General features: G+C 36.5%; 3 protein-coding genes across 6 annotated transcripts; 1 reads left to right on the top strand and 2 right to left on the bottom strand.

The window, feature by feature from the left end:
• Positions 1–4,830: 4,830 nt before the first annotated feature.
• On the top strand, positions 4,831–6,156 carry LOC149933635 (histone-lysine N-methyltransferase SMYD3-like). The gene has a single exon (XM_090157357.1). The coding sequence runs from the start codon at positions 4,831–4,833 to the stop codon at positions 6,154–6,156; it is 1,326 nt and encodes a 441-aa protein (XP_090013483.1).
• A 489-nt stretch (positions 6,157–6,645) lies between these two features.
• Positions 6,646–8,691, bottom strand: LOC149933634 (zinc finger BED domain-containing protein 4-like). Its single transcript, XM_090155834.1, has 8 exons — positions 8,440–8,691; positions 8,207–8,369; positions 7,970–8,146; positions 7,819–7,910; positions 7,666–7,754; positions 7,193–7,602; positions 6,984–7,128; positions 6,646–6,909 (listed from the first exon to the last, which is right to left on the bottom strand). Exons 4-8 carry the CDS (start codon positions 7,885–7,887, stop codon positions 6,729–6,731), a joined length of 894 nt encoding a protein of 297 aa, XP_090011960.1. The 5' UTR covers positions 7,888–7,910; positions 7,970–8,146; positions 8,207–8,369; positions 8,440–8,691; the 3' UTR covers positions 6,646–6,728.
• A 4,197-nt stretch (positions 8,692–12,888) lies between these two features.
• LOC149933633 (voltage-gated hydrogen channel 1-like) lies at positions 12,889–43,489 on the bottom strand. Of its 4 annotated transcripts, none has more exons than XM_090156720.1 (5): positions 43,405–43,489; positions 22,172–22,400; positions 20,054–20,188; positions 18,443–18,677; positions 12,889–13,626 (listed from the first exon to the last, which is right to left on the bottom strand). In XM_090156720.1, exons 1-5 carry the CDS (start codon positions 43,443–43,445, stop codon positions 13,475–13,477), a joined length of 792 nt encoding a protein of 263 aa, XP_090012846.1. In that variant the 5' UTR covers positions 43,446–43,489; the 3' UTR covers positions 12,889–13,474. The 4 variants fall into 4 exon arrangements, with proteins under 4 accessions (XP_090012846.1, XP_090012847.1, XP_090012849.1 ...); XM_090156721.1 differs by lacking the exon at positions 43,405–43,489 and adding an exon at positions 42,483–42,601; XM_090156722.1 differs by lacking the exon at positions 12,889–13,626 and adding an exon at positions 18,173–18,233.
• Positions 43,490–60,948: the final 17,459 nt, after the last annotated feature.

The following is a 60,948-nucleotide window of genomic DNA, read 5'->3' as shown; positions in this document are numbered from 1 at the left end:
GGGGATACCTAAGGTTTCCTCTGTCGGATAATTTAAATGGTGAGTCAGAATTAGGCACAATTCGCAAAAATGTTTTTCTTCTAGGATTTGTACTACATAATCAGCCAAGTATACGATACTTGCTAGCCGTCCAAAGCATTTAGTATGTCAGTAACTTCAGATGGTAATGTAACTTCATTGCCGTTAAAAATAGTGGAAAATTCATCGAGTCTAGTATCAATCATGGCTGATAGATCTGTGAAGCTGTCTTGGGGAACGTTAGATGTTTTAGGTTTTTGACTAAATTCTTTTTCCCATAGTTTCATTACCGATTGGAATGCTTTGCCATCAAATATTGTGACACAATCTAATTATCACAAAATCCGCTATTTATTATCTGAACATTTATCTGCCTGGTCATGATCTCGTAATTATTTTTTACTCGTTTGTTCATTGTTTTCTTAATGTTGGCTTTGCTTTTTACTTTTAATTATTTGTATATATCTCATTATTATTACTATTATTTTTTTTTTTGCTTACTTTTATACTTTTTTTTATATTCTGTTCATTTTTAATCCTGCGATTCTGTAAGTCTACACATAAGTTGGCCTATGCGGCTTTGTAGATAACCTCTAAATAAATAAATAATGATATAGTGCATCTCTTAAGGATGGATTCCAAACTGAATATAGTGGCTCTTGCATTCAGCATGTCATTCCCTCCAGCCATTTGCCTGAGAATGCTGAAAAACATTTCAATAGCATCGCTCGTTACATTTCTTGTCAAGACAAACTGGAAACCAGATTTAAGGAGGTATGACACGCAAGATATTGTAGACAATGAAGTTATTCTAATAGATTCATATGTTTCCTTTGTCAATATTTTCTTCACTAAATCGGTTTGAACTTTTTCTAGATATTGAGGAAAATAATTTTCTAGCAAAGAATGGACACTTGTTCTGATTTTAAAACTAAAGTTTGAGAAATGTGAACTTAATTTAAAGAATAATAAAGCTATTTATTAAATAATATGAATAATATTTTGGTTATTTATTTAAAATTCTGATAAAATAAATGTGAATACTGGTTTGAAAACTTAAAAACTTGAAACCTGTGAAAAAGAAAATAAACTTTGGTTAGGCTTAGCAATTAACTAATATAACTCAATATAAGCATATTACTTTAATTAAATAAATGTTTTAAATGAAAACTTATTAGATAAACATCAAATCATAAGTTGTATATCCCAAACTTTCCAGAAGTTTTTGAAAAACAATGCAAAAATGATTAACTAGTTGAATTTACCGCCATAGAAAACTATTAAATATCCCGCTGATTTTTTACATTTAAGGGGGGGCTCGGACAGCGCTCCTAGTGTTAAAAAAAGGTATCCGCGGAAATACATAGGAGAGGAAATCTTTGCCTGGGCCGCTATGAGCGCGAAGCAGATCTCGAGACGGCCGTGCTCAGGGACAATGAATATGCCGGGATTATTTTTAGCGTTTCTCCAATTCCACCCGTTGGGCCCCCCGTTATGCTCCTCCGCTTTAATAAAATCAAATAATACTGCAATCTCATTGGTTCTTAAAAATTACGTTTTTCGACGCGATTAACGCTGCAGCGAGGACGCAAAAAATAAGACCGCCTCCTTCCCCCCCCCCCCCCCTTAACGTGACATGGTTAGGGGCTCAACGTGTTCGTCGATAGTCTCGACATATTCATTCTCCCTGAGTATAAATAAATACATTCTTGATATACAGACCTTTTCCAAGACTCTTGATTCGAACGTTAGGAATTGATTGTTTTTTTAAAAATATTGTTAATATAAGAAAATAGTAACATTAACGTGAACCTAACCTAACCTAACATAAAATATCCACAACATTCAACGCAATTCCCGCTTACTAACAAACAACGATATTTACAATGTAGTTTTTTATTTTTAATTAATGGCATAAAAAAAATCCGGACCAAAAAAAACAGCAATAAGAAATACTAATTTAGCGACAGAATTCGGACAAGTCATGCTACCGATTCGGACGAATGAAACAAACAAGGTGTCCAATTCGAACAATTGGAACATTTGTTATTTCAGCGGTTCGGACCATAGATATAGGAAACGTATATAAAGGTCTAGATAGAATATTTCAAAGGGAGTGAATACGGAGGTGACAGCTAGCAGAAACGCGTAATTTATGCAGGCTATCCTTATAAGGCACTATCTATCGGTAAGAAAGCTCGTGCCAGAGAGTGTAAAGATTATGAGAGGCGTCTCTTCCTATTCCCGTAACGTTAAAATTTCGTACAAGATTTTGAGAGCGCGCGCCCATAGGAGAGGTTACGTTACTATCCGACACACGATGTCGCTACTGGAAAATTTTTAAATTTTGTAAACATCCGGAAAGTTTTTCATCAGTCATGGCTGTTAAACATAGTTGAATTATGCTAATTTAAAATTAATAAAATTCAATTCCATGAAAAATAAAGAAACGTAAGTACAAGAAAGCGGACTAATTATAATATTTTGATACTAAAAGAATTATTTGTTTGATTAACCAAGGAAATTCATAGGAAATTTTATGAAATGGCCGAGGCTTAACGAGAACAGAGTGGTATAAATTAAAAAATACGAGGAAACATTGAAGTTGGTAAAATGAGATTAATGTTGTATTTTTAACAGTTTCCTATCTAATCTTTTCTGGGTTTTCATGTATTCATGGTTGAGATCTTGTTTTTTAAGGGAACTATGTATGCAGAATTCTATGAAAAAAGATATCATGTTTTGGTATGCAGTTGCACATGGAGAATCTTCATAAGCTTTAAAATATTTATTGTCAATTCTTTGAATGATTAATCTCTCCAAACGTCCTTTAATATTTGTCATGTGCGATAAAAGCTTAAAACTGGTGTCAAATACTTCATTTGTCTCCGTTACAAATTTGAAGAAACTACCAGTTGGTACGATGAGGCTGCTGAGCAGCTGATAGAAGAATTCTTTGCTGTTTTGAAAGCTTTAAAGTAAAAGAGCAGATTTGTTGGGTCAACAATTGGATTGTCATTTTTGAGTTGACTTATGCAAGAAGAGCATTGAAGGTTTGAGTAGCAGCGGTGAATTAGATATCCTGAAATGTAACTAAGAACATTTTGTTTTAGCAGGTTTGGACTTCCAATAGAATTACAAAATTCTAAGTCTTCATCGGAACATTGCCCCTGGCTTTGCGAGACTACAAGATTTTCCAAATTAGAATCCGGTGGTTTCAAGAGATTATTCACAGAGGCAGCCCTGTATGCAGCTCGAAATTGTTGTGGATTGGGATGATCACGGTTGCCTCCTTTCTGTCTTATAGATCCAAGAAAATTATCTACAAAATCTTGGCTAATCCTCTCCGTTAATAAAAACTTAAAACCAAAATTATCCTTTAGATCTTCCCAGAGGAGTAGCAAGGCTTGAATTGAAATTACCATTTTCTGAAATTTCCAATGGTGTAGAGTCATTAAGACTGAAAATTGTTGGCACAGCGGATGGTGTGAGCCTATTTTTAGTTCTAATATTCATGAAACTGGCATCAATGAAATGATTCGCGCAAATTATATGGTTAACGTGTAAATATTCTGTAGTTTTATTTGTAAGCCCATCATTATTTACATATTTCAGCCACAAAATAGAACTAAACTTTATATTAAGTTAATATGCCAATAAGCCTATCTAATGAAAATGCGAATTTACCAGTCTTTTTCCTATGGAAACTTATAAAAAGATAAACAAGGATTTCTTGTTTTCGATATTTCACAATTTAAAACGGAACAATATACCCCAGACACACTAAATTATTTAAAAACCTTGTAAAACTAGCATTAAAAATCTGGAAAGTTTTTGCTTCTCTTTTAAACCTAACATCGAAACACACGCGCTGTGAGAACGGCGCCACTGGTGGCGCCATCGCTCTTACGGTAGTAGTGGACATTTTTGGGAAAAAAAAGTTAGAACGCTTTTTTGAAAGAGAGACGCCTCTCATAATCTTTACACTCTCTGCTCGTGCTATCGTCGCGAGAGCCATTGTCTCCTGCTTAAAAATTATACTAAAAGTCACCAACAGATGGTGTCTAAAGACTACGGCCTGCGGAAAGGTCAAGCACGAAGTACTAAAATGCTAAGAGAGCTCGCGCTCTTGGTCACGTGCCTTGCTCGGTGTCTGCTAGGTGTCACCCAAAACCAGATATGGAACCGATTTTTAAGTTGTCGAGTTATAAAATGAAGTTGATCAAACTGAAAATGAAATGTATAACCCCTTATACGGCTCTAACCGCTGCCTACTTTCAGCCTAAAATATGAACATTTCCGCAGATTTAGTTTAAACATATTACGATAGGTGGCACTATATTTTCTTATCTCGAATTCTGTACTGTGTATAAAAATTAAAAATTAAATAGTTGGTAATTTTGCGACACTTTTTACACGCAAGCTAAACAAGTGGCGGCAATTTTTCTACGGTGACAGGACAGAGAAGCTTTCTAGCCGGGAGTAGTGGCTCACTCCTGTAATCCCAGGCGTCCGGGAGGCAGAGTTTGTGGAAGGCCGTGTGAGGACGACTACTAATCCCCCAACGGGTGGTCGGGATACTTCCGCCACGGGTGTCCCCACCCCTGTCCCCACGTATCCCCCCGTTGGCGTGGCCGTTACACATATCTCACCCTGATTAATCAGTTATTGTGTGTGTGCTGGTGTCTAAGGCCTCGGGTTGACACCGATGTTTGTGTATCTCAAAAAAAAAGAGAAGCTTTCTAAACAAACTCTGGTAAATTAACATAAATTAACTGTATTATGTATTTAAAAGTTTTTTAGATAATAGAGATGGGATTTAGTCGAGGAGACGTTATATGTAGATCCGAACCACTGGTTTTTGCCGTAAGAGAATGCGCGAAGGGAATATTTTGCGATTATTGTTTAAAAAGTAGCAAGGAACCCGTGATGAACGTAAATGAGTTTGGGCCTTTAGTACAAACTAGACCAAAGCCAAAGCGCTGTAGTCAATGTCAAATGCTTTATTTCTGCGACGTCCATTGTCAAAGAAAGGCTTGGTCAGATTTCCACAAGTTGGAATGCGCCCGTTTGAAAACGTTTCCATTAAACCCCAAAGAACTTGTCTTGGCCAGACTCTACTTGAAAATGAAGCTAGCGGGAGAAAATGGAAGAATTGTTTTCCAAGAATCTGTCGGCGGCTACAGTAGGTCATTCGACGATTTGATGGGACACCACAAAGAGATCTCTGAGGATTTTGAAAAGAGTTTGTTGTTTGAACAGATGCAGGGAGTAAAGTTGGCCAAGTTTTTCCCCGACCTTTACGACCCCGATATCGAAGCCGACAAGATGTTCCTCTTCGATATTTATTGCAAACTGTCCATTAATTGGAATGAAATAGTTGATAGCGGATTAGTTCATATTGGAGAGGGCTTGTATTTGGGCTTTTCAATATTCGATCATAGTTGCGACCCCGACGCCTATGTGTCCTTCAACGGTACGACCTTGGTGGTCAGAGCGGCCAAGGATATTCCACACGATGACGTCAAGAGAATAAGCGTTACTTACCTGGACATTGTCTTACCAAAAGCGCAAAGACAAGAGATTTTGAAGCGACAGTTTTATTTCACTTGCGATTGTCACCGTTGTTTGAATGACGTGAAGGACTCTGCCAGATCCCAAATATTGGACAACCAGAAAGCTACCGACTCGAACGTGGTAGCGCTGTCTCAAGCCTTCTACGAGTTTACAAAACGCGAAAAGCTCAGTTCTGACCTCGAATTTGGAGAAACGCTAGAGAAATGCACGGAACTTCTGAAAATGCAGGATAATGTCCTTGGCGAATATCACATTTGTCGATTTCGTCTTCTTGACCTCGCTTTTCAGTGCTGTTTTAATCTGAAACTAGTAGAAGAAGGCATTTCCACAGGACTCAAGCTTCTGAAGGTCCACCAATTTTACTACGGGGAAAAGCATTTTGAACACGGATATATATGGAGTAAATTTGCTCAGTTATACGTTAAAATTGGGAAAGTAAAATGTGCACTTCGATTTCTGTCGAAATCTTACGACATCTTCCAATTGTTTTTAGATGAAGACCATCCAATCAGAGTTGCACAAAAAAAAATCTATCTATCTTTTTCGTATCTTTTTACATAGATGGCAGTAGCTATACTATATTATCAATTTTTTTCCTCTTACATTTCTATGAAATATCATTCTATTTTTGATATTTTTTAACATAGATGGCGACGAAATCATTCCAATCTTTTATTTATTTTTAGTTTTGGCGCTTTGATTTTTTCACGATATTTCAGATTTCTTTACGATATGAGAGTTTCAATTCATTTAAATTATTTTTGGCCCTTACCTGAAAAATATCAATCGAAATCTATAAAGTTTTGGATAAGTATCATTTCAAATACTTCTTTAGTTTTCAATATTATGAAAAGTATATTTAAAAATGTTTCAAATAAAATTCACGAGAAAGTAGAATTTTTTTCATATTAAAAGTTCGAAGTATTAAAATGAATGTTTCAATTTTTATCTTTTGATTATTGATTCAGTAGTAAATTCTTAATTTTTTCGTATTTTCAAAAATTAAATTATGCACTATAAATAAAGCCATTATTAAGAAAATATCACTTTTATTTTAGGAACTTCTAGTAGTTACATGTTTAACTTGCCATGTATTTTTCTCAACGCAACATTGTTAGCTAACCACCATTTATTTAAAGTTTCTTTTGCAACTCGGCGAGCCTTGATTCTCTATAAAAAATGATTTGCTCGATCATTCTTGCTGACAACCTTCCCCTCCTTGCTCGATTCAGATATCCCGCTACACTAAATAACCGTTCCACATCTCCAGAACTTGCTGGAAAGGATAAACACAATTTCGCTAATCTTGCAAGTCTATTTATTAGGCCCAAGAAAATTTTAATTTAGTTAAGAAAAATTCAATTTAGCCTTAAATTTCTTTTATATACTTTGGGTACTCTTTTTCCTTCATTCTCCAATATTCCAATGGATTTTCTCCTCTGTACGGTTCCTCGGCAAGATAACGATCCACCTCGTGGATTTCATGTGCAATATTATCCGCTGGGATTAGTTCATCCATAAAACTCATGAATGCTGCAAAATATTTTGTACAGATTTAATAATTAATTAGAGACTTTAACAACAAGTTCCTACTAACAAGATTTGTCCGATTTTTTGGCTTGAAATGCGAACGAAGGTTTAGATTTATCAACAATATCTTTAAGAGAGTCCAAAGAGTCCATAGTATCTTTTAAGATGCCAATGGCTACTGCTTTTGATTTCAATAGAAGCGACTTACAATCAAATATCGCAGCTCGCTGTCTGGGATGCAGAATCGTTGCCATGGTGTATGATTCATCAGAAAGCTCATTTTTGAATCTACTTTCTATTTGCTCTATAAGAGCTTCTTTGAACCCTTGGTGGTAGATAGTTGTGAGAGTTTTAATTTTGTTTATTACAAAAACAATAACCGGAATGAACAGGGATGATGTGACTCCATCACCTTGAAGTTGATCGGTTGCTATTTGCAAGGGTTTTAAAATTTTTACCAGATCCTCTACATGTGCCCTAATTAGAAAAAATACTCATTTTGTTAACTTTTAAGAGTTATTTATTTTCTGATTTTCGCACTTGTTAATGTTTTTTGGCGGGTCAACAGACATTTTTCTTTCAGCAAGGGCTCCAACCATAACTTGTTGTGCGGCAAAAAAAACATCATCCTAAACAAATATATAATAATTAAGAACTAAGGTATTGTGGAATATTTTCTTAATATGATCGTACATTTTGAAATCTTTCTAATGCAAAAAGGATAGAATTCCATCTAGTGTTGACAGGCATTTTGAGATCCATCTTCGCTCTTGCAACAAGCTTAGCTAAACCAATTAGGTGCAGTTGTTAGAGAAAACCTATAATATTAAATTATATATATTACCCGTATATTTAGGGGACTTTCTAAAAAACACAATTATTTTGGTGACATATTTGACAAGTTCATATGCTCGTTTGTCAGATTTTAAAGCTGAATTTATTGCTAATTGCAATGTATGTGCTGTACAGCGATTACGGTCCCATGCAAGATTCTTTAAATAAGGGTCAACATCTTCCAAAACTATAAAAAAAATAGATATGACAAAACAGCTAGAAAATTATAAAAGTAAATAATTCTTACAAACTTCCGAGGAATCACAGTCCTCTTCAAATTCGTCCTCTAGGTCCTCCCATTCGTCCAATACCCTACTGGCTTCTAATTCATTGAGAAATCCATCATCAAAATCTTGAAAATCAAAGGCCTTCGTTATATTTGAAGCGTTGTCCGCTACCACTTTTCCAATCTTAATTTGTTTTTAAATAAACAAAAATTGGAAATTTATTTAAATAGAACAAACTTGCAATTATGCTTACTCGAGATTGTTTAAGTCCAACCACTTCCAAAATCTTTTCCACTTTATCCCGGATATTTTTGCCAGTGTGTTTTTCAGTGAAAACAGAGAATCCAATAGTCTTCTTAACGAGAGACCAATCAGAACTTACGAAATGAGCTCGAACTCCTAAAATTCCCTGTCTTTGCCGCGAGCTCCAGATATCAAGGGTTAAATGGATTCCACCGTCTTCAATACCAGTGAAGCATTTCTTCAATTGAGGGAAAATTCTTTGCACAAATTATCTATCTAAATCACGACTGTAAGTGGTTCTTGAAGATGGATCCAGAAGATTTATTAACAATTTAAATCCTGTTCCTTCCGTCACATTTAAAGGCAAATTATCCAAGGCGATCAGATCCAACACAGCTTTCCTGAAGCGTTTTTGTCGTACATCATCCTGAGTTCTTTTAGTAACCTTACAAGCGATGTAATTTTTGATAGACGCTGTTCCAGATTCCTCTGATTTCCGCTTCAAATCCACCCAGGTTATTTCAGGATGTTGTGTCTGAAAAAAAATAGCGATTAAAATGTTGGACAGGAATTAAATGCTTACAATGCAAAGATATATACCTCAATGTGTCGCCTAAAATTGCTTAAGGTGTTTTTGGCACTTGCTCGATAATCATTTTGGCAGTATTTGCATGTCAAAATCAGTTTTTGAGATGCATTATTCTTGTTAATCACATGGCCACGGTATTCAAAATGTTTTTGAAATTTTTTACCAAGATTTGTGGAGTGGAAGTTGGTAAATTCTTGTAGAGCAACTATTTTTTCTTTGTTTTCACTGCCTTTTGAAAGTTTTGAGTTCTTAAAAGTAGATGGCAAGGTTCTTGACCTTTTTCGCTCAGTCTGACTATCTTGAGAATCTGATTGATATTGTGAACTGGTCCAACTGGAGGACTGAGATTCAAATTCTTTATCAAGATCAATAATAGCACCATTTTCGGATACAGTAACTTCATTGACTTCACTAATTTCTACATCACTGCAATCATGAGATTCTGAATATTCATTATCTTCTTGACTTTCTTCTTCCGACTTGTTTGGAGTCACTGAAGTGTAATTTAATCGAGTTCCACGGTTTCTACCCTCTTCGGTCTTTACTAGAGGTCGAGGGATTTGAGTTACAAAAATGTCTTCATTCCATATCTCTTTTATTTTAACTGATCTCTCTGCAGCAGCTAAAATTTCGTTGGCATTTTCGGGTTCGACAATTAGGTGCTGAAAGGGCTTACTTGAGTAACTTGACTTTATTGTGGCATTTAAAGATAAACTTGTAGTTGAGGTTGAGGCTGGACTTGTAGAAGTGGCCGCCGCCTTACTACCAGTATAATCATGATCTATTGACAACTTTTGCTTTACGGCAATTGCAAAATTCACCGGGGAACTTGTTGAACCCGTATTAGCCGATTCTCTAATTTCTCTGTCCCTTTTCATCATTTTACTAAAGATATTCTGAGTCTCAGTTTTCTGACTTTCATTATATGAAGCCATAATTAAAATACCGACTCCCGCGTTCCCGATATGAAATCCAATTTAAACTTGATTCCAATCGACAGGAGTGACGAGTCAACAAAAACAATACAACGCGCAGCGGTTCGCCACAGCCAACACTGCCAGTCTGCAACACACGTGACACTAACTGCGTGGGAAAAATAACTTTTGGGACTCTTGGGAGTTTTGGTTTTAGTTTTGAAATCGCCTTCCAGGCTGCGCGGCACAGCTGGCTATCGCTAGAATCAAAGTCTCCGCTTTCTCTCCCCCCCCCCTAAAAAACAGCGCAACCGTCGACCGCTCCACCTCTCCCTTCTATCACTTAACATTGTTTCGGGTTTGGCTATATTTCGGTATCTCGTGAGAGACGTTCACCGCTCAAATAGTATATATCGGCATAACTAGATGGCGCTAAAATATTTCCTCTCAAATACAAACAAAATTGAAGAGAAAAAAATCTATCGTGTAATTTTTAAAACAAAAAAATGGAAGCACTAGCTCTATTCCGCTCTTTTAATCGCTAGGCTAGGTAAGAGAAGAATCTTTTCAAATATAGTTCGCTCCCGATTTTTTATTTTTAAAATTCTATCGCGATCATTTTGCAATGTAGAAGATCATATAAATATCGTTTATTTTTATTTTAATTTTTCGGGTAAAGTATCATCTCGTATCCTAAAAGTATCCAAAGATACGAGCGCGTGCATCACTGCATCCAATGGCTCTCTCTGTTAAAGTCATTTTAGATGTTTACAGCGCTATTCCAATGTTACGTTATGTCGAATAGCTCTTTAAATCTATCTGATTTGCAGGCGTTTTTCTCTTACTAACCAATTACACGGAAAAATATATTTCACTTTTGTTGTTGAACATGTAACTCTTGGTCTGTTATATATATAAGCACTTTGACATTTTAATAACCTTCGTTTTCTTTTCCTTTTTTATGTCAATATAATATTATCTTTAAATACGTTGGTAAATACATGTACAGAAATTTGTACTATCAATATTTTTCATTAAACATTTCGTCATTTTAAAATTTCGACGTTTTTGTCCGTGTTAAAGAAAACGTGCTCCAGCCTCCAGCTCAGAATGCAGTTTTCTATCTCTAAGAAATTAAAAATACTTGAGTAGTAAGTCAAACGCCATTTGCAGCAAATGATTAAATATGCAAACAATTGTGTGAAGCCTGTGACGAGTTGGTTAACCGGAAATTAAGGGTGTTCTAAATATTTTATTACCAAATAATTCGATCGAATATTTATTCGACAAAACTATTCAACATTTTAAATATTATATTTTTATTTTTATACAATTTCATCCCAAAAAAAATGATATTTGCACACTTCTACTGGGGATTTATGTCAAATAATGTTGAAATTAGACTATCAAAAGTGATGTAATTAGAAATCCACTGGTACTCTTCAGCATGGTATCTATTTCTGGGTAAAGCAGGATACACGACAGCGACGTAGTAAGCCTGGATTGGGGTCCAATAGGCTCTTTACAATTGCACTTCCTTTTACTTGTTAGGCTAGGTTAGGTTGGGTTGGTTTTGGTTACGTTAGGTTTGTTGGGATTAGGGTGGGTTATGTTAGGTTTGGTTACGTTAGGAACGAATAAGTGTAAAATTTAAATAAAATGGAAATTTTTATGCATTAAGTTTGATATATGTTATTTATATTTAAATCTGTAAAAACGGACCAAAATGCAGTTTGTGTCGAATGGTACTCTTTGGTCGAATGGGAATCGGTCCAATGGTTGACAATAGTCCCAATACTCTAAAATAAGTTTATTTGGGTCTTAAGTTTTAATTAAATATAAGTTCTAGCTTAAAAACATTACCAAATCACCTAGAAATCTAAATAAAACATTCCAATCGTTTGTCTTTTTTTGAACAACCTAAGCCTGTATGTGTTCCAGCCACAGCACATTACTAAGAACACGGAGAAGCACCGGAAAAATCAAATATGCCTATCATTAATTTTTGATCAGGAAAATTATCTTAAAAACGAATAAATTAAAACATTATGAAGTATAAATGCTATGTAATATAATAATTTTAAATAAATTAATAATAAATTAAAAAGTATATAAATAAATGTAAAACATTTTATATAAATAAATATAACAAAATTAACACAAATAAATATAAATAAATATAAAAAATTAATATAAATTAATATAAAAATTTTAATATATATAAATAAATAAAAAAATTAATATAAATTAATATAAAAATTTTAATATATATAAATAATTAAAAAAAATCATATAAATTAATATAAATAAATAAAAAAATCATATAAATATAAGTCATAATTTAATGCTTATTTATAGAAGACTATATAAAGAGTTTTCTTTGAAAAACGTAAATATATAAATCTTTAAAGGAAAGTCATTGTAATGAATATTAAAATTAGCTCTCATTTGCCCAAAAATGGGCTAATTAACCCAAAAGTAGTCTAATTTACCTGAAAATACTCAAATTTACTCAATTTTATATTTTTTCAAAATTTTACTTTTTATTTCAATTTTACAATTTTCCCATGTTAAAGATTAATTTTTTGTTGTCAAAAACATTTCCCTTTGGCAATTTTCAGGTGACCTTAAGGTCTACTAATTCCCAGAGTTTAAACATAATCGGTCAACTAAGTCAAAATAAGAATATAGATGACTATATAGCACCCTCTGCTTAAATTCCAGTCAACTAAATTACGAAATAACAGACGACTTTGGTATTCAAATGTTTATAGCCTGAAACGTTCATCTGTTCTAACGAGGTAATTTAGAATGATCAGACAGATTTTAAACATTCGATTATAGACTCGGTCGCTAGGCGGCGATGCTTCTCAGCATCGTTTTAACTACCAATATAAGCCCATCGACTACTTCGACATTTTATGCCTTATACATATAGAATACATCGTTGCAACATAATTGATCTCAGTGCATTCGACTAAGAAAATTCGAGCACTTCCTTTCTGAATTGAAAGGTAACACGCGAAAAATAGCGGACCAAGCGCGTTGGAATTAAATTCTAAAAAACTTGCTCCGAGAGCGATCTTGATACGCTGATCGGTCGAAATCGGCGAACGGGTTAGAGCGATCTCAAAGCGCCCGAGAGCAATAAATAGAACACGCATTTATTAATCGGAGCAGATTCGAGCACGCAAATGGAACCTGAGCAGTTGGACGAGAGCAGTCAAATGGAAAACGCTGGAACGCGAACAGCATAAAACGTAGAGTTGAACCTCTTTTTCGAGTTTTTACATAAATCCCTCCTACGCATTGTAGCCCGGCCACCTGAATTAATGGCTTCAAAAGTCGCTTGACGACTTAGGCCTAAGGTGGTGCCTTGGGTATTAGCCTAGCCTAGCTGATCATCGTTTTTTTTGTAAAAAAAAATCAATAAATATTTATTTGCTAAAAACATATAAATTCTTATAAAACTAAAAGCATTAAAATCTAAGAACTTCTTGCTAAATGTTAATGTCTCCGTAAGCAATTTGTGAATTCGTCTATTAGCAAGAATTTTCTTCAACGACGCTGTCGTCGTGAGCTCCCTGAAGTGTTTGGGTGATGAAACCTTGGAGGTCGGAGTATTTCTTCTTTATTGTAGAGATTTCGATTTCTTTCGCCATCAGAGCTTTCTTCTTAATGGCTGCTGAAATCTCTGAAGTTAGAAAAAAAAATATGGATTAATAATCTGAGTAGAATTTCCGAAACACCACAAAAACGTTAAAATCCCATTTTTACCGAAATCGACTTACGATTGTAAAGTGTTTTGAAAATGTATCAGTAATTTAATTTTTCTTTCCCATTTCACTACGATAGAAGTGTTCCCCAAGTTTGCGCAGTGAATTTGTCGAAAACTGGGCCAAGGAAAACGATAGAAGCTTTAATCCTAAGAAATCTGTGGTCAATAAAGCTCTAGACTTAGGTGTTGTTATATCAAGCATTATGACTTCCTCGTGTTCCGCTATATCTGCGGCTGTGAAAGCTACCCCGGTTATGTTTAGTCGCTCGTTTTCTCACATGTCAGAAGAGAGCTGTATCATACCGTACCGCACATATGGTCGGCCACATTGATTACTGTTCTAGCTTTTGGGGCCCTCATCTCATTAAAGACAAACACATTGGTGTGAGTGGCGTAGCTAGACACCCGGGGCGGATATCATGGTGGGCTACTTACTAGTCTCTATAGTGTGTGTTTTCACGGTCGGGTGTCACCCCCAAATAACGCCAAACCGGGTGGCACCCGGGGCGGACCGCCCCCCCTAGCGACGCCACTGAGTACAGCGTCAAATGGTCCGCGCGTTACAAACAACGACTTAACCTGTTGCCATAAGCAACGTGACACCTACGCATCGATTGCATTGAATGATTCAAACTCCACTACAATTACTACTCCATTCGGCCTGAGAACCGCTTTAAAATAATATTTTTAAGGCACATTGTTCCACTACAAATCGGCAACAGTTGTTCACAAATAGGATTGTTCATGAATGGAACTCTTTAAATTCTAATATTAAAGCTAAGTCGGCTGGCACTAGCCTTAAAACGCGTCTGGACAAATAAAAAACTGGTGAAATGTAAATGTAATTATTTTGAAATTCAAATGTCATTCCTTTGATTGTTTATCTAAAATTTAAATGTATTACTTTCAAATTTAATTGTTTTTCTTAATTGTTTCTAATTTTATTTTATTATTGCACAAGACACAGGGTTCAATTTAAGTGTCAACACTTAAGGGTTTTTCATGTTCAATACACTCTTATTACATGGCCACTAAGCTCGGAGTCTGAATTTTGTATAAGGAGTTAAGAATAAAGGATCCTAAAGACTTTTGACCCTTAGGGTCAATCAACAAAACATGAAATTTGTTAATCCACTATCGAACGCCCTACTTTATACCCCCTTCAACTCACATTTGTAGTACAAGTCAAAATTATTGTTATTAAATATGGGATCAAGAGCAAACGGTATCGAACGTCCTGATTGTGAAAACGTCAAACAATTGTATGTTAATGATCCGATCTTAAACCAAATCAACTAGGTTCGATATTAATTTTATAGGCTTCGAGCCAGTGGCGTAGCTAGCATGGGTGATATCATAGCATGGGGTGACGTAATTATTCTTTTGAAAACTAGGCCTTATTTCTTAAACCTTTCCAATGGGTTACGCCAGCCTAGAGTTCGGTAACGGTTAATCATTATCCATGATTAAATTGATTTTTTTGCAAAAAAAATGTAAACAAAGAAATTTACCGGTTAATATTTCGGAAAATGATTAAAAAACAAGTATTATTCGTCAAATTTGAGCTTTTTATCGAAAAAAAACGTCGTTTTTTCGATTAATTTTACAAATTTATCAAAAAATTAATCGGATAATACAGAAATATAAATTACTTGATCAAAACATTTTACGAATAATTTTGAGAGCTTTATCTATTGAATAAAAGTTAACAATCCCCGACCTCTACGCCAGCCCCGTTCAACCAATCTGGACGTTAGTTTCAGTATTTCCCGCCAACAGAGAATGGTGTTGAAAACCAGGCGAATTAATACACATTCAGAGTGCCCTATATGTGAGCAGTCCATTGCAACTTATAGTGAAATTCTTCACCAATTATTGCATGGCGGCCACTATTCAGCAGACATCTTTTACGCTCGGGCTTCCGTTGAATTCCAACGTTCAGATATTTGTATCAAAAGTCAAAATTTAGGCCAGAGATTCCAACAGTAGACCGGTTTCGCCCTTTTGGGATTCAACGGAATCGTAAGTGATGTCTGCTGAATAGCGACCGCCATGCAATAATTGGTGAAGAATTTCACTATAAGTTGCAATGGACTGCTCACATATAGGGCACTCTGAATGTTTATTAGTTTTACTGGCAGCGGCAGATTTCCGAGGATAGCCAGAGTTCCTACACAGTACTGATGAGCCCCAAAAGGGCGAAACCGGTCTACTGTTTGAATCTCTGGCCTAAATTTTGACTTTTGATACCAGACAAATTTATAATGAATTCCGTTCTCTCTCTCCTCGAACCTCAGAATATGATGGACCCGTAGCTCGGACAGGTTCAATCAGCTAGGCTAATACTTAAGGCACCACCTTAGGTTCGAGAGGGGGGCACTGTTTTTTCCTTTACGTCCAAGTGTAACATTTTTATCTACGGACCTAGGTTATGTAAGATCAATTAAGCGCAAGTACCATATACCTAATAATTTTTTATTCCATGCTCTGTGTAATAATACTTCCAAACGAAATATTCATTTAGTGTTGAATTTTTAACAGTTTTCTTCCTAATTGTTTCTGTGATTTTAGATATTCATGGTCCAGAAGTTGATTTTTGAAGGCACTTCGTATGCAAAACTCAATGAAAAAATTTGTAATGTTTTCAAAGACTGTTGCACATTCTGAATCTTCGGAAGATTGAAACCAGTCCTTATCAATTCGCCGTGTGATGAATCGTTGCAACCACCATTTAAATTTTGTCATGCCAGACAGCAATTTAAAACTTGTGTCAAAAACCTCATTGGTTTTTGTTATAAATTTCAAGAAAGAGTCAGTTGGTACCAAAAGAAGAGTTTTTTGCTGTTTTTTGAGCTTTAAGGTAGTTGAGCAAGTTTGTAGGGTCAATAATTGGGTTATCCTTTTTGATTTGACGAAGACAAGAACATGGATAATTGAAAAAGCACTTGTGGATTAGATATCCTGATATATAACTTAGGACATTTGGTTTAAGCAGGTTTGAGTTTTCAAGGGAGTTGCAAATTTCAAAGTCTTCATCAGAGCATCGACCTACGCGTCGTAAGACCACGCAACTTTCAAAATAAGACAAATCAAAAGGTTATTTACAATAATTTTCAACAAAATCTTGGTTTATTCTTCCTGTTAATAAAAAGGTAAATCCAAACTTTTCTTTCGGGTCTTTCCACAAGCAGAGTATTTCTTGATTTGATCTATAGTTTTTGCTCGCATTGTAATAACTGTGTTCAGTTCGAATATGTTTAGCTGACAATAACCACTCTCCAAGGTTCTTTTCACATTGGGATTACTACAGGCACTGTAATATTTTATCTATAAAAATCTAAAAGCTATTCACATTTGAATTACCATTTTCTGTAAAGGCTAATTATGGAATACTGTTTAACAAATTAGGTAAAGTATAGTTTTGAAGATATAGTGCTTTTGATGCGCTTTCCATTGAAATATCTTCCAAAGACTCTGAAACTGACAGTTTCTTCTGGTGCTTGCTTAGCCGTTGCTATATTTTGTATTTATTAATTGCCAGTAAATATTAAGTAGCCATTTTAAGTGCTCGTGGAAGTGTTTTCTTTACCTTCAATAACGTGAAAAATTGTTGGTCTTAAAATTCATAAAACATTCATTGGTGAAATGAATAGAGCAAATCAACGGTGTTTCCTCCCTAGATTGCGTCCAGGTTCGAAAAAGCAGTGACGGTTAATAATAAGTAACTCTTAATATAGTTTTTAGAACCATAACACATTTCGTATAAAGATTCTTAGAGCGAAATTCCCAACATTGCCATGCAGACCACTAAGCTCTGTTAAAAGGGGTGGTTATAAATCAGTGGACTTTAACTGGCCATAGCCAAAATAAACAACATTATGTCTAAAAGACTAAGACTAACTACGTCGTGGATCCTGCTTTATCAAAAAGAGATGTATACTATTCTGACTAGTACGTTGTTATCTAAGGTCAACGGGGTCTCGATCGAGAAATGGCTTGAAAGAATTTTTGGATTGCCTCCAAAATTCGTCTGTTGCTGACGTCACCCAGATGAGATCCCATTGATTTTCAATAGGATCTCATCTCACTGACATCACGATGTTCGTTAGCAACGAAGTTACCAACCTTAGCCCTTAGCAACTACAGCGTATCGAGGCAACCTTTTATAGCCTAAAATTTACTAAACTAGCATTGAAACGGTTTTCAATAGCTAGTTTTAAAACAAGTGTCGGCTCGACGGCGAGTAGCTCTTTTTTTCAACATATGTCGCTATCAACGTAATCAAACAAGTTAGTTAAGCTACATTTTTACCGAAAAGGCGGGTACCCCTCGCGTTGATTGGATCGTTTGTAAATTGGTCAATGACATAAATTACTGTAATTTTAAACAATATTTTTACCTGGGATATATAGTTTAGGTTAAATCCACTATTTTGAATTTAACTTCCTTTGCCATTAATAGAGGGCACCACGCTCTCCGCTAAAGTCGCTTTTTATCGAAGAATCGGATAGGTTCATGGTCATCTGTAAAAACAGGGGCCTTTTCATAAAACAGATGGCAATGATAGAGCCGACAGTTGCTTTAAACAGTATTAATTGGGTTTGATCGGTCGAGAATATTGGTGACTGCATTTTTCGACACTGGTATGATGGTATTACATTAAATCGTACACTTCCAATAACTCTTTCAAACCAAAACCACATAATCCACGCACGTGTCACTTTGTACGTACCTTTGATATGAATGACGACTCCCAAAAGACGAAACAGAATGACCAAACCGGTCAAATCTTCGATCGGGTCGTCCGTGTGGATGAAATAGAGGTCCGCGGCCAACGAGCAAATGACGACTACGGCGTCGAACATTTCGAACGCTTTTCGAAAGAACCCGCAACGGAAAATATACATTTTGCACAGTATTTCAATGATGAACAGGCTGCCTATGGCGGTACACAAATAATGGAAAATCTAGACACAAATTCATTTTTAAAATTAATTCCCTTACAACTACTTTGAATGATTTACATTTTGCGAGTACCACTTTGGAACCTTAGATTTAATTCAATGTTAATTATTAATCTGACTATAGTTTAAGTTCATGCTCCTAACAAATACAGTTCTAGGAAAAATTAAAATTTCGGCGCGAAATTCTAACTTGGAAATAGGCGCTTAAACAAATCATCCTGCCAGGAAATCGCCAAGAAGTAATATTTTCGAAAGCCAGGACCTGCAAGTCACTGTTTATATAATGATTGTTGAAATAATATAAACTTTTTACGAACATCGTGTTTTTGCGAAGCCTTAATATGTGTCAAAAAAGCTACCTGGTTAAAAGGGAACGCTTGTTGCTGCCGTAAAGGTGAAACATTTCCATTATTTTAACAAGGACCTTATAAACAGTGACTTGCAGGTCCTGGCTGTCGGAAATATTAATTCTTGGCAATCTCCTGGGAGGATGATTTATTGAAGCGTCTATTCCCTCATATAAAATTTAATTCTAACTATTTCCCAGGTTGATTACAGTGTGCCTTTTCTTTTGAAATAAAGTATAAAGTATTTTGAATATACTGGATGAAATAATTGTGGGGGCCGTTGGTTAATTTCCAATCCCCATTTCACACTCAACCAAAAACTACACAATAGCATATACAACCTAGGAGCAACAAGCACAGCACCCCACACAAGCAGAACGCAACCCGTCAAAAGTCGTGCATTTTCTGCTTTAGCGCCTCCTGCCGTCGGAAGGGGAAAATTCGGAAATTGTCTTGCCCCTTTCGTTCAGCGTAAAGGCTTAACCAATGAAATTTCTACACAACACTGTGATAGCGTGTTTAAAGGCTAGCGGCGTTCATCTTGTGTTTGTTGCTCCTAGATACAACGATAGGAGGAAGTGCGTTCCTGCATATTTTGGGATCGAATTACCATGCACCAAGCTAGGACAGACGCCATTGGGGAAGGCGTACACGTCCCAATTTTGCATAATTTGGTAGAAATGGAGGCGCCTACGGATCTTTTCAGGGTTGCGCCAACTATTTGTTTACTTCAAATATATTGATGGAATATGAAATCGAATATTTGGAAATCGAATAGACTTTGAAAATGTTGGAAAAACGTAATTTTTTACTAATCAAATACACGAATATTCGTATAGGCCGGTAAGCAATATTTGGCATTTCCAATAGTTAGCAAATCTGTTCGAAAAACCCATTGTTTTTTCCAAACCATACGACTTTTATTCGGTTAAATATTCGTTTTGGTATTTGAATTAATCCACATCGTTCCTAGTGGCAGTAATATTAATTACGTGGATTAACCTACTTTAAGTATATTTTGAAAATAAATACTTGGCTGGTATTTGACGAATGAATTAGCTCTGTCGGTTGATTTTTGAAACAATTCTTCTTGAAATGCCACATTTCGATCTGCTCCTCCAATAACTCAAGCACCAAGTCAATAAAGACCAGTACCATGACACCGAACTTAAAAATATTAAAATAACTCAACATAAGCATCATCAGGAATCCTTACCTCTACTTGGAATGCTTATTCTGGCGCATGGTAAGATCACTCTGACGGCTTTGGCCCGCCTACGAGATAAAAAATCTCCTCTGCGCACGCCCCCCTCTCACGTTGTTGTTTGTTAAGTTAACATAGTGACGTCAAAAAAAACCGTCAGCCACATCGAGACGAAAATCTGCCGCGATAACCATTCCAAGTAGAGGTATGGATTCCTAGCATTATCATTCTGATATTAATTTTATAACACATTTCACACTTTCAATGATGCATTATTTTAGTAGTAATATTAGATAGTCCTTTTCAAGTTAACAGAGACCATTGCGATTCGAAATCTTTTCAGAAGGGTAACTACATTAAAGTTCTATTCTTACATTAATTTTTATATTAATTATATTCCTAGATAAATTATCTCTAAAACAATTTTTTGCGCTTGTTTTTATGTAGAATTTTTCACGAGTTTATAGTATTACGAAAAACTTCGCTTAAAATAGTTTAAAAGTGGTTTTTCTAAGATATGGGTAATCGCTCTGCACAAATTGGATAATACTCATCATAGTTGAATCTCGAAGAAAAGAACGATTCTCAAAAAGCACATTTCTAGGGCTTATATCAATTTTAAACCTATTAAAGATCCACTGAATCGTTTGAATAATTCGGCTAGGCTAATACCTAAGGCACCACCTTAAGACTAAGTCATCAAGCGACTTTTGAAGCCATTAAATCAGGTGGCCGGGTTACATTGAGTAGGAGGGTGGTGGCCAGCCCTTCATGCCACGCAAGCCAACGAACAATTACCGTTAACCTCAACATGAGCTCGGGGGAAAACCACTTGAACCAGTGGGGAGATAACTTGCAAACTCAACGTAGAATTAGTTGTTCCGAGTTTTCACCCAGTGCGACTAGCTGGGATCGAACCCAGCTCCTCCTTTTCCCGTCACGTGTCTCACTCAGGCCCGACAAGAGAGGGGGACGCCGTTACAAATTACGGGGCCCGTGCAGCCTAGGGGCCCGTGTTTAACGAATGAAGTATACTTCTCCCGGGTTTCACTCCAAAAATATACAAGTGGTTTTTTTTGCTCGAAAAAGTAATTTTTTTCAAAAACTATGTTTTCTAGAAATTTTAAATTTGTACTGTACATTATTCTTGCCGGGGGACACTTTCTACCAAAATTGCCTCTAAATCGAAAATTATTTTCACGTTTTTTGAAAATTTAAATTTTAACCGCTAGCTGCTATAAGAAAATTGTCAATGAGAAAATTGTAGAGCGTCGCCGAAAACGTACAAATAGCGTGGGCGCGAAAAAAATAGACGTCTTTTTCACTGACAAAATACGACTTGTTGGGCAAGCTAAAATAACTTTTTTTGAATTCCGTTGGGAGAGTAGTTAAACTTTATGAAAGTCAGAAATTTCATTGACAATTTTCTTATAGCACCTAGCGGTTAAAATGTAAATTTTCAAAAAACGTGTAAATATTTTTCGATTTAGATGCAATTTTGGTAGAAAGTGTCCCCCGGCACATATAATGTACAGAACGAATTTCAACTTTCTAGAAAACATAGTTTTTGAAAATAAATCACCTTTTCGAGCAAAAAAAAACACCCTTTATAGCTATCTTTAGTAGTAACGGCTTTCTTGGGGCCAGGAAACTTATATTATACCGGGGCCCAGGCCCACTCACACAATTTACTGCGCGTTTTATTTTCCTAACCAAGTACGTATAAAATTTTAATATTATACTGCGTAGGAATTCTACTATATAACTAATAAATTATTGTACAGAAATTTGTTGAGTTTCGAACTGCACAACTTTATCTTCCAAAAGGCATTTGGAAATATCAACGGGTGTAGGTACATAATAATTACATAATTCATGAACTTCACATAAAGACCTACTGCCCAATTTTTCTAACCCTCACGAGATCGTAAGAAACCAGCCGTTACCTGAAAATTGAGCGAATACATAAAGTTTTCAAGCTGTTCTCTACGGTCTATTTTCGGTGTAACGATGACGTCATCTTGGGCCGAATCACTCCGCAGCAATAGACGTAATATGTCCCTGTGCGGACCTTGGTCTTGGTCAAATCGCACTCTGTTCAGGCGTGGATGGACATCTGGCCGTGACCTGCATTCTCCCAACAAGGGAGTCTTTTCTGTGGCCACACCGATGGAGCTAGGATCATATATTTATCATTGGAAGTTTTAAAACCCCAAATATGGATATAATTCTAAGTATATCCTACAAAAAGTGACATATAATTACCAAAAGTGTGTCAATGTAATCGTTTTTAAAATAATGTTACGCGCGAAGTAAAAGTTCGGAGGGGAGGAGGGAGGGTATGAATTGGGGAGGGAATGAAGTTCCAAAGTATAGTGTCGGCTGGTGGGAGATTCGAGAACTAAGGAAGCACTGCGTTAGGTAAGCTGGCTCATTTATTACTTCCATCTATTAACGTTTTAATACAAATCACGAAAGAACCAACCAGAATGGGTGAGTATCGTCCATCCTAGCCTAGCCTTCTATATGGTCTATCTCGATAGCAGCATTCATTAAACCTTTAGCAATGGAAAGTATAGGAACTAGCACACTTTTGGTAATTATGTCACTTTTGATCCTACATCGCTCAAAAATGGTCAAGCCAATTATTCATTTAAAAACAAAATGAAAATTTTATATTCTAGCTTCTACATTAACTTTAGTTTCTTATCGAAATATATTTACAGTGAAGCTATTACTTTGACCGAAATGGGTGTAGGTGGTAGCGGTTCACCGCGTTAAAAGTAGAGACACTTCAGTTATTTAATCCAACTCTGGTACATTAGAACGTGTTGTTACAATGCGTTCGATTTTAGTCACTGTATACGATAAAATAATAACCATCGTTGCTAGTTCCTGACACCCAAATTATCGTACCAGAGCTAAATAATTATTGATTTAAAAAACCATTATTGAACGCCTGAAAACTGGCTGTAAAATTGTATTTTGTAAGAAATATTGACGTTAAACTTGTGAAATCCAAATATTTAATAACAGGGTCAACGGATTTTGATGAAATTTTACAGGACGATTAATACAGATATAAAACCTTCGTATGTGAAGTATTTCCGAAAAATATCAAGCCGTTATTTTTTGATAGTCGTTTTTGTTATACCCCACGAAATTGGTCTTTTGAAAAGTTCATTTCGGTACCCCTTTAGAAAGTATTTAATACGTTCGTTAATATACCTAGTAATTTCATGAAATTAAGTGACACTATGTAATGTAAGCTGAAGAAAACGATAAGTCACTCACATTTAGCGTAAATAATAAATCTCAAAAGCTATTGCATCATTTGTGTGAAAAAGATACTTTCGGGGGGTCTCTTTTCGAAGGCTATATCAAACTTCGTCCAACTCGAACAAAATAACTGAATCCCCCATTTTGTAGTTCTTAAAGAGACCTTTCCAACGATGTTTTAAAAAGTTTGAGTATTTTATTAGATAGTGCTGAAAAGTGTATTTTAAATTTAGCATCAAATTTAACATATTTTGTAAAATTTGCTTTATTTTCAAAACAATTCTTTAATGTGCTTTAGGCACTCACTGTTTAATTTAAAAGATCTTCCAGAAGAGCTAGAGGCAGGTGGTTCGGGTAAAAGGCACAAAATATCTTTAAATGGTACAAAACATTCATCGCTTTGTCTAGGCCAAGTAAGAATGTTTGAAATGGGGTCTCTTTTCATGAACTTCAAACGATAGTCGTTTTCAACTTTGAATACTTCAAGTACAATAGCTACGTACTATTCTTGGTCGTATCTGGCAGCAACGTACTCTCCGACCGATACATCTGTAAATAAAATTTCAGAGCTCATTTCCTCGACTCTCGCCACTGAAACTTTGGAGCCAAACGTGTCAGACGACAGTCTGTACATACAAATTTCGTATTTGTTTAATGGTACGAATCTGTGGTGACTTCTGGTTCCCATTACAGTCGACGCTGATGAAAATCTTTTCTCTAGCAGATTTTTGTGTTGTTTCACTTCTTCTTTTGAAACATAAAAAAATTTAATGCCTTTAATATTTTGATTCGCCCAAGCGAAAAATTGGACCGCTGTGACTATTTTTTCGGTGACGGGTAACTGCAAGGAAGCTCTGGCTGCAGTACCTCCAATACCGTCGCAAGCGTTTTTCCGTGGCTGGTAGCAAAAAAATTCCACTCCGCCGAAAACCCAAAATCAATTTCGTGGTGGCATAAATTAATTAAGTTATTTCGGTTTTCATATTGTGAACTTGCTCCATAGCTGAAATAGTGGATGTGTTTCAAGTTAGGAAGTGCCATTTTAATGTACTCCAAAAGCGTATTGATACGCTGTTGAATTGGTATGGGCCATTTCGTCACTTACGACACACGCACTCAAACATTCCAATTTTTCATCTTTCTTGTAATATACTGCGAATGGGTGAAGCGTTGCTTGTCGATTTTCCCAGGGGAAGCCTTGTAGATAGAGTATTACCAATTTGCTTCTCTATTTCCGGTAGAAGCCCCTTTTGTTTTTTTAGTATTCGTGATTTCTCGGCCAAAAATCTTGTTACTTTAAATTCTTCACATATTTTCATAATTGTCCACGTCAAAGGAATTAGGGTTAGAAGTTTACACTTTTCTTGTCTTGTGGATTTGTGTACTTTTTCTTTAAGGAGAACAATCAGTTCCTCAAAGTGATCTTTTCTCGACGTACTTGCTTCATATTCTTCAACTGAAATATTTATGTTCTTGGCTAATTTTCTTTTAACCCCTTGTACAACGTCGCCTTCTTTTTTTTTAGCTAAAATTAGTCGTTGTTTAGCTGACAAACTGTGACGTGTTACTGGTGAAACGTTCAAATTAAGAAGAGTTTCATTTCAATCGTCACGTTCATCTCCCGAAAATACGAAAGAACTATCAGATCTCAAGCTTTTCTGGAACGAAGACTGACTAAATATACTGGTCGACTGTCCACAATTAGGAGAAGTTGTCGAAGATGAACGTTTCGAATTTTCTAGAAATATCTTGCTGCAATTAATGCACAGTTTTTGTCCTGGTTTACTCTCCGCTCCATAGTTTTTTTTAGATAGCTACGTCTTCTATGGTCAAGGTTTTTTTTAAGATGAGCTGAAAATGTTTTTTTCAAAAAAAGTATAAAAACGTGGGAAACACTAAGAAAATTCATTAGTTTAAAATTTTCAACTTCGTATAGTCTAAACATTTTCGATTCTCAAATTCGATTCTACTGTACCCACGCCAGATTTAATTTTGAATAAATCGTTTATTGATATAACATTACAGGGGCGTGCCAACCATGGGGGCAGCAGGGCTACTTGCCCCTTCTTCTATTTCCCAGTGGGGGCGCCGCTCCCGCTACTTTTTCCCAAGGCAGTACACCATTGTTTTGTGTGCGAAATAAAAACGTTTCGGAGCTAAAATATTTCGTTTTTGTTTAACCATTTTTTTTTAGGTAGATTGGTTTTGCCCCCGCTCCCCTAATAACGTTGGCACGCCTCTATTTAACAAATATGTAAACAATGCACTTACCGTAAACAACTTTTTTGTGCGTTTTAAAAGGATTGCAACAGGTTTTTTGAAAACATTCGTATTTATCCAAAAGTAAAGCGCGATAAATATTTTCTAAAGGGGTACCGAAATGAACTTTTCAAAAGGCCAATTTCGTGGGGTATAACAAAAACGACTATATAAAAATAACGGCTTGATATTTTTCGGAAATACTTGACATACGAAGGTTTTATATCGGTATCAATCGTCTTGTAAAATTTCATCAAAATCCGTTGACCCATGGTGTTCACCATTACCGATACTGCGTGGAATGACCCAACACTTAAAGTTTAAAAGGAACAGTTTTAACTGGTTTTCAGGCAAATTAAAAAATTATCGTACATATTATCGTCCACGCAAGCTGAATTATCGAAAAATGTGTACTATAAAATATCGTTAGTCCTAAAGATGAGCTCGAAATTATCGACCGTCTGGCTACGCTGATTTAATAACCGACGCGGCTTCTTTAAAACTGAACGCTATCTACACACCGAAGACCAGATTGTTTAATATTTGAATGTGTGCCCAAACAGTGTTTACACACAATCCCTACGTTATTTGTGTTCTATTTTCACAGGTACGTAGCCACCGTTGCCGGAATAACTCTCGAACCGTTTGCAGTGAAAATGGTAAATGATACATCAATCGACAGAACAGATCAAAACCTCGCTGTCATTATTTCTAAATTAGAATTCGTAGTTCAAGCAGTTGGTTAAATTAATACTTTAGTAGTTTTTGCGAGTTTAAATCTACATAATATTCTTTAATTAAGGCCGACTTGGTTGAAAATTATATTTTTAGTAAGTACTGATCATTTCTGAACAAAGTGTTCGGTAATATTAATTTTGACTGAGTTTTCTGGTTAATTCGCGGGCAGTGATGGGCGCGCTCCTATCTTGTGATACTTTCAAGATATGATAGGATACTTTTAAGGAAATCGTTGCTTAAAAAGAGAGGAAATTGATATGATCGCTAGGCCTAATAAAATGAGCGAGATCCGAAAATGAATTTGTGTTTAGCCGGGAAAAAAACCGAATTAGATACTTTTTTTGTGAGAGGGCACTCTTGAAAAGATATTAGACGAGCTAGTATCGCCATCTTTGGGCTGAAATGATACTTTGAAATATTTTCCGGTTTTGTTTTCAATGTGTTTAGACCTGGAAATACACTTTATATGAAATGTTCGAGATTTCCGTTTTTTAGAGAGGAAACTATTTAACGCATATTTACGAACCTTGACCTAAATCTAGCGAGATGTTTGAGCGGTTAACTTCTTTATTGGATACTGAAATATAGTTAAAGCTTTAAAATAGATATCATGAAATTCATGATAGGACGGAACCATGTAGAAATGGGGGTGGGAAAGAAGAGACGCGTTATTTTACTACCCCGACTTCCAGTCCCCCGGCTTACCATAGGAACGGGTGCATAAGGGGACTGAAAGAAGGATGGAACGCGGATCTTAACAGTTATTCTCTGGAAATTTTGTTATTGAAGAGCCGCGTACCCCTTTTTTCACCGCCCTACTTTACCCGTTCGTGGGGTGAGGGTGACGGGGACACGGATCAAAGAGAAATACTTTAGCATTAGATTTGATTCCCATTGTAATTTCACTCTTCCACGTTCAACTATTTCAGGAGTTCTTTGGTCACTTGACTCACTTGTCGCTTGATCCACACAAAAGATGCCGTATTAACAGAAATACATGAACCGAAATTATCAGCGACCTATCCCGCTTATACTAAAGGCGTTTTCCCCGTCTCCCCCTCTCTTTACTCGGTTGTAGTCCCCCCCTCCGCGGAATGCAATCCTCTACGGGTCCGTGGTACAGATTTGAATACTCACCCTGGTGGCCGCAGTGAGAAACTTTAAAAAAACACGGACTAAAAAAATACTTAAAAAGTACCTTTTTCAGTCAGTGTAAAGAATTACAGCTACCATTATATCAGATATCAATTTAGTTTAAAAAAAAACCTGCTTTCTTGACGCAACAAAAGGGCGGTTAAGGTTTTTTAAATATCCTATCAATTTATCACGTATTCTTAAGTTTTCTTCCATTATTTAAAAAGTTAAACTACTTTCCGACTGCATACTAAATGATACTACAACTTCACAATCTATCAACTAGCATGGAAGAAAATGCAACTAGTAAGCCTAGGTTCGCAGACTATAATACGTTCGATAATTTGACCTTCGTTCAACTGGAACTATTTCATTTTTCACTCACTAGATGGCATAATACTCTACCTGGCATGCACTCAAAAATATACCTTGGCTGCGGGTGGGTTGAAATATTTGAATGCTTCCTTGTCACCCTCCCCTAGCGCTGTGGGAAAACGCCTCAGAATAAAAAAGCAGTCGCTGATAATTTCGGTTCATGTATTTCTGGTATTAACGATAAATTAGAAAAGCTCTACAATCGATTCGAAGTCGGTTGGTTAGAAAATGATGGTTGCATTATTTGCATATTGTTGTCTGAGTGGTCTCAGTGGTTTTATGGTTATTGCTTCGTAGATTAAAAGATTTCAATTGCTGGTTTCGATTCTTTTGTAAATTACGCATAAGATGTTGCCGTATTAACAGAAGTAAATTAACCGAAGTTATCAGACTGCTATACCCCCCATGTTGAAGGCGTTTTCCTTATGAAGTTAAATTTTTATCTGGAATTGAAATTTTGCGCGCTCCTAGGCCGAAAAAAAAACATTTTGGTTTTTATTAAACTATTTTTTATACATAGAAATAGCTATAACAAAAAATACCAAGTGCAATTTATCACGTCAAAAGACTGGGATGGAAATTAGCTTTTATTTGACTCGATTTTCTCATCATTTTCATAAGGAAAACGCCCTCCGATTCTGAGCGATATTTCAATAACCTCGGAACATTTACTTCTCGACGTTCTGGTATTATTATCCCCTTAGTTTGTGGTATTTCAGTGGCGTAGGAATGTTTGAAAAGGGTTGAAACGCCTTACTCTCATAGATTAAAAATTAAAATTAAACGACGACTCTAAATTATTGCGTCCTTGGTAAAAGCTTTTAATAATAAATATAAAACTTTTACTTACGCATGGAGCCTAGCGGTCCTTTAATTAGTATAAAATCCTATATTTTTAGACCTATCCTATATTCTCATATAATTTCATCAGTAAACTAGAGAGGTATACACTTGGAATGTCTAAGAAAGATTTTTCGGCCGTGATGAAGCTCGTAGAAATGGGCGTGTCTTAAAGCGGGAAAACTCACGAGAAAAACTCGCGCCTCACTACCCTAATTCGATGAAAACTCGTCATTATTCATTAAGCCTAGTCATGGTTATTATATTATTAGCTTACCTGATTATCTCTTTTATAACCATACAAATACCTGAAATTAGGTATCACTACGCTTCTTTCGCGAACAACATTATAATTACTTCAAATATTAAGTACGATAACAAATTGTGGTTTTAAAATCCATTGTTTTATAAGCCTTTTTCGCACTCGAAGATCGCCTATTTGTAATTGTAACCATGACGACGCATTCTTTTCGCGTCAAACCTTTAGCAAATGAATTTGAAATGTCGTGTTACGTCTTACACTTGACGTAGTTAAGCCCCGCCTTTTTCTCGACGCGCTTTCGTATCACCGTCCCAATGGAACCTTAGACATTCCAAGTGTATACCTCTATAGTTTCCTGATTTCATATTATAACCTGTAAAGTCCTATAATTTTGGGCTGGTATAGGTTTCAGACTCACTATTGTTTATTTAGTTTTGGTCTCAAAAGTGAAATGTTGGGTAGAAAGCGAGGGATAAAATTTTTTAATAGTATGCTGAAATTTGACAAAAAAATCGTATATTTAAAAATTATAGTTCTACAGGGTGTTAACTAAAAAATGGACCAGGGCGAATATCTCAAAATGTGTTTTAGTTACGATTTTGAAATTTTAGGTTGTTATAGAGCGCTCAGGGGGTCAACCAACTAGGAAAATTTCAATGACCTTGAACCTGTCTTCAAGGTCGTACGAAAATTAACTTGAGAACCGTAATAGTTACGAAGTTCGTTCCAATTATAAAAGTGTTCCCCGTCTCGTTTTATGGTTAACTAGCTTTGACTCAATCTGATTTGCGAAATAGGAAGTCGAGAAATGTTAGGTCAAAAACAAGAAGGTCGTTAAGTTGATAACGTGTGGAAGACGAGTTTTGGGAGCTGAAATTTTCAAACTAAAGACCCTCAACCACGATGAGGTTGTCTAACAAATTTCAGTACTCTAACAAGAGTACTTTTAAAGTTATCAGTTGAACATCGTCTTTAACACGTTATCAACTTAACGACCTTCTTGATTTTGGCCTAACATTGCTCAACTTCCTATTTCGCAAATCAGATTGAGTCAAAGCTAGTTAGCCATAAAATGTGACGGGGAACACTTTTCTAAACGGAACCAACTTCGTAGCTCTTACGGTTCTCAAGTTAATTTCCGAATGACCTTGAAGACATGGTTGGAGGTCATTGACATTTTCATAGTTGGTTGACCCCCTGAGCGCTCTATAACAACCTAAAATTTCAAAATCGTAGCTAAAACACATTTTGAGATATTCGCCCTGGTCCATTTTTAAGTTAACACCCTGTATGTAGCCCTATATATTCAAGTTCTAGATCCTATATTATCCTATGATTGGTTTTAAAAAGCATATTTTTCCTATGAGAATTTTCAATTTTTGGCACTGTGATGTTGCAGGACGTCACATATAGATTTGCCAATAGAAAAAAATCCTCCCTCAAAATGGCGGCGATGGTCAAAGCTACGGAGTGTCATGCCATGTCCCTATTTTCTTATTTGCTCATTCGTAATTCGTAAAGACAGCCATAGCTAGAAGTTTAATAATATATATGGTGTACTGTTGCTGGTATGTGATGTTATCCGCGTGACTGCGGCCGTTGTGAAAATTCTTTGGGTAAAATATATAAAAAATTAAATTATGGAATCTTGTATTTCTTGTTCATTGCCAAAAAGGTATTCTGAAAAAACAGTTAACTTCAACTGTCTGATAGGCTGATAACCATAGCTTTTGGTCGGTATTCGCGTTATAACTTGTAGAGAGATTTAGTGTACATATCGATTAAATGTAGTGATTTTAAAACTTATTTAGTGCATGGAAATACCGCTATATTTGCAAAGGACATGGTTTACGGTAGGCCTAAATGAAATAGTAAATCTTTAAATTTATTCCGCTATTAACTTTTACTGTACAATGAAAAGTGTCATAAAAACAAGTGGTCGTGTAGCTTATTTCGTAAATACAGGGTGTCTACTAAAAAATGATCCAGGGCGAATATCTCAGAAACCGTTTTCTCTAGGAATTTAAAATTTTTATGTTACGTAGCTCGTGCTGGGGGTCAAAGAAGAATGATAACTTCGATGACCTTGAACCATATCTTAAATGTCATTCAAAAATCATCTCGAGAGATTTAGAAACTTGGTTCCAGTTAGAAAGTTGTTCCTAATCAAATTCTATGTCGAAAAAACTTTGAACCGACTTAACTTTAACTAACAATTTCACGCTAAACACAGGTTGTCATCATGTTAAACTGGCCACGCGAAAAATATTATGAATCGGACAGAACTTGAAGACCATCTCGTTTTCGGTGTTAAATTTTTGGCTCCCAAATAACAAAATCAAATCGGTTCAAAGTTATTTGAACATAAAATTTTATGACGAGCAGCTTTCTAATTGGAAGAAAGTTTGTATCTGCAGCCGTTCTCGAGAAGATTTTTGAATGACCTTGAAGACATGGTTCAAGGTCATCGAGGTTATCATTCTTCTTTGGCTCAAGCTAAGTAATAAAAAAAATTAAATTCCTAGAGAAAACGGTTTCTGAGATATTCGCCCTGGATCGTTTTTTAGTGGACACCCTGTATAATTATCCGTGTAAATACGTCGCCATGATCTGCTACATGATTTACATATGCAAATATAGAGGTAATATGGGGCTAGTGCACAAAACGTTATTTTGAAATCCGATTAAAACATTTGGGTGAAAATATCACGTGTAGCAGAACTGATCCGATATCATCCGAGTCATCTGACCAATCAGATTTTGCCGGAGCTCGCGCGGAAAACTAATAAAATTCAAGCGCCGTCGTTTTCGTCTATCGAGTATGATTCATAATGCCTACATTTTTCTCTAAACCGGCGAATTTGGAGGAAAATAGACAGGTCAAAATTAAAATAAATGTTATACTAATAATTACGGTTGCCTGAAGATATATCTATTAAAAAATTATAACTATTTTTATCAGAAAATGTACTAAATTGGTAATAAAATATGTTAATCTAGTAATAAACTAATAAAAAACTATAAAATACGTAGCGTATTAAAGGGGCTGGAAAGTGGGGTTTTGAAAAACGTCATCCGTGACGTCATTAACGAAATTTGGCGCGTAGAACTACTTTTTCTTAAGTTCGCGAAGACGCAAACAGGCACCGCTGTGTTAAGATTTTTGTATGACGAAATCCAGCGTGGTCTTGGTTAGTGTTATAGCTGAGCTCGTAGGAAGTTTTCAAATTTCATTAATCTTTATTGAGATTTAGTTTAGTGAACAACAAATGTTTAACGAAAAATTCATTTGAGTGATAAGGTCTTTTGGTAGTAGTGTGTTCGTAATTTTTTAAATTATTATTTACGAGTTTCATCGAATTTTGTAAAAAAACGCTAGATGAATCGAAGCCAATTTCTTAGGGCCTTGGTTTCACTGGAGCATTTTGATACACCTTAGTACTACACCACAGTTTTTTGCCTTTTCCCACTTATATAATTCGCCAACAAGAGATATTTTCGTATCATCACGTTTCCGTTTTTTATTTGAATTAAACTCGTTCATTAACATCATTATAATTAAATAAATATTAAAATACTAGAACCAAAACCACGTCCACGAAGGCCCGAATATCTTAGTTCGCGTATGAATACCTGTCACTATAGTCTCTCTCGGGTCGCTCCTCACTATTTTCAAAACATCTCCGTCAGAGCCAAATTCCTCAAGCGGGGAAAAAAGGAAATAAAGCAGGGTCCGGATTTTTTTGGAGATACCACGTCACTAGACGATTTCAAAACCCCACTTTCCAGTCCCTTTAACTAATGAAAAGACCAAAACCTAACGGGCGATTCCCATTTTCACTCTTTGAGGGAAGGTAGTCTAATGAGTAATGATACGCTCCTGTAATTTCAGTAACAAGGCTTCGGTCGTACCCTATCCTCTCAACTTCCAACCGTGAATCCCAGAGTGACTCATTATAGGGGAAGGGGATAAATTGAACTTCGACCAGGTTAATTTTTTTTCGACAAAACTAGAACGACTCGCTGTCAGAGACTCAGAGTCAGACTCAGTATAGTCTAATCGCTTAACTCGTGGCCCGCGGCTTGAAATATTCTGGTTCTTTCTGATATATTTAGTTTTATTGGATAATTTTGGACCATGGCGTCGAATATGTTTCATAAAAATAAAACGAAACAGAAACTACTACAACTAGAGGTTAAATTAGGTAAACCAACAACAGAAAGTACAGCGGAGCCTGTGAAGCGGGTCATCAGCGCACCTTCAAAGTTTCAAGAGGAAATTGTCGAACCAGATAATGCATCTGAGATATTGGCAGCCGAGGAAGAGAAACGATGTGGTGGATTTAAAGAAATATGGAATGAAGAAATTTTTTTAACTCGGAAATATGATAAAGAATCTTTCGGATGAATTGGATGATTCTGAAGAAGACCCCGAAGTGGCTCAACTGAGTAAAGATTCAGAAGGGTCGAGTAAAAAATCTTATGATTTTGCTCAGGTCACGGTGTCATCCAGTGGTAATATCATTAAAAAAACCATCGTGGACTCTGAGTCTTCCAGTTCCCATTCACAGTCTGAGCTAGTCAAGTCACACAAACGCTCCAAATCTCAATCCAATAGAGAAAAGGAAAAAGTCGTTGCCTTAAAAGAGTTTGCTAATAACTTCCATTCCACAGAGCTTGGCAAAAAGTTTCAAGGACATTTTGATTACACGGGACATATTTTAGATGAAAGTGACAACAGTCGCAACACAATATCGAAACTAATATTGAAATGCAAGTATTGTCAGAATGATTACCGATCTAGTGCCAAAAATACAGTCAGCAACTTCAGGCGTCATATTAAGGTAGTTTAATTTGCTTTAACTGTCTATAAATATTCTTATTATATGAATTTTGGTTTTTCAGTTCCAACATCCAGATGCTAAATGGGTTGATCGGAAACGGAATTCGGATGATTCTGGTCTAGTTTCAATTAAGAATTACATTACGCCTAAAGTACCAAAACTGAGCCAACATGATGTACTTCAAAAGCGGTACAGAAAGGCCATTTTGGATTTGATTGCGTTAGACAATTTGCCGCTGAATGTCACTGAAGGAATTGGTTTCAAACTGCTAATAAATCTCCTCAATCCTTCAATAAATACTCTATCAAGAACAACTATTAGTCGAGATTTGGAATATGAATTCAAACACAGTATTTTTCCTTCATTGAAAAATTCTTTTGATGGGAATCATGGAATTGAAGACGGTGGAATTCATCTGACTTTAGATATATGGAGTTCGCGTGCGAGACAAGGAATATTGGGTGTGCGAGCTCATTTCATAAATTCTCATTGGACTCTTACCAAAAAAACCATCGGTTTTACTATTTTCCATGAAAAACACAGTGGAGATAATATCAAAACCAAAGTACAAGAAATTCTGGAAGCTGTAGGTCTGACACAATCACGAGTGAGTAACGTTTTATTAAAATAAGTTAAAAAAGAGCGAAACCCGTATACTGTTGGGTAAATCTGGCATTTTAACCTTTTTACAATAGCCCACTGACATGAGCTTCGCGTTTCTTGATTGTCAAAGATCTAACTCCGAGTATCGCATTTAATATTTTGAAATTTCTTATTGTTTAGTCTTTCTAATTTTTCACATGCACTTTTCTTCCACCCCTCACTTTTACTATTAGAATTGTAAATGTATAATATTAAAAATTTATATCTTATAGATCGGAAAAGTTGTTGCTGATAATGCATCAAACATAACGAAGGCGTTTGAGTTTCATGACCCTAATGAGGACAACTTTCTAACCGACTTGGACGAAAACGAATTTTCTGATGATGATTTAACCCACTGACATGAGCTTCGCGTTTCTTGATTGTCAAAGATCTAACTCCGAGTATCGCATTTAATATTTTGAAATTTCTTATTGTTTAGTCTTTCTAATTTTTCACATGCACTTTTCTTCCACCCCTCACTTTTACTATTAGAATTGTAAATGTATAATATTAAAAATTTAATCTTATAGATCGGAAAAGTTGTTGCTGATAATGCATCAAACATAACGAAGGCGTTTGAGTTTCATGACCCTAATGAGGACAACTTTCTAACCGACTTGGACGAAAACGAATTTTCTGATGATGATTTAGAATTCCATAATAGTGACAGCGATGAAGATTGTATGTTTTTACTCCTCATGCTTATGGCCTTAATTTGTTTTTAAATGAGAATAAATATTTTACAGTTCTTGAAGAGTTTGAGTCAGATTTTTCAGATCTTGCATGGGATAGGACCAGATGCACTGCTCATACATTGCAGTTGGCTTTGAAATGTGATAATCGAGCAGATGACCTTGTCAAATATGTTACGAAGGTCATTATTTTTTTTAGGAAATCGCCAAAATATACAGGTAGGGTGAGGTCTCTTATATTTTGATTTTGAATTTTTTGATTTATGCTTAAAATAATTTAGCCAAGCTTGTGGCAAGGGCTAAAATGGATTTAAAACTGCCAGTTAACACCCGATGGAACTCTATTCTTTTTGCGCTGGAGAGATTTCAAAATGTAAAATTAAAATTTTGTATTTATCTTTTGCAAAATATTTTGTTAAAAAAAATTATAAGACAACAAAAGTCTTATCTTTTTAAAACCAAAGCTAAAGGCCCATTCTGGCGTTTCAAAGATTAGTTAAATCAATTAAAACTACAAAAGTACACTACTTAATATTGTTTTCTAGGACGACGTTTTCTTTGCCGCACAGCAAGTCATGGTTGGAGCGCTTTCTGAGCGTAAAATGTCCGTTCAGCCTCCAAAAAACATTAACAAGTAAGCCATTACAACTCTGCACTATTATTTAAATTATTTACATTTTTTATGTATTATTTTATTTCAGCGTTTCAAAGCTTTATGGATGAAATAATTCCCCAAGGTACTAAAATTCATGAAATTCACGAAGTGGATCGGTATCTAGCTGAAGAGTCGTTTAAAGGGCAAGATATCCTATCATATTGGAAAACAAAGGAAAATGAGTACCATAAGTAATGAAAATTAAATTACAATTATTTTTGAAATTTTGTAAACTCAAACCCAATTGTATTGCAGGCTTTCGAAACTAGCCAAGATATATCTGTCCTTTCCAGCTAGCTCAGGTGATGTGGAGCGCTGGATATTTACAAAGAGCAAGGAGAGCAAGATTATCTCCAAAGAAGTTGGAACAAATAATCTTTTTTCGAGAATACAGATTAGCAGAATTGGGAAAAGAAGACGCCTCATAAATTTTTAAAACATGTGACTAGTGATATACTTAAGTTCCTAAGAATTGGATTTCAAAACACTTGAATTCATTAAAAGTTATATTCTGTTCATAATGTTTCTTGGTTTTTATTCATTCAAATAGTTATAAAATATATATGATTTCATTATGAAAATTCATAATTATCCTTCCGTCAGATCAGAAAAATGAAACGATGTAAAAAATTTCCAATATACTAATGCTACTTCCATCTATGATAGAAGATATGAAAAAATAGTAGAACAAGTTTTATGTGATTTGTGTCACACTGTAACACTGATTTGAAATTGAAAGGTACTACTATACAAGACATTTAAATGATACATTAGGATTTACTACATTGGAAGAAGATACTTGAAATATTCAGTTCAATTAGAAGGATTCTTGAAAGAGCGTTAAAATATTTTACCGTAAAATTCTCGAAAATAATAAAATTTTAAATGAATTCACCGCCATCTATGTATAAAGTTTGAAATAATATTTAAAAAAAAAATAAACATTGAAGAAAAAAATAAAAGATTAGAATCGCTACCATCATCTATGAAATAAAGATAGAAAATATAGTATAGAAAAATTTTTATTAGTCGCACTGATTTGAAATTGAAAGATACTACTATGTAAGAAAATGATATTTAAATGGTACATTAGGGTTTTCTACATTGGAAAAAGATACTTGAAATATTCAGTTCAATTTGAAAGATTCTTGAAAAAGCGTTAAAATATTTAACCGCCAAAATCTTGAAAATAATATAATTTTAAATGAATTCACTGCCATCTATGTAAAACGTTTGAAATAATATATAAAAAAAAATTAAAATAGTAGAAGAATAAAAAAATAAAAAAGAGAATCGCTACCGCCATAGAAAATATAGTATAGAAAAAGTTTTGTGCATCACAATCGCGGGACGCATTACTGTGATATTTGAATTTCAAAAACCAGGCAACTTGAAAAATTATTTTGGTCTACAAATTAATTTACACCATGAAAATTTTAAAATTAGAATTTTTGTTGCGTTTGAAAACGGCGGCGTGCCCGCCAGTATGCCAAAACATGTAACGCGGTTTTAATTTCATTAAAATTTTCATATTGTGCTGGTAATCGTTGAATTTTTTTATTTATTAACTTACCGCAACGTATTCGCGTTGCACTACCTTATTTACAAAACCAGGTAACTCATAAAATTCATTTTCAATAAAATTCTTCTTGGGAATTTGTTCAAATTAAAATTTAATATTTAAAATCTATTTAATACATCGGGGGGATTGTGTGTACTTAAATATCCGTGACATCTTGTTTCCCTGACAACGATAAATAAATATATCATGATCCCAGATGGAGCTTCCTGTTTCAAGCACATAACATTAGCGGGGGATATCAACTTTTTTCGTAAGATAAATCTGATCCACTTCTGACGGAAATTAGCTTTCCAAGTGGAAATGCAATCAGTGGCGGAGCTTGGGTTAGTAGCGCCCCCACACCGCGTAAGAGAGAGAGAGATATATATATATATATATATATATATATATATATATTTACGTGACGGTACTTAGACAAAACTACTAATATCCAGTGGCGGCGCCAGGGGTAGGCTACGCAGGCTACAGCCTACTTTTATTTCGCTTGTAGGGGCCCCAAATCTAGATGAAGGGGCCCCGAGCAGCCCCCTAAAATGATTTGCGAAACTAGAAATATCAAAATCCGAAATAAAAGCCTGCTGTTTTTAAGTTGCGAACACTGGGGGCCTATTCTGTAAATATTCGAAATCCAATTTTCGATCAAAAAACTAGATTTCGAACTTCAAGATCTCGACGAATGTTATTCGATAAAGATTTCGAATAAGCATAAATCAATGCAAATTGTCGAAGTTGATTTCGACATGGTATAGGGTATCGAGATCGAATTCCCATTCGAATTTTTACAGAATCGCCCCCCTGAACAGTGATTTCTAATATTTTTTCGAACGCAGCTTTGATTCGTTGTAGTTGCTAAACTAGCTACTTCAAAAAGTGTTGCATCGTTAGACAGATGATAAATTGCGCGGTTTTCCGACTCTCCGAGTCCCAATTTCCAAAATTAAGATAAAATAAAGCGTGGCAACTGGCAAATGTTTTGGAACAATTGTAAGTGAAAATGGAGATTGCTGTTGGAGGATATTGCCCATATGTGCATTGTTATGCTCATCGACTAAAAAAAATTACTTCCGAGTACATTTAAACAGTCATGTACATTTCTTTTGTAAATTATTAAAAATAAACCGGTTTTGTCACAGTTTTGTTTAGTTAGTGTATGTAAAGGGGGGCCCCCAAAATGGCCAAATTAAAGAATTAAGTAGCCTACCCATAGTAATATCCTGGCGCCTCCACTGCGAATATCACATTATATCTAGGAATCCTCCTAGATTATATGTTACTTTTATATTTAAACAACCCGTCTCCTTATTAAGCTCTCCAACATCGTGTATCCTGCTTAATGAGCTAATTCTAAGCAGTAAAACTTAAAGTAAAGTAGAGTAAATCTCGTAACGCGACTAGATAATCTAAAAAGTCTCCGGCGTGTACCCTGCGTTATGAACTAATTCTTCGAAGAGTAAGTTAAAATGAAGTAGCGTAAAACTCGTAACGCATTTAAATAAACTACTCGTGTTTAAAGACTGAACTACATCAAATTTAAACCAGTCTTTACCTACTTTTGGCGCCAACTATAAAACTTACTCACTTTATAATCCTCGAAAAAATGCGCCCCCAAACCTCTTGCACCCCCACGCTGTTGCGTACCCTGCGTACCCTATATCGCCGCCCTAAATGCAATTACAACAAATGCCAAATCTCTATATTTATGGTGGATCAAGTAAGTTACATTGCTACCATCAGGCTGGACTGAAACTTGGGATAACTGGCTCTAATTACGGGAAAAACAAATCCTAGCGCTCAGTTGGAACTTGTCTTGCAAGTGTCAGACTTGGCAATTAGCAGCTAGAGGGCGTTCAAGGTCAAAATAGTTCCTACGTTTCGTGCTTGTAATGACCTTCCCATCTGCGAACTCTGTGCTCAAAATGTAAAGGGGAATTTGAAAATTACAGTCCATTCTACTTAGCACGAATAAAAAGGAGTGATTACGTAATCATTGTAGTTTTTCCCGCTGGAGGGTGCGTTTTGTTCAAAAGGGTTTTTCATTTCCTGCCCTAATTAGAAAAATCTGAAAAGTAAATATCTTTCTACTTAAAACGAATACAAAGAGTTCGAGCTAAAAGTATAAACAGTACTGGAATCATTTGAGCATATCTAGTAAGGGACGATCATCAGGAATAAAATATAATTAACAGAACCACGGATACATGTTACGCTTCATTGAAAATTAAAAACTTCCGAGGAGAGGTATATTTTGGCTTGCCAACTGGTTTACTTTGCAACAAACTCTCATTAACTACTATACCGTTCTGACACCCTTTTGGGTCTTATGCTACTTTTGCTATTACTAGTACAAATAAGTTTTTTTTAAATTATTTTTGGATAATGACTATGTTGATACGATTTCAAGCGTTGCTCCTAATCCTTATTGGTTCTCTAAATCAGCCGTGTTTGAAACATACGGCGCACAGTGGGGTATTTGTGCGATCTGGGCGGACAAAATTATTTTTTAATTTTATTCGATTTAGAAAATGTTCTTAGGTTAATTTCTAGTAATATAAGCGATAAAAAGTGTGTTTTGGAATAAAAAAAAAATTCTAGGTATACTTGCCTCATTCCGGTTAGGACAGTATCGGAACTTAACAGTAATCAGTTTATTTCATATACGTGTATCTTCAAGAATAGCAAATAGTAGCAGCCAATTTTAAATGGGTCTTGAAGAATAAGACCTGAGCTTGCTAATCAACTTAAAATATATCCCGGGAAGAACTTGGAAGTACAACTAATCGACCCAGATTTGGAAAAAAATAATGAATAAAAACAGTTAAAATAACTTATTTAAAACGTTCGCGCGCTTTTAAAAAAAAATTTCACTTATCATATCAAAAACCTATGAATAGTACCCCCACTTGCCTGCCTGATTAATATCCATAGCTTACACTTCAAATTATACGAACAAATAACGAAGTGTCAAGGTCGTGAAAAACTGTACCTGCTCTCCATTTGACGAGCAAGTTCAGAATGGCACGAGCGCGAGTGCTAGAGTGATACAATAAGGGGGGAGGGGGTCATTGAAAGACATTCGTCAGACACTTCAGTATAAGTAGTAACCATTGTTTCTATCCCCGCGTTAATTTTTTAAATCGACTTTTGTCCGGCCAGATCGCAAAAATACCCCATTGTGCGGCGGTGGCATTTTTACTTCCCCCTCTTGTAAATGTATTAAATATATACATTCTTGGTAACACTACAAAGCTTTGTACACGAGGGAAACCATTGCTGTCCTATTGCTTCAGTCTCCTGACTTGTACTTGTATTGAGATGTTATTCCAATCCTTGAATGTAGCTAAGGCATAAAGATAAGCATCGTAACTAGGGCATAGTGCCGGCTTGTACTGTGTAATGTCTGTAAAATAAGATTTGGGAGAGTAGGGGAGAAAACGATGAAGCAGACGATGTTATGACGCGGAGGAAGTGAGTCTTCACAAGATACGGGAAAGGCAGGGCTGGATTAACCATGAAACGAGAGAAGCAATTGCTTAGGGCAACAAGAGAATTGGGGGCAACAAATAAATTTCTATTAAACCCAATTCCCAAACTTACATAGTCAAAATTTAAGAAAATAGGGAAATTTCTATTCTCAAACATTGGCAACACTGTCTTCGAGGTTGAAGCATTGAATTGGGAATAATACTGCTAGAATTACAATTACGATTTTGGTTGCCATGGTTACGCGGGACGTGTTCTGATAAGACTGTACGACATTCATCTTTATAATTAGGCGGTAGCGCCATCTATATTTTGTAAAGTTATATGGCTAAAAATAAATAATTATTAGCTAACTCACCGTAACTTGAGTTAAAAAGGATCGTGTTGACAGAATAAAATTATTTTTAAACAACTTCAAAGGTTTGTTTGTTACGAGAAATCAAACATTTCAATTTCGCATCAGATTCGCGAAAAAAATCAATTGCCATAGTTTCCACCACTAGAGACAGATGCCACGAAGGTAGAACGATAAAATTTATACAGTCGCCTTATGGAACCAAAGATAATTTAAACTCGTACCCTAGATTCGAATACTGAGAGCTTTCCCATTGACGGTTTTGTTACGAAGTGTTTACCCTTTTCCGGCACGTGACCTCAGAAACATCGGGCTCCATCGGTTGCGGTAAGGCGCAAACCATGGAGCGAATTTCTTCTGAGTTCCGGCGGGAAGTGGGTAAACACTATCGGCAACGCGCGAGAGAGTGATTTCGAATCTAGGGTACGAGTTTAAATTATCTTTGATGGAACGAAATTGGTCCCGCGCCAGCCAGATTTAGTTGTACCTCTATTTATTCCCAACTCAATGGGTTGAAGTTCTATTAGTGGAGATCTAATTCTCAACTTTTGTGAGTGACTGACAAAAATTTAATACAGGGTTAGTCATTTCCCAAACTATAATATAATTTTACTGTTTATTATTGTTTTCATTATTTCATAGGGGCCCAGGGGGAATCAAAATGTTAAAATTGCTTGAGGCAGAAAAAGGGATTAATCCGCTCCTGGCCCCTGGGGAAAGGAAATTTTCACCCAATGACTTTAGGAATGCATAGAGGACAGTAATTATAATGATATCTTGCCTGTGTTAATAATTAAGAAATTAAAGAAACTTTGTTATATTTACTAGTGCTGGAAAAATTTCGTTAACACTCGAAAATAATAAACATCTTTTAACAGGTGTAAATATAACGAAGTCTCTTTAATATCTTAAAGATAGTTACTTGTCACCCTCAAAACACTTCATTTATAGGAATTATTTGCCAAATATAAACTAAGTCCTAAGTTTTGTATTCGCCCCTCGGGCCTATAGGCCGAAGTACCGCGCTCGTTTCCCTAATAAAGCTTAGTTTCCCCTAAATGTTGGTTTCCTCTTACTTTTTCGCGTGTAACTTAGTAAATATAAAGAATAAAAATACTTCATTGTATCAGGGGTTTCCACCGTGTGACGTTATGGTTTTGACCGTTTTCTGCACGTTCTACACAAAACTATTGTTAAGTCGCGATTTGTTACTGGAATTTCTCCACTAAAAACCAACGTCTCATCAAGCATGTTTTATACTTAATAGTATGCCTTTAGAGCTCGGTATCTCATTTGTTCCTTAGCGCGTAATTCTTCCGGTGACGTTTCACCCCCCCCCATCTAGTATAGTCATCAATAAATACATTATTGGTCTTATCTTTCCTTTACTTTGAATTCCACATCAAAAGGATGCAGATTACACCTTTGTGGGTTTGGGAAATATATGATAGGCTTTATCTTCCCTTGAGAACGATAAAACGTAACCGAACATATTAGTGTTGTTCATTTTCCGGAAAAATAAAATGCGGAAAACTTTCCGAATTGCGAAACATTTTCCGCAAATCGGAAAAATAAAAATTTTATACATAAATTACTTTCTAAGGGTTTTTTAACGTTTTTAACTTTTTATCGATTTAAAATGTCTAATATCAGTAAACATAATACAAAACATTATTAGTGTTACATTGTCAGTGGCGTAGCCAGAAATTCGTCAAGGGGGTCTGAGTATGTGAATGTTAAAAGGGGGGTCGGTAAGGGGGTGGGAATTTAGTACAGTCAAAGGTAGGCCACAAGGGGGGTCTGGACCCGGAAACCCCCCTTGTCTACGCCACTGTACAAGGTTAATCAGTATAAACTAGTCACAAATTAGGTGATAATGCCGCTTTATTTAATTTTTTTTAGAAAAATACGGAAAATGTTCCGGAAAAAAGGCCTCGGTCATTTTCCGAAATATTTTCCGACTAACAACACTAGAACATATCGTGACCCCTAAACGTTGACACATTTAAATTTTAAAAAGGATAAAATTGAATACTTACGGTTTCGAATGGATGTTTGGTTTTCCCTCGTAGTTCGCCATACTTGTCAGTATCGAGAAAAACTTTCATTAAAAGCCGCTCGATGACTTGGGCGTAGCTGATTATGAAGTATTACCTAATAAATATTGAGGCTAACTAAGTTATCGGAGTTTTCAAAGAATATTGGTAACCTACGATCTTCTAGTGTAACGCGTGTTAAGCTTAAGAAGTTGAGCTGTATAGCCAGATACTTCTAATAATAGTTCACTCTTTCTAAAGATTGCATGACGTACGCGGTTTCACAATGTCTAATTTTAAAAAATGTTTCTGGTTGATAACTGAAAAGTTTTCGCCTCCATGTAATTATTACGCAACTTCGGGTAATGCCAGCGGTAACGAAAATAAAAGTAATTTACTACACGCAAAGCTGATACTTCGACAGGCTGGGAAAAATTAACAAAATACGATATTTTACAAACGCTATTTATCAGAATCATTTAACCAACATCGACTTGTAATAATTAGGATCAACGTTTTCAACCATTTTGTAAACGAACAAATTGAGAAGATAGCAATACGATGCTTTCTAGTTCCGCGTTTCAAAGTCGTCAAGTGATTAGGAATTTCGTTGTTAACAGTTGTTCCAGAAGAACGGATGTAAAATTCCGATAAAAGCTAGACGCGCGTAATAAACTGCTCATGTTTTTAAAGTCTTATGACCGGATGCTGGTTTTTTTCTCGAATGGGGGATTTTATTCCGGAACATGACGAAATGTTGCAATTTTGATATTTGATTGTCAAATGGGAAAATCAACTTGAAGAAAAATATTTTTACGCCTTAGATTTTTCATTGAATTCAGCTAAACCATTTTGGGACTATAGTCCCTCCAAATTCCCAATTACGGCCATTGTAAAGAATATGGGAGTATAGCATTAGCCTCTATTTTCATCCACGCATACTTCGTAACGTAAATTCATCTGCTTTTATATAACAAAACGTAAACATCAATTGCGATCGTCTGTGCGAAAGAAAACAACGAAAAATCTAAAGCAGACAAACTTTAGCTATAAAGTACGCGAGTATGGGACTTAGACGCTCTGACTTCCCATATTCTTTGGTACCTGAATTCGTTCTAAGAAATGTAGAATTAGAAGCCTTAAGAAACTCATTCGCGCAACGCCTTCTAAAACCAGAGGTAAGACAATTTTATGTTTGGATTTATGACGGTACTTTGATAACAATACTGCTTTCTTAAATTCGTAGCTACAGAAGCTGGTATATGTTTCTAGCTCTCTTCGCTTTCTCGGACTGCAACGAAAATTATTTTCCGCAGCTCGAAAGGTAAAACCACAAGAACTCTGGCACAAACTTCGACATTTTCCTAAGGAAAACGCATAAAAGGTTTTCCCAAATGAAACTCCTAATGACGCCACTGATTATTAATAGTAAAATTTTAAGGTAAAATGAAATTCGATCGTAGTTTAATGTATTCTATTCTCCGACCTATTATTTAGAAACTAAAATTAATTTCGGTTTAGCGAGAAGTACTATGTTGAGACGATACGTCACCATTATGGATTAGTTTTCTACCGGCACGAGAGGTGGTCAATGAAAGACGTCACCGGCATTGTTCTCTTTCAGGGAACCAATGAAATCCCTGGCTTATTTGGTATTGTTTCGGGGATGGAGCCCACCGGCAGAGATAATTTTCGAAGTAGAAATAAATTAGTCCTTGGGTTATGTTGATGGATATTTACCTACCGTCATGCTAACTTTACTTAACCAAGTTAATGGTCTCAAGTTAATTTGACGGTCTGTACCAAAATCCTCATTGGTTAACCAAATGTGTATACACTGAAAGGTTCTGCAACGAACCGTCGTACGTGACACCGAAAGGCTCTACAACGAAACGTTCTAAAAATTTATACACCGTAACGTCCTAGTCCCACTTTTCTAGAATAATTTCGCACTGCTTTAGTGGGATTTAGCATGGCTGGAGTCTTTTAAAGGCAGTTTTCGAAATTGGACCTAGTAATTGCGGGGAGCTGTAAATCTCCATTTCACGCCGAGCCAAATCGGCACTCGGTACATAATGCGATAGGAGGATTCCCCAATTTTACACCAGGAAGCTGGTTAGCAAAATCAGCTAGATCACTAAGCTCGGAGGAATCAGGGGCGGATCCATAGTTCAACTTCCGATGTAAATTCAGGTGAAGGTAAGTTTTGGATACTAAGTCGAAGAATGGCGCCATAGACATTACTGATTGATGAAACAGTTTCGACAATACCTTTATGATTCAGTTTAATAATATCTACTTGCATCAAAGAATAGATTTGGAGACCTTTAAAATTTTCTTTAGAAAAACGTGCATTTATTTCCAACATTGATCAGTGAATTAAGTAGAGCGATGTAAATTGATCGCCTGTAATATTCTTCCAATGCATTCGAAGGTACATTCTCCCGGCATGTCTGTCGTTGCACTATTCTTTTATGGGTAAAACTACCATCTTTTTCAAGTATAGTTTTTTCTGCTGCTCTAAAATTTTGGCGAATATTTCTTCGCAGTTTTCTCCTTTTTGTTTTAAAACACGCAATAGGTCTTAAATGAATTTTTTTGCATGATGAAAATCTAAACTTTTCTTTTGTGATAATTGACTTAGGCCATTTGTGAAGAGATAAAACATTCACTGCACAGCCTAAAGACACAATAAAATAACTTTCTCAAATCGCTGATAATGAAGTTCTTGCTTTTGATGAAGTGGTTCTGTCATTCCATTTAGATATATTATCTAATGCGTCAATTATTCGTGGAAGTTCACCACTAAACGTCAGCAAAGCATCGTGTATCTCAACCCATCGTCTTTCGTAGAGTGAAACCAGTTATGAAATTTCGATTAGCAGTTGCATTGAAATAAGGAACCACTTCGCTAATAACACCCAAACAATTTTATTAGCGTTAAATTCAAGGCATGTTTAAAACATGGACACCAAACAGCATTCACTGCGACTTTTTGAATTTCAACTACCGCTCCTTTTTGCAATGACGACATAACACATCAACCGTCTGTTCCCATACCGACACAGTTTTCTAGAGAAAGGTGCAACTTTTTTCCAACATGTTTATAACTAATTGACCAATAAATTTGCCGTCAAGAATAGGTTCAGTGTCAATTGATGCATTAATTTCAGTTTGATAATTTAGGTCATACATATCAGCAAATCCAGCAAAATCTTCTCGAACTGATCCTTCAGGCATCAAATAACGCAATATTAGGGTCATTTGTGACTTATGTGATGCATCGGTTGTTTTGTCTAACATAACACGACTCAATATTTGTTCACATATATCTTCTCCACAGCATTCAAGTAATGGATTTTGTGTGCATCGTCTATGTCTAATAAAGTGCCATAATCTCTGTGGCCTCTGAAAGGAATATTCTGCCTTCCTAAAATTATAACGGTTTCCACAATAGGTGTCAATCGTTGACGATTTACTAAAACCTGTTGAAGCCGTTGAGTATTTACTCTGTTTACAATATTTCTTGCTGGTTCCTTATACTTTTTGAAAAATTATTTTCTGCTGAAACAGCTTCCTTGTGGTATGTTGCATTTTCATGCATTGTTAGATCTCCATCTTTGTCAAACAGTTAAGCAAACACCTGTAATGGTTGTTTAACTAGCTTCTGAAGTGTTACTTGTTTGAGAGATCCTGCAGTCAGGTGGTATGAAAATAATGAACAATATTTGCAGTAAACTCCTTTTTTACTATCTGAATACACTAGCCATTCGTTATTTTCCTGATGAGAATGATTAAGATATCGCCTTTCTTGTTTATTTTTCTTCATGTGAACGGAATGCGGCATTTTGTACTCAGCTGATGGTTTCCATGGCGATTCGAACAGGTTTTTTAAGTTAAATCATCAATAATTGTTCCTATAAAATTTCCAATATCATTGATAAACCCAGCATTTGAAATCTTACTTGAAAATGTTTGGGCAGTTTGACTAATCTCAGTGGTTGCACTTGCAGGCTCAAGTTAAGTTAAAATCTGTTCATTTTCAGAAAGAGGCACAACTATGTCTACTGAGCTGTCATTTCTGTTCTGGCTGTCGCTGTCTATGTGTCTGTCAGTGTCACGTGGTTCTGTTGTCTCATGTTCATGATGATCAACACGTTGAGTAGCAAAACTAATACTTATTACATTTTCACGCTCCATTTATTGAATTTTACATTTATTTTTTAATTATATGTCGCCGAGCTCGCCCTTTTTGCCCCACCCTACAAAAATGTCTGCAACCCCCATTATCACCCCTCCTTACTAGATGGTCAGGTAAGGTAGAGCCTCCTACGTATGCTTAAGCATAATCGTCAATCAACAACGATCCTGTCGGCAAAAACGTGAACAATCGAAGTTCCTATTTTATACTTACTTTTAGAAGTAAATGAAGTCGGTGATATTTAGTGGTTAGCAACCCGAATTTCTCAATGATGTAAGTAGTAAATTACTTGTGGCGTTTTGTGCGTATGATAGCAAATGTTTTGAAATTAAAGTTTTTTATTGCAGTTACCATTTGAAATTATGAATCGAGGTCATTACGTCTTACAATATTGCTCCGAAATTTAATTGTTAAGCAACTTAATAAAAAACGTTTGACATAAGAACAATAAATATGACACTTACTATTCTTCAAACGCGAATTTTTCTAATGATAGTCCGTTTTCGTCAATGAGTATATAAATCATAACTATTGTGTGTTGTGGTTCATGACCTAGTAGATATCGACAATGTTTAGAATACAATAAAAATGCAAGTAGTTTAGACAAATACTGATTCGCGTGATCCTCAGCGTGTTCTCCGTCTAGCCGAGGTGTCACGTTGCCATCACGCGAATGACACGAAGTAGTCACGCAGCTATCTCTTACAATATACGTTAAAAACATATGCAACAATAACGTAGCAAAGGACTGATAACTTGCCAAAGTTATATTGATTATTGAAACCCTTTGAATATGAACACAAAATTAACTATTACAAACACTAGAACGACTTTTCGTTATCATGTATCGCCATTAAACTGAAAGGAAAATAGATAAACGAATTTCCAGTTTGAAAAACTTCCGATTACACAGTCGCTCTGAGATAGACACTCATTTAAATAAATCATTACATGATATATTTATCTATATAACGTTAATAAGTTTAAAATGTATGATTATATTACGTTATTTATGATAGTGATAGAATTATGGTATAATTTTATATAATTATGGAATAATCCTATAAATTTACGGAATAGTGCTTCAGAATAACGGAATAATGGTATATAATTATGGATAGAGCCAAAATCAACTTGTTTCTTTCGGGAGACCTCATTTGCTTGTAATATAATTTAATGAGCAAGGATTTGCTCAAATGACCGTAGCATCGCTCCCGGGAGTGTCTGATTGAACTTCCCGAGGACCTTGGAGTGATTGGTTGACTAAGCCTTGGAGATCGGATAATCGATTCTTCAGTTTGGTAATTTCGTTTTCCTTCTCCATCAGAGCTTTCTTCTTAATGGCGGCTGAAATCTCTACAAAAAAAAAGAATAATCAACATTTTGGATCCATCCTGAATATCAACTTAAAGTGAGATTTCACGGTCTAGTTTCCCCTCCACCACCGGCGTGAGATAAGTACCAGCATAAGACTTTAATTTGTTCCATAGGTTTGTCACTTTGGGAATATTTTACTGAGAGCTAGGAACGGACTGACGTTATCACAAGTAAAAAATCTCCCCCTAGTGAGGCGCTGTCAAAGGCTACGTGTGACGCGTTAGCAAGCGGACGCAAAACGACGCAAGCCCGTAATGCAGTCTGTCTTGCTAATAGCTCTCAGTAAACTGTTTGCTTGTGAAGAATAGGAAGTGTCACACTTAAGTAAAAATATTATTCATTTATGTTACAAGATAAAGGGACGTGCAGAAGGGGGGGGGGGGGAATACCCATGGCGCGGCGGTAAAGGACCCAGAAACATGCAATTAGGGGAACCTCGTCTTGTCTTTCTCTTTGAGAATTTCATTTAGAAGGGCCCACGATGACATAATTGGGTCAGGGTCACGAAATGTCTCTGCTCGGCCCTGGGGAGGGAAGACTTCCATTTTACGGAGCCACTGAGATTCTGGTCTGATTAGATTATTTTTTGGGGGAAGGAGGTCATTTTTCGAGCACGAGGAGGGTTAGGAGCAATGCTAAAATCGTCTCAACACACTCATTCTACGAATAAAAACATTCGTTCAGATTGTAAATATTAATATAATTTAAATCTATATTTCACCATCAGTCAAATATGCAGCTTGTAGCTATTGTATAATTGGAGATTTTTTTCCAACATTTCGCAATACGGCGTTTAGCAGAATCTTCTTTGGACGAATATTTTTCCTCTATGAGTTAGGAATAAATAATATTCTAAATAAGCTTCAAATTGGAATAATCTCAAAGCTAAATAAAATCTAAATTGATAAAAATTGACTTATCCTCGAATCTGAATAGTCCCGAAAGACTTCGCTTAATTGCAGATTAATTTTGCGATGGAAATATATCCAAAGTGAAAAGTGTCGATTAATGGCCAAATTTCGAAAGCGTTCAGATTCCAATATTAAATTTCGAAAGCGTTCAGATTCCAATATTAAATTTCGAAGGCGTTCAGATTGCAATATTAAATTTCGAGACCATACAGGCAGCTCTCCCTTTCCCAGCAGCACCAGGCGCTTCAATAATCCACCAGATTAGCCTGGCTAGTCAAAGAAGCCAACTACAATTCATACTCGAGTCAAACTAACACTTGTAAGTCAGCTAGGTTCGTCATTAATTGACGTCACGTTATTTGAAAGTATTTACGAGGGACAATTCTATAGGCCAAAACTATATAATAATACAATATAACAGTGTAATGTTCAGTTTAATGAGAATTAATAAATAAATGACTTATTTTTATTAATAACATAAGTTTATAATATACTAGCTCCCTATAAGTTAGAATCGTACATAGGCTGTGCGTTAACCGCGATTTCTCCGAAGACGTCGAAGTCGCGGCAAGTCGTTTCCACGAAGGAATCGAAGCTTGTTAAGTCTAACGTGAGTTGTCGTGAAGAGATAAACTTTAAACTACGACTATTTTACGACAATACCTCTTCATATTGAAATTAATAAAAAATACTTCCAAAATGTTGACACATTATAGTTGTTTCGATAAAATTTCCCCCAAATTTAGGGAGCTAGTGTATTATAAACAAATGTTAATATCTATATCTAAGCTTCACAAGGGTTCGCCACTTGGCGCAAGAAATATCCGTTCGTCGTAACGCTTATTGTCCTCTAGCGCGCGTAATAATGCCATTTTCTTTACGGGCGTAGAAACGTGTATACAGAACATTTGTACAAGGTCGAATTAACACAATTGGGGCCCTGTGCTAAATAGGATTTTGGGCCCCTAAAAAATTTCAGACCCTCCTTTTTGACTGGAAATTATGTTAAAAAAGTTGAAAAACATTTATGGCACACTTGGCCCTTGCCATAATACGGCCCTGCGTTCGTACGGAACTTTTGTAAGGTTCCAAAGTTGAGTAACGATGGAGGGAAATCAATATCTTGAATTTTGGTACATACCTTTAATGTGAATGACGACTGCCAAGAGACGGAACAGAATGACCAATCCGGTCAAATCCTCGATGGGGTCAAGCGAGTGGATGTAATAGATATCGGTGGCCATCGAGCAAATGACGACGACGGCGTCGATCAGTTCGAACACTTTTCGAAAGAACGTCAGACGGAAAACGTACAACTTGAATAATATTTCTATTAAGAACATGCTCGCGATGGCGGTACACAAATAATGGAAAATCTACACAAATTAGGATTTTTTCAAATTAAATACTTTAAAAATTGTAACTTTTGCAAGTAACACTTTGGAACCATAGATTTTTTTTCAATGTTCAATATTTGACTGATATTAAGATCAAGTTCAAGTTCCTTTCAGTTACAGTTTTTTGAGAAATAAAAATTCGGCTGGAAAATTCCTGGCACCGACTTACTGGGTTTGTGTCGTTTCGTTTTGAAATAGAGTATAAAGTGTTTTGAAAACCTGGGGGTATTAATGGGGAATGCAGGAAATTCATTTCCAGTTCTCATTCAATACTCACAAGTCAAATCTGCTCTGGTATACTATACGCAGTTATAAGTTAAAAAAGGCAAAATATCTAGTACATTTGCGGGAATTTCGAATGTCGATTATTTTCTGTTGAATTCCTAACGGTTCCTACGCGTGTTATATTAATCCAATTTAGACAAGGCTATTGCGAAAATTTGAAAGTGATCAATAAATATTTAATGTAGATTATTATTTTTAAGCTTCATTATAGCGTATTTTTAGTATTATGCTCCAAAATAATCTTCAAATCGCACGTTTATGTACGTCAGCTTTGTAATCTCGGCATTACCTGTTCAATACTCACCAAACCGAATTATTTAGGTATGCCTCACTTGTAGGGGTGTGTAAAATATTTGGTTAGACCAAATAATTCGAAGGATTACCAAATCGAATATTCAATTCGTCGAATCAAATAGCACTTGTGAAAGTTCGAGAATATTCGTTTTTCTTGATCAAATAGTCGAACATTCGAAAAGTTAGGAAAACAGTATTTGGTATTTTCAAATAGTTTGCAAACTGGTCGAATAACCGCGGGTCTTTTTCTAATTTGTTGAGTGTCAAGGCCATCAGAGGAGAACGCTGTGAAATTTCCAAACTAGTGCTTATTTCTGGCACATCTCTTTAGGTCACAGCGGCAAGGACCATATGAAGAGTAACTTGCTCGTCCGTTATTCATACCGTGTGTATTCAAACTTCTTAGCGAAAGGCAGAAGCTGTTTATTCTAGCGCCTATTGGCTAGATTATTCTTGTGTTCTTGGTTATGGAATTTTCTAGAATAGCAAAGTAAAACTAAAACGTAAACCAAGTTCAAAACAAAACTAATAACTGGGAGAAAGGTTGAAGTAAGTAACTTTTTGGATTTTTCGGGTTTTGAATTTTTGAGTTCACTAAATTAACGGTTTAAAATTATTAAATAAAATAAAATATAAATTATACAATTGGTTTAGTATTTTACTATTGCAAGTAAAATCAACAGTGATTTCCATTACGTTTTTAATTTTTTGACAAATATGCAAACTATTTGGTTATTTCAAAACCAAATACGTCGAATTATTTGGTATTCCAAATACTATTTGGTATTTGATCAGTTAACTGGCTTAAAATTTTGCTCTTAAAATATTCGACCAAATTATTTGACGTTATAAATATTCGATTTGGTATTTGAGGTTCCTTGAAAAAATATTTGATATTCGATTCTATCCCCAAAAAATGGTATTTGCACACCTCTACTCACTTGTAGTACTAAAAATTAATTAATGCAACTGTTTTTAAATCTTATCTTTGTTAATTAATTATCTTACACTTTTAAATATAACGTATTAGTCAGTATTTTCCAAAATTATATAATGCACGTGGATATACGCAAAATTACCGGAAATTCGTGCTAGTATCTTTCCGCCAAATGTACTAGATATTTGGCCTTTCTAAATCTGCAAATGATAATATGAGGGAATTGGTGGATCAAATCTGACTAGAAAATTAGATCCAAAAATGGGCTGTGAAAATTCGACTCTGATCGAAACTTGGATCCAGATTGTGTCATGGAATTCAAGTTTATTCCGGTTTGCTTACAATTATTTTATAAAATCAGAATTGTAGTCAAACTCGATGTGTCTGGGTTCCAGTTAGATCCACATTTGGGCATTGGATCGAGTCTTTTTCTTAAGGGCCCACTTTACAGTGTTTTTTCACTATAACAGCTAATCAACCGCGCTCCTAGCAGCAAAACAGGAAATCCATTGATTCGCCAATTACCTACTATATACTCTTTTGAAGAACAATGTAAAAATAATTACGTGGTTATTACGTGACGAGTGAAAGAATTCTGCCAGTATAGTGAATTCTAACGGGTTCTTCTTGAGATAGTGATTTTTGTAATATTGCATTTCGATCAGCACCTCCAACACCACAAATCCCAAGTCGATAAAAACCAATATCATGACACCTAGCTGCAGAAAATTAAAAAAGCTCAATATCGACATAAATCAATGATAACGGTTTTATATTACTAATCAGATTTTCGATTACGCGTTTATTAGCTGTAAAAGCTTATCATAATCAGACAAACTAATACCCGAAGCACCACCTTAGGCTCAAGTCAGTTAGCGATTTTTAATTCCAATAAATCAGGTGGCCGTGTTACAGTGGGTAGAAGGGTGGTGGCCAGGCCTTCGTGCCAAACAGCTCCCAACACTCACAATTACAGTTAATCTCTACAGGTTTTTATAGAAAGGCGAGACTGAAAAATTTACGGGAAAGCCCCTTTAACCAATCTATAAAATAACACTTGACCTATTTCTAATCTGTGTACACAGCGAAAACGAATAGTATAAATGTGGAAGAAATTTGAATTGCTAGAACATTCTTCTTCAAAAAGGAAAGCAATCGCGAAAGCTCCAATATGGCAACTTAGATTGGCACCTCTCTATACATACCCTCTGGACAAATGCAGCAAAATTAAGTGAATGGGGACCATTACCAAAAAACACGTTTAAAGACTCTAACATCTCGGTTCGTTATGACGTCACAAAGCAAGTGATTTTGGTCTGCATCGTATATCCGCGTACGGTGGTCAGTTATTGCGAGATATTGAAAAACTTGCACATTTTGTCAACAAAAATCTCCAGAGCCAAAATCTCATTATCCTCTGTGGGAACAAACAACAGCGCATTTGGGATGGTGCCAACGCGGATTTGGCTGCCCCTTAAGAGTCATCACATACAACTCCTTTCAACGGGCTCCCGCGGTGGTAGGGAACAGGGCCAATTTGTCCTCCCTTTGATGAGCTATGAATGGACTAATTAAACTCAGAGAGGATTGCCCCCTACCCGTTGATACACGCCTGCGGAAGTTGGAAGTATAAATAATCTGCACTAGAGAGCTGCAACAGAGCAAAATTTATTCCGTTTCCACGGACTCCACTCCATTCCGCTGGAAATTAAAACACGGAATGGAATCGGAAGCAAACTACTGGAAATTAAAACCACTTAATGGAATCGGAAGCAAACTACAGGAAATTAAAACCACGGAATGGAATCGGAAGTGAACTACTGGAAACTAAAACCACGGAATGGAATCGGAAGTTATTGGAGTTTTAAATCCAATGTTAATCAGCAGAGCTACCCTACACTAACTAACTAATAAAACTAGTAAGAAATCATAACATAGTAATTTAAAAAGACAAACGTTTATTAAGAATGAATACTTTACAAGATGAACGACATATTAGGAGTGACGGTAATAATAAACGCTGTAAGGTTAAAAAATAGTAAGATAAGATTAGTGATTAAAAATATATCTTATTTACAATAAACATTTTTTAACCTATTAAAAAAAACTAACGAGAAAAGCCGATAACGCTTTTTATCTTCAACACTCGCCCTCGTTGACGACTTTCTCGTACTGTCGTAAACTGAGATTCTGACGGTGGCGGGTGAAGACTTCTTTAGGTAGTGGCTTAGTGAAAATGTCGGCCAGCTGTTCTTCGCTCGGAACATACATAACGTCGATGACGCCCTCTTCGACCAGTTCACGAATGTAGTACTGACGAATACTGATATATTTCGTTCGGCGATGAAACTCAGGATTTCTGATGAGTTTAATGGCCCCTGCATTGTCGACTCTGAGTACGGGTACATCATCGTCTACGTAGAGACCCAGGAAAGACTTGATTCGTTCAATCCAGACGACATCTTTCGCCGCTTCAGTGGCAGCTACCAGTTCAGCCTCCGTGGTTGACAAAGCAACAGATTGTTGCTTTCTGCTCGCCCAAGTAACTGGAGTTGAGCCAATTAGGCATACGATCCCAGACGTTGAACGTCTTGTTTTCTCACAACCACCGTAATCAGCGTCGCTGTAGGGGATGGTTGTCATGGAATTCTCGGACTTGAATAAGAGACCCAGTGACTGGTCCCTCTGAGATAACGAAAAATTCGTTTAACTCCATTCCAGTCAGCGACCTTTGGATTCGCCATTGCTTGGGACGCTCGATTGACTGCGTATTCGATGTCAGGTCGTGTTCCTGTCGCTGCGTATCTGAGACTTCCAATGGCCGAGGCATATATGGTCGTTGACTCGAAACTCTCCTGACTTTGGTTGGTCGTGTCTGGACTGCCGATAGGAGTGCTCACTGGTTTACAGTCTTGCATGTTGAACCTTTCAAGAACCTTCTCGATGTAGGCGCTTTGGTGTAAGAATACGGAGCCGTCGCTTAACTGATCGATTTTAAGTCCAAGATACGTTGACGCTTTTCCGGTTATGATTTCGAATTCATCGCTGAAGTCGTGAAGAAAGTCATCAACTGCTTTGGTGGTACTGCCGGCAACCAATCCATCATCGACGTAGAGGATCAAGACCAAGAAAACGTCATTGGTTGAGTAAATATATAGACAGTGATCTCTCGAAGCCACGGTTCTGAAGCGATTTGTCAATTCGTTCATTCCAACATCGTGGAGACTGTTTAAGACCGTAGAGACTTTTCTTTAACTTCCAGACTTGTCCACTACTATTGTCGAAACCTTCAGGTTGACGCAGATAAATTTCTTCGGATAGCTTCCCATGAAGGAATGCGGTCTTTACGTCGAATTGCCTGAGGTTGAGATTTTTCTGGGCAACTAGGTTGAGAAAGATTCGTAGTGTCTCGAATCGGGCAACTGGAGCGAAAGTCTCATTGAAGTCGATTCCCTCTCGTTGCGTAAAGCCTTTTGCGACAAGCCGGGCTTTGTGCTTGACGATCGTCCCATCTTCATCATTCTTTGTACGAAAGACCCAACGATTTCCGATTATCTTGCGACCAGGTGGAGGATCAACCATTTCGTAGACGTCGTGTCTTTTCATTGCCGAAAGTTCATCTACCATCGCTTTCTCCCACTCGGCGGATTCGTTGCTTGAACGTGCTTCTCGTGCCGTTTGTGGTAACATGTCGCAGATGAGGAATGCTTTATTTGCTAGCTGGCACCTCTGACATGGTTCGACTTTCCTTAGTGTTGAACGATATCTAAGGACTGGACCGCTCTTCTCAGGTTGATTGTCCCGAACATTGTCAGGAAGAGACACTTTTGCCTCATTAGGTGTGGTGACCTTATCTTCTGAAAAACCGGCAGCTATGATGGGCATGTTGGTTGGTACATCTGAGAAACTGGTTGCTCTGGTTGGTATGTCTCTCAGTACGTCGATGACTGTGACGGGTCCGTCTATGCAGACCGTATCTTCGGTTGACTGCTCGCCCTGGTTACGAACTTCAGGAGAATACTCCATGACATATTGCTCTAGATCAAACTTGACATCTCTTGATCTGAGTACGTTATCGAGCTCCGGAACGTAAATTCGGTAACCGTCAGCGTCATCTTCATAGCCGACGAGGAGACCCTTGTATGCTTTCTTTCCAAGTTTCTTCCGTTTCACCTTTGGAACGTGAACGGAGCAATCAGTGCCGAAAACCCTTAGATGCTTGATTGACGGATTTGGCTTTCCCGTCCAAAGTTCGTATGGCGTCTTCCCAGTAATGCATGTTGGAGCCGATCGATTCAGAATATAGACGGCCGTATTCACCGCTTCTGCCCAGAGCTTGGGTGGTAGATCTGTCCTGGAATGCAACATGGCACGGACTGACTCCATGATTGTGCGGTTCTCTCGTTCAGCGACTCCGTTCTGTTCAGGCGTGTACGGCATGGACGTGCGATGTTTTAGACCTTCTTGAGAGGACCATTGATGAAACTCTGCGTTGACATATTCTGTTCCGTCGTCGGTGAGCAGCTCTTGAACTGGGTAATTCCGGGTTCGGCAAAGAGCAAGAAAATCCTTGAAATAGTCGATGACCTCGGATTTCTTCGTTAGGAAGTAGACGGCTCGTATACTGGAATACTCGTCTTTGAACAGGAGGTAATACCTCTTCCCCTTCATGGACGGTGTCGGTGACGGTCCCCAGAGATCGGAGTGAATCCTTTCACCCGGCTTTGTAGCCTTCTCCAAACGAGTACCGAAGCTGTGCCTCGACATTTTTCCATAGATGCATCCTTCGCAAAGCTTGCTTGAGGTTTGGTTTTGGACTTCATATCCAAGTCTTCGCAACGTAGCTGCAACGTGCCGTTTATCCTGATGACCCAGCCTCTCATGCCAGACTTGAAGATCTGCGACTCTGTCATTTCTAGGATCGGCTGCTATGTGAGCGGAACGTTGTGGTTTCTCGACCTTGGCGTCCAAACGGTAAAGATCCTCAACTTTGCCAGGCAAGCAAAGGATTTTCTACCCTCCAATGTTTTCATAGACCCCACAAGAGGTTGCTGTGACTAGGAACTCAACGTTCTTGTTCCTCTTCATGACGCTTTTCAATGAAAAAACGCTACAGGCGAAATCACTAATGTGCCAGACGTTGTGCACAATTTCGTAATGGCGTTTCTTTCCAATACGGAAAAGAAATTTGATATCTCCTTCCCCATCGGCGGTCATCAGTGTCTTGTTTCCAATCTGGAGAGTTGCTGGAGTGGTGAACTTGCGGAATGTGAGGCAATTCGTGACGTCGTTCGTAATGTGCTGTGATGCACCCGAATCGAAGTACCAGGCTCCTTCAGAAGAAGAGTTGACAACTAAGCCATTAGCTGCAATCATGCCTCATGCTCTGTCACATGGATTCTCTTGGTTGCTGCTACTTCTCGATTTCCTTTTCAGAGCTCGACAGTCTTCGATGACATGACCATACTTGTGGCAATGGAAACATTGTCTTTTGTTTTTCCTGTTCTTCTCGGTTGAAGTATGGGTGTGATGACCCTTGCTATTGCGTTTCACCATCAGACCAGAGGAATCTCTGAAGACATCTTCCTCTCTGGTAGCTCGGCCGATTAACAGACGTTCCAATTCGGCGACGGTCTGTTTTTCTGTGGGCATTGTGTCCCAGAGCATGCCGAATTCTCTGAATTCTTCCTGAGGTAAAGACTCGAAAATACAGGCGATGAGAATGCAGTAATCGAAGGATATGTCCTTTTCTGAATGTGCCGTTGAGAGAATATCTGCCCAAAGAGAGCACATCTGGGCAATGTGGGTAGCCATGTCGACATCAGGCGACTTCGTCGTGCGCATTAGCTGCGCCAGGAGCTTTCGCAGACGATTGGACGATTTCTGCTCGAAGATTTCAAGTAGCTTATCCCACATCTCCTTCGGGGTGTCGCAGTTGGCGATCATGTTTTGGACCTTTTTGGACAAGGTTGACCAGATGATGCCACGGACTGTACTGAAAGCCACTCGGTACTTCTTGTTTGAAGTGTATTCAGATCTCTCTGCTACTGTTAATGGTTCCGTTGGTTCAAGCCATTCGCCAGTAAGGATCTCGTATACGTCTCGTACGGTTAGATTGTCGACGATTTGTCTTTTCCAACTCCTCCAATTCTCCGGACCTGATAGTTTCTCGACGTCTTGACGAAAAAGACTATCCATGGTTACTAACGGGAACTGTTGACAGGATACGGATTACGGTGATGGTAACTGAAACCGGGATACAGCAGACTAGATCATCAGCATAGTAGTGGCGCAGTGGAAGCGTGCTGGGCCCATAACCTATTGGAGTTTTAAATCCAATGTTAATCAGCAGAGCTACCCTACACTAACTAACTAACTAACTAATAAAACTAGTAAGAAATCATAACGTAGTAATTTAAAAAGACAAACGTTTATTAAGAATGAATACTTTACAAGATGAACGACATATTAGGAGTGACGGTAATAATAAACGCTGTAAGCGAATATATATACACATAAGGTTAAAAAATAGTAAGATAAGATTAGTGATTAAAAATATATCTTATTTACAATAAACATTTTTTAACCTATTAAAAAAACTAAACGAGAAAAGCCGATAACGCTTTTTATCTTCAACAGAAGTAAACTACTGGAAATTAAAACCGAGGAATGGAATCGGAACAAGAATTCCGAAAATTCGTAGTAACGGAACGGAATCGGAATAAAATATGCGAAAACCGGGATAACGGAATCTGGCCAAAATTCCAAAACTTGAACGGAACGGAATTAGAGCAGCGAAAATTGGGATAACGGTAAGGGGTAGCTAGCCTTCCATTCTTCGTCGAGGCGAAGCAACTGCGAGTGAAGAGTAGGAAAGGGAGGAGGTAGGGAAAGGAACGCCGTAACCGTTCTCTCCCAGTTCTCTCTCTAGTGATTCGAAGGCTTTCAGGTTTTCCTATGACCTAATGGAATCCATGGTTCTTTAATTTTCGGCCTTGTCGGAAATAAAAACCATTTCATAATAAAAAAAAGTGGAATTAATAGACGAAAACTAAAACGGAGCGGAAAAAGTGGAATTAATAGATGAAAACTAAAACGGACCGCAAAAAGTGGAATTAATAGACGAAAACTAAAACTAAGCGGAAACGGACAGAAAAAATTGGTGAAAAACGGAACGGAAACTGACGGGAAAGGTGTAATAATTAAACGATAAATAAAACGGAGTGGAAACGGTGGAATTAATGGAAGATAAATAAAACGTAGCGAAAACGGACGGTAAAGGTTGATAGAAAATGAAACGGACAGGATTAGTAGACGATAAATAAAATGGAGTGGAAACGAACGGAAATCCTACATGGAATAACGAAACGGAACAGAAAGGGTCAGAAAGGTTAATAACGAAATTAAACGGAACGGAAACGGATAGGAATACCACATCGGGAGACATAACGGACTTAAACGGAATGATATTTTGGCTACCCGACAGCTCTCTAATCTTCACGACTAGACTTATGATGCTGTGACTTTTTCTTAAAGGGAGTAATAACCTTATTAAATGACTCCCCTGCAGCTGTGCCTTTTCTGAAAAAGAGTATGAACCTAATTAAAAAATCAACTTCTAACCTGTTCTACGTCTAGTTTTTAAAGTAACTAGTGCCAATCCCCCTAGTTTTTGTGTAACCAGAAGTAAATAAACCGAATTTGTCAGACTGTATTACTCCCCATATTGGAGGCGTTTTCCTTATGAAGTTACATTTTGAACTCGAATTTGAAATTGAGCGCGCTCCTAGGCCGAAAAAAAGTTTTTGTTTTTATGAAACCATTATTTATAATTATTATTTATTATTATTTATACACAGAAATAGCTATACCAAGTGCAATTTATCATGTCAAAAGACGGGGATGGAAATTAGCTTTTATTTGACTCGATTTTCTCATCACTTTCATAGGGAAAATGCCCTCCGATTCTGAGCGCTATTTCGATAACTTCGGTTCATTTACTTCTGGTGTAACCTGATGGCAGAAAGATTAAATCCACCAGAAAAATAGAAGTTCGAAAATAGTTAGATTTGGAATAACGAAGATGATAGTAACGCTCTATGGGACTTGCTTTACCAGCAAAGATTTCAAATACATTAAATTAAA

Source organism: Leiobunum rupestre, chromosome 8, assembly GCF_980474605.1.
Source record: "Leiobunum rupestre chromosome 8, qqLeiRupe1.1.hap1, whole genome shotgun sequence".
NCBI lineage: Eukaryota > Metazoa > Arthropoda > Arachnida > Opiliones > Sclerosomatidae > Leiobunum > Leiobunum rupestre.
Note: the sequence above shows the minus strand (reverse complement) of the source record. Positions and strands in the feature narration are given on the sequence as shown.

What these genes read in the sequence shown, in the direction of transcription:
- LOC149933635 (XM_090157357.1), top strand. Translation starts at nt 4,831, where the DNA reads ATGGGATTTAGTCGAGGAGACGTTATATGTAGATCCGAACCACTGGTT.
- LOC149933634 (XM_090155834.1), bottom strand. Translation starts at nt 7,887, where the DNA reads ATGGATCTCAAAATGCCTGTCAACACTAGATGGAATTCTATCCTTTTT. An exon ending in CATTAGAAAGATTTCAAAAT is followed by an intron (nt 7,755 to 7,818) that starts GTACGATCATAT and finishes ATATTTGTTTAG; the next exon opens with GATGATGTTTTTTTTGCCGC. An exon ending in CAAAAAATCGGACAAATCTT is followed by an intron (nt 7,129 to 7,192) that starts GTTAGTAGGAAC and finishes AATATTTTGCAG; the next exon opens with CATTCATGAGTTTTATGGAT.
- LOC149933633 (XM_090156720.1), bottom strand. Translation starts at nt 43,445, where the DNA reads ATGGCGAACTACGAGGGAAAACCAAACATCCATTCGAAACC. An exon ending in CCAAACATCCATTCGAAACC is followed by an intron (nt 22,401 to 43,404) that starts GTAAGTATTCAA and finishes ATATGATCCTAG; the next exon opens with CTCCATCGGTGTGGCCACAG. An exon ending in AGTCGTCATTCATATCAAAG is followed by an intron (nt 13,627 to 18,442) that starts GTACGTACAAAG and finishes TTCTAACTTCAG; the next exon opens with AGATTTCAGCAGCCATTAAG.